We start from the raw sequence: 72,089 nt of genomic DNA, 5'->3' as shown, positions 1-72,089 counted from the left end.
ATAGTAGTACGTTTTAAAGGGACTCAACATCCACTTACGAAATAGTAAAATACCTCGAACTTTTATTAAAACGATTTCCCAACGATCATATTACCTCAACTATATTTTATGGTTCGAATAATAAATACTATATACTTATTCCTTTATTATGGGAGTAGTATACTCCAACGATTATTTGTTTCAAACCCGATTAATCATTATAGATTATTAATTACGTAGACACAAATTAGTTGAGGAATATTATTTTAAATATTCTTTTAGAGGGTAAACTCATTCGGGGTTTAATTATTTATCGATTATCATTTAATTATTTATTATTTATTAAAGGGTTCATTATTGATTTAAAAATCATAGAACCGAATTTAAATATAATCCGGATTTTGGAACATCATTCGAATAATTTCAGATCTTCGGTGAATATTATCCCGGCTTATTTAATATTTTGAATATAGTTTCAAGGAGAAACTTTCCCCCTTGTTTAATTATCTGTTGATAACGGTCAACTCACATCCTTAGTACTTCCTCCGAAAATCTCAGAAGTACGTATATACATATATACATTTATATCTTAGTGAGATAAACTGCTTCTATCAACAAGCAAAATGCTTGGGGAACTTCGATGTGGTTCGAGTTCTCGAGATTGATAGAATTCTTTTAAAGGACAAGGGAGGGGTAGACTCTGGTACTATGTGTGCTGGATGGACTACCAAAGGTACCGCAGGCGAAGGTACTTTGTGTACCCAGGAACTTGTGAAGTATGTGTATACCCAAAAATGGGACACGTAGCCCGAATGCGGAAAGGGTGATAACCGGGATACGAAGGTGTCGTCCTTCTACTAGTAGGAAAGGTTACTATTTCCGTAGTATGACTGATCATCGTATGCGGTGGCTTCAGTGAATGTCCTATTCTTCCAATTGGAATTGTGATGCAATACCGTAACCCAAGCCTAGGTGCTGGGTTTACTATTAAGGTATTAATAGGATAATAAGATCCACTAAAGGATTGTTTTCATAAGAAGGTGTGTATCACCAAGGAAAACTATTTTTGAATAAAATATAATTATCATATATGATGTTTTACGTGAGTTTATCATACAGTCATTTTCATACTGTACATTATTATGCTGGGCATTTTAGCTCACTCGTGATTTCTTTTAAATGACGCGACACAATAGATAACCAGTATGCCGGTGTGGGACTTAGTCGCTTACAGTCATGGGGAGGATCTCTGGTAGCTTTGTCTCAGGTGTGCTAGAGTATCAGATAGATATAAGATATCAGTCTTAATTATTGTAACTTCATGTAGAGGTTATAAATAATTGTTTGAGATCATGTAAAGTACATTTGAGTGTAATAAAAGAAGATTACATTTTGTACATCGTTTCTAAGGCTATAACTTGTGTGTGTGAGTATGAGATCGGGGTATGTTGGATTATTGAATCAATACCAGGTTACACATGAGTGAAGGATGGCGTGACGACCCAGATTCCTGACCCCGGATTTGGGGGCGTTACTGTTACGACCGACATTTTTGTGTAATATTATTTGTGGATTTGGTACAATATCAAAGCCGAAAGTAAATATGTTCTATGATTGTACGTTTGTGTTAGTGAGAATTTCTGCATTATAAAATTTTTATGTGTAGTAGGATGATTTTTCAAAGCAAAAGTTTATTTATTTCCTTTATTTTTGATTTATAAGGAATATTCTAAGCCTTGGAGAAATTTTCTTTTAAAAGATATTTTGTTCACAAATTTTGAAAGTGATTTTATAAAATCACTAAAAATCCAAGTTATTTTATGGTATAGAATTTATAATTTTTGAACTTTTATTTTATTATATAAAAATAAATCTTTGAAAATTAGTTGCTTAATAATTATCAAATTACATGGTTATCCTTGCATGCAAATTCTCTTCTATTCAACCAAGGGGCAAGGAAGGCATTTCCAACCCCACTCACTTTCATTCTACTAGTCACATTATCATTTTGTCCTTGCATGCAAATCTACCTAACTATGTTGGAAGGTTATTCTTGTAATTTCTCTCATCCACTCACTTGTGGGCAAATAAAAACCAAGTAAACATGACAAACACTCCACTTTCACTCCACCATTTCCACACTCCTCCTCCCTCCCCCTCTCCTCTCGGCCCTCCCCCTCTCCTCTCGGTTTTTCAGCCGAAACCCTACCCCCTCCCCTTTTCTTCATTCCTCATCCAAGCTCCCACCTTCCATACAAGTAAATATTACTTCCTATATCATGATCATATATAATTCAAAGAGTTTTAAGTGAAAAGTTTAAGTTTTAAGTTTGCATGTCAAAGTTTTAGTTGGAACTCAAAGTACAATCTTGATTCTTATGGATTTAAGGTTGTTTTTGAGAGGACTACAAGGAATGAAGAAATGCCAAGTCTTGAGGAAGAGACTCTTGATGTTGAATGGCAATTTCCCTTCCACTTCATTCGGCCATGACCTTGAGGGAGCCGAATGAATGGTTTTTGAGAGTATTTTGTTGACTTGTTTCATTTTTATGTGTTTTGGTGGTGATAACATAAATTTTGTATCAAAAAGTTGATAAAACCCTTTGCATGCTAATTGATCATCTAGATATAGCTTATTCTAGGCTTGCATGTCGATTTCATGGTAAAATACATTTAGAAAATATGTTGTTTTGGTTTGCAAGACTCGAAGTCATGCATGCATATAGATTTCTCTTGGAATGTTGGAAGATTTTGATCATTTGGAAATATTTTGTTAGTAAGCTTTAATTTCAGTAGGGATAAGGTATTAATCTTGATTAGTGCTCCTTGATATGTGGTAATAATTCGTATATATATTTTATAAGAATATATAACTTGTTATTTTCAAAAACTTGATGACTTGTAATTGTGTAATGTGATTTCCTTTGTTTTGCCATGTTGCACCTTAGGTAAGGATGATCTCCACCTAAGATTATTTTGAGTGTAAGGGAGTTAGTTCATTACATCACCATAGTTAAGTCATGGTTTGGGTATTTGAGTTGTTGGTGGTTGAGTTTGTCAAGTAAAAACCTTGGAGAAAGGAGAGTCTTAGTTTCTGCAGAAAATTAGTTTAGTACCCTGAGGTTTAGAGTGAGTTTTGACCATTTCATTGTTGTGCACTTTGAGGCCCAAGCCACCTGAAGCTATCATTAGTAGTATATAAAAGGTTTTAGGTGTTGGTTGGAGGTTTGCAAGTCGTTTGGTTAGGTGCACAAGTGGAATCACAAAATCTGTCCAACAGGGGACGATTTTGTTGCAACTTAGAAATATGAAGTTTTGACCATGTCATGGGTACGCCCCTCATTAGGCCCTGTTGGGCCTTAGTTAGAGGAAGTGTCAGAGAAGTTTTTCCAACCATAGTTCATAGGAATTGAGTAAGAACCATGTGCCACAAGTTAGTTCAAGTCAGGGCGTTTTCTGCCCAGAAAAACAGGGGAACCATGGACTTTAAGCTTAGGCCCAAGGAGGCCCAAGCTAGGCCCTTGAGCCACATCAAGTTTGGGAGATGACTTATGGTCATAAGAGTCTAGTGTAAAAATTTTGGAGGTAAACTTGTAGTTTAAGGGTGTCTAATGCACTCAAGAAACCATAGATGTCATTCTGAAATTTTCTCCAGTGAGCACTTTCACTTATCACATAGTTTTAGAACACTTAGGAGTAAGACCTAGGTTGACCACTATGGTTACAAGATAGTATAAAGCCATTAGAGTAAAAGGCCCAAGTTAGGGTCAATAGGTTTTGGATAGTTTAGTAAAGGCACATTGAGTAAGGAAGCCAAAATTTAGAGACTATGTCTAGTATAGCGACCAAGTGACTTAAGTTGTGAGTCGAGATCATCCAAGCCTAGTGTTGCATTATGGTGTATGTGATATTATTTGGTATTAAAATATGATATGTGAGTATATGTGGCTATGTGTACAATTATATTTATAAGGTGAATATAAATTGCGTGCATATAGGCCTAAGTACCATTTGTGTTTAATTTCAGGTTATAAATAGGTTAGGTTGGTGAGAATATATTATAATGAGGATTATTATTATTTATGTAGGATCTCGAGACGAGGGTAAACTTGCCATAAAGGTCGAGTGAAGCTTCCAGTTGCTCCTACCAGCCAGACCAGACCAGCCTTTCTCAAGGCAAGTGATTCAACCTGTCTTTCGTATTCACTACAAATAGTTCATATATATTGATGCGATTATCCTGAGTCATTTTGATATACTTGAACCAAGCATTTCTTAAGTTTATCTTTGAATTATATAGAAATTTTATTAACCCTCAAGTACGTATTGCAAGTAGATCAAAAGTCTTATCATGATAGTATATTAAAGTAATTGGTATGCCATGATAAAATAAAGAGTCGTTTTAATACTTGATTGATCCTCTTGATTATCATGCTAATGATTCCTAAAGTATTGATATCTCACCCTGATGTTTGAACTCCTATAGAAACATTACTTGATACCTAAAAGCCAGATATCCATCAAAGTTGTTCTTGATTGATTGATACCCCTCTTTCTTACCCTAAAGTTTGACATCCTGATATACCTTAAGCTAATGATCACTTACTTTATACCTTAACACCTCTAGTCTTCTTGTAACCTTTGATGCTCATCTTCTTGATGTTATAATACCTATACCTTGTTTAGAATCCTTGCTTTAAGCCTAGTTTGGCATTACTCTTTCATAATATTCAATAGCCTTGCTAAATTTCCTTGTCCAAGTTCTTGTATATGGAAATCTTTCAGTTACCCTAATAGAGTAAAGTCTAGTGGATCATGGCCTTGAGATTTTGTGACATATTTCTAATATTTCAAAGTTGATCTATAATCCCTTGATAAAAATATTTACTGTTTAAGAGATTTTATTATCAATCGGCATCGGTTTTTGAAATGATTAAAATGTGGATTTTCTGTCCCAAAGGGGGATAAATGTTTTCTTTGAATAGTGGATCTGGACTGAGAGGCGAGTCCTTTCCACACTTATATTGTAGGCTTAAAAGTTGCCTAGGGATCCCATTAATGTTTTAGAACCCAGCGAGGTTCGGGATTACTTCGCGGCTGATCACCGGCTGTAATCGGTAGCGTCATAAAATGATTTTGATTAAGATATGATTTTGAAAATGTTTTGATACAAGCAAATGATGCCATCACCCAAAGTTTTATCTCTTGTTATTATTGGTTATGTCTTCATATTGTCATTCATTAATATATATCTCAATTTATGCTTGTACCATATTGTTTAGCACTTGTTAAGCATTTGGCTCACTCCTTGCTTTACCCTGATATTACAGCTAGCAGCTATGGTTAGATTCAAGCAGACAGCACGTAAGACCTGTGACGCTGATGCGTATGTCCGAGCTCAGGTAGAATAAGAGATAGTTTTTTGTGAGGACTCGATATTAAAATCAATTGTAATAGATGGTAGTGTTGGGCTGTTCCAAACCCTAATCTGTAAGATCTTGGATTTGGTTATGTTTATTTTCTTCTAAATATTGTAATAGTTATATTTATTTTGTTTGTTAAGTTGGGGGTGTGACAGGTTTTGGTATCAGAGCTACGGTTTAGAGTCCCTGGACAGCCCAAATAGGTTATAGGATTTATGTATAGGCTATAGATAATATGCGAGAGAGTAGGTTAAGTAAATTTAGTATTAATACTCCTCTTATTGGTTTGTCAGCAAAGGGCGCATTCCTCGGCACCCTTTGGGTCGGACGACACTATTGCTTTCTCCGTGTATGCTGAGTTGAGGCGCGAGTTTGACATGCTTCAGGGCAAGTACGACCGACTGATAGACTGACTGAAGAACGTGTACCCGGACAGCCGAAACTATGAAGGGAAACCCAAGGAGCAGATGACTGCGAGACTTGAGACCTTGGTTCAGTACGTCAACACTAAGCTTGAGGAGATGCCAGCGCACCGGGACCGCACCAGCCAGTATATCATCCAGATGGTGGTAGATGAGCTCCAGAGCATTGTGAAGACGCTTCGAGAGGAGAAGACTATCAAGCCCCGTTCTGATGGAGTGGAGCCTTAGTTCTTTCCATTATCTACCTTCCATGTTGTTGAATTATCAGACTTCGTAGGATTCCCAGTTGTTTCCTTTAAATAAGCATGTTATTCCTAGAATCAGACTTTGTCCTAATCCTATGTATTGTAACCTTTAAATTTCAAATATTATGCACTATCGTTCCATTTGCTCTCAGCTGTTATTTTACGCTTTTATATGCATCACCATATCTGCTTAATTTGAAACTTGACCTCATATGTAAATAAGAATGCCATGCGATACCCTCGAATTATTTCATCATTCATACCTATTTTGACATAACTCTTATTTCAGGATCATGCCTCCCAAAAAGAAGAACCCAACAACCACATCTACCACAGACCCAAATATTCTTCGATTACTGGAAACTTTGCAACAGCAAACCAATGCTATAGCTCAACAACAACTAACTCTTCAACAACGAATTGAAAACCAAGATAACCGTGAACCACACCAACCACCCGAACCACCAGTACCACCTCGACAAATTGTCACTTTCAAGGCTTTTCAGAATGTGAATCCACCTGCATTTCATGATACCACTGATCCAGTAATAGCTAACACATGGATTAAGGAAATGGAAAGGGCTTTTGAGTTGGTACAGTTAGGAGACGATCAGAAGATGCCATATGCTACTTACTTCTTGAAGGGCGAAGTCATCTATTGGTGGGAATCAGTAAAAGCTATGGAAGCAACTCAGCAGGTTTCTTGGGAGAGATTTAAGAAGTTATTTCTGAAAAAGTATTACCCTAAGTACATGCAGAATCAGATGGAGCTTAAATTTCTTGAGTTGAAGCAAGCGAACATGACTGTACTAGAGTATGAGAAGAAGTTCACTGAGTTGTCAAGGTTTGTGACAAAGTATACCAGCACTGAGGAAGAAAAAGCGAAGAAATTTCAGCAAGGATTGGAGCCTTGGATCAGAGATAGAGTGGCTATGTTTGAGCTTGATACTTATGTGGGAGTAGTACAGAAAGCTGCTCTGATTGAGAATAATGGGATGCAGTCAAGGAAGGAAAGGGATAACAAGAAGAGAAAGGTTCCATTTTATGGAGAAAAGTCTGAAGCCGGAAATTCACAAGATCGGAATGTAAAGAGGATTGGATTCCATAAGGGCGGAAGTTTTCAAAAAGAAAGGGAATATGGGCAAAAGGCAAGAATCGAAGGGGAACAACCAGGCAAGCCAAGGACAAGTTGGAGAAAACAGGTTCCAGAGACCGGAATGCAAGCACTGTGGAACAAGGCACCCCGGAGTGTGTAATAAACTGAGCATGACATGCTATAGGTGTAACCAGAAGGGACATTTGGCAAATGAGTGCAAGATGCCAAAGCCAAGAGTTACATGTTACAAATGTGGAAAGACTGGACACATAGCTAGGGAGTGCAAGACAACCGGACCAGTCAAAGCTCTAATGAATGTGGCAAGTACCAGTGCAAGCGTGCCAGCCGAGCTATTGGCATTACCTCCACCACCTACAACAACTCCGCAAGCAACAGCAAGGACATTCGATCTGAAAATGAAGGACGCTGTTCAGAACTCAGAGGTGATACCAGGTACACTTTTACTCAATAATGTCAAAGCTAAAGTATTGATTGACTCGGGAGCAACAAGATCTTTCATATTAGAAACTTTTGTTGATAAACTACAATGTGATAAAATGATTATGAGCGAGGTAGTACATGTGGTAATTGCGAACCAAGAGAAGGTTCCTGTGAATCAATTTTGTCTGAAGTGTGAGATTGATATTTCGGGGTATAAGTTTTCAGCCGACTTGATACTCTTCAAGTTGGGAGAGTTTGATATAATTTTAGGAATGGATTGGTTAGGGAAGAATAACGCCCAGATTAATTGTAAGACCAAGAAAGTGTATTTAAAGACGAAGAGTGGAGAGCAGGTAGTATTTAAGGGGCAGAGGCAAGAGCAATTGTTTCTTACAATCATTCAGGCCAAGAAGCTACTTAGAAAAGGTTGTGAGTCGTTCCTAGCTTATGTAGTGGATTCAGAAAAAGGCAGTCCCAGTATAGAAGATATCCCAGTAGTTAACGAGTTCCCAGATGTGTTTCCAGACGAACTACCGGGCTTACCCCCAGATCGACAAATCGAGTTCGAGATAAACCTTGCTCCAGGCACGGAACCAGTTTCAAAGGCCCCATATAGAATGGCACCAGCAGAAATGAAAGAGTTGGCGAGCCAGCTACAAGAATTGTTGGATATGGGAGTGATACGGCCAAGTACGTCGCCATGGGGAGCACCTGTTTTGTTTGTAAAGAAGAAAGATGGAAGTATGCGGCTATGTATAGATTATCGGAAGTTGAATAAGGTAACGATCAAGAACCGCTACCCGCTACCAAGAATAGATGACCTATTTGATCAGCTGAAGGGAGCAAAGTGCTTTTCAAAGATTGACTTGAGATCAGGATACCACCAATTAAAGATCAAGGAAGAAGTTATTCCCAAGACAGCATTCAGAACCAGATACGGACATTATGAATTCCTAGTAATGTCATTTGGATTGACTAATGCCCCGGCCGTATTTATGGATCTGATGAATCGGGTATTTAAAAAGTATTTGGACAAGTTCGTAGTAGTATTCATTGATGACATCCTTATTTATTCTAAGTCGGAAGAAGAACATAAACAACACCTCTGGATAGCATTGGAGATACTTCGTCAAGAGAAGTTGTATGCCAAGTTTTCTAAATGTGAGTTTTGATTAAAGGAAGTTCAATTTTTGGGACATGTCATTGGAAATGAAGGAGTTAAAGTAGATCCGGAAAAGATTGAAGCGGTTATGAGTTGGGAGAGGCCAAAGACACCTACGGAAGTACGAAGTTTTCTAGGATTGGCAGGGTACTATAGAAGGTTTGTCAAGGATTTTTCGAAAATTGCCACGCCATTGACCAAGTTAACCAGGAAGAATCAGAAGTTCAAATGGAGTGCAGAATGTGAGGATAGCTTTCAAGAGTTAAAACAGAGATTGGTAACAGCTCCAGTGTTAGTACTACCAGATGACCAAGGAAACTTTGTGATATTCAGCGACGCTTCACATAAGGGATTGGGTTGTGTACTAATGCAACACAATAAGGTGATCGCATATGCATCAAGACAGTTAAAACCGCATGAGTTGAAGTACCCGACGCATGACTTGGAACTAGCCGCCATAGTGTTCGTACTTAAGATCTGGAGACATTACCTCTACGGAGAAAAGTGTGAAATCTACACAGATCACAAGAGTTTAAAGTACATTTTCACTCAGAAGGAGCTCAATATGAGGCAAAGGAGATGGTTGGAATTGATCAAGGACTACGACTGCTCGATAAATTACCATCCTGGAAAGGCGAATGTTGTGGCCGATGTTTTAAGCAAGAAGGAGAGATTAAATATGATGGCAACACCAAAGGAATTGACTGAAGAGATTAAGAAATCTGGATTAGAACTGTATAATTATGGGGTAGTTGAAGAAGTTTGTCGTGCAATGACTTTTCAGCCAACACTAGTGCAAAGGATAAGGAAATGTCATGAAGAAGTAATAGAGAAAGAGAAGAATCAGCTAACTGGAGAAGAGATTGGCACTCAAAGGGATGAGCAAGGTATACTAAGGTTTTCCTCAAGAATTTGGATTCCTCATGTACCTGAATTGAAGAATGAGATCCTATAAGAAGCCCACAATTCAAGATTTTCAATCCACCCGGGAAGCACCAAGATGTATCGGGACTTAAAGCAGAACTTTTGGTGGCCAAATATGAAACGAGACGTGGCATAATGGGTTGTTAAGTGTTATACTTGTCAGAAGGTGAAGGCAGAACATCAACGACCAAGCGGATTAATTCAGTCCCTAAAGATTCCAGAATGGAAATGGGAAAATATTGCTATGGACTTTATAGTGGGACTACCGCGAACAAAATCCGGATATGACGCTATATGGGTTGTAGTTGATCGCCTTACGAAGTCGGCACATTTCCTTCCAATTAATTAGAAGTCGTCATTGGACAAATTGGTTCATCTGTACGTGCGTGAAATCGTACTAAGGCATGGAGTACCCATATCAATAGTTTCAGATAGAGATCCCCGATTTAACTCGAGATTCTGGAAGCAATTTCAAGAAAGTCTTGGCACGAAGTTGAACATGAGTACGGCGTACCACCCGCAGACCGATGGTCAGAGCGAAAGGACAATTCAAACAATCGAAGACATGTTGCGCAGTTGTGCAATCGATTTTGCAGGAAGTTGGGACGACCACTTGCCATTGATTAAATTCTCTTACAACAATAGCTATCACTCCAGTATTGGCATGCCACTATACGAAGCTTTGTACGGACGAAAATGTAAATCACCGACAAGTTGGGATGAAGTAGGAGAAGGAAGGATTCTCGGCTCGGAATTGGTGCAACAGCTGCATGACACAGTCAAGTTAATTCATAGAAGGTTACTTGCTGCTCAAGATAGACAGAGGAAGTATGCGGATCCAGCGCATAAGGACGTTCGATTCCAAGTAGGCGAAGCCGTTTTGTTGAAGGTATCACCAAGAAAAGGGTTATCTAGATTTGGCAAGAAAGGGAAGTTAGCACCTAGATATATAGGTCCTTTTGAAATTTTGAGTCAAGTGGGGAAGGTAGCCTACGAATTAGCCTTACCACCTCAGTATCAGCATGTGCATAATGTGTTCCATGTGTCGTTATTTAAGAAGTATAATCCTGACGCCAGTCATGTGATAGAATATGAACCTGTAGAAATTCAGGCAGACCTGTCATTTGTGGAGCAACCTGTCAAAATACTCGACTGGCAAGAGAAGAGTCTTAGAAACAAGTCAGTAAAGTTAGTAAAAGTACTTTGGAGGAACCCCAAGGTCGAAGAATCGACTTGGGAGTTAGAGTCTGATATGCGTTCCCGGTATCCTCATCTGTTCTCTTAGATTCTGGGGACAGAATCCTTTAAGGGGGAGAGGATGTTACGACCGGCATTTTCGTGTAATATTATTTGTGGATTTGGTATAATATTAAAGCCGAAAGTAAATATGTTTTATGATTGTACGTTTGTGTTAGTGAGAATTTCTGCATTATAAAATTTTTATGTGTAGTAGATGATTTTTCAAAGCAAAAGTTTATTTATTTCCTTTATTTTTGATTTATAAGGAATATTCTAAGCCTTGGAGAAATTTTCTTTTAAAAGATATTTTGTTCACAAATTTTGAAAGTGATTTTATAAAATCACTAAAAATCCAAGTTATTTTATGGTACAAAATTTATAATTTTTGAACTTTTATTTTATTATATAAAAATAAATCTTTGAAAATTAGTTGCTTAATAATTATCAAATTACATGGTTACCCTTGCATGCAAATTCTCTTCTATTCAATCAAGGGGCAAGGAAGGCATTTCCAACCCCACTCACTTTCATTCTACTAGCCACATTACCATTTTGTCCTTGCATGCAAATCTACCTAACTATGTTGGAAGGTTATTCTTGTAATTTCTCTCATCCACTCCCTTGTGGGCAAATAAAAACCAAGTAAACATGATAAACACTCCACTTTCACTCCACCATTTCCACACTCCTCCTCCCTCCCCCTCTCCTCTCGGCCCTCCCCCTCTCCTCTCGGTTTTTCAGATGAAACCCTACCCCTCCCTTTTTCTTCATTCCTCATCCAAGCTCCCACCTTCCAAACAAGTAAATATTACTTCCTATATCATGATCATATATAATTCAAAGAGTTTTGAGTGAAAAGTTTAAGTTTTAAGTTTGCATGTCAAAGTTTTAGTTGCAACTCAAAGTACAATCTTGATTCTTATGGATTTAAGGTTGTTTTTGAGAGGACTACAAGGAATGGTGAAATGCCAAGTCTTGAGGAAGAGACTCTTGATGTTGAATGTCCATTTCCCTTCCACTTCATTCGGCCATGACCTTGAGGGAGCCGAATGAATGGTTCTTGAGAATATTTTGTTGCCTTGTTTCATTTTTATGTGTTTTAGTGGTGATAACATAAATTTTGTATCAAAAAGTTAATAAAACCCTTTGCATGCTAAGTGATCATCTAGATATAGCTTATTCTAGGCTTGCATGTCGATTTCATGGTAGAATACATTTAGAAAATATGTTGTTTTGGTTTGCAAGACTCGAAGTCATGCATGCATGTAGATTTCTCTTGGAATGTTGGAAGATTTTGATCATTTGGAAAGATTTTGTTAGTAAGCTTTAATTTCAGTAGGGATAAGGTATTAATCTTAATTAGTGCTCCTTGATATGTGGTAATAATTCGTATATATATTTTATAAGAATATATAACTTGTTATTTTCAAAAACTTGATGACTTGTAAATTGTGTAATGTGATTTCCTTTGTTTTGCCATGTTGCACCTTAGGTAAGGATGATCTCCACCAAGATTATTTTGAGTGTAAGGGAGTTAGTTCAGTAGATCACCATAGTTAAGTCATGGTTTGGGTATTTGAGTTGTTGGTGGTTGAGTTTGTCAAGTAAAAACCTTGGAGAAAGGAGAGTCTTAGTTTTCGCAGAAAATCAGTTTAGTACCCTGAGGTTTAGAGTGAGTTTTGACCATGTCATTGTTGTGCAATTTGAGGCCCAAGCCACCTGAAGCTAGAATTAGGAGTATATAAAAGGTTTTAGGTGTTGGTTGGAGGTTTGCAAGTCGTTTGGTTAGGTGCACAAGTGGAATCACAAAATCTATCCAGCAGGGGACAGTTTTGTTGCAACTTAGAAATAGGAAGTTTTAATCATGTCATGGGTAGGCCCTCATTAGGCCCTGTTGGGCCTTAGTTATAGGAAGTGTCAGAGAAGTTTTTCCAACCATAGTTCATAGGAATTGAGTAAGAACCATGTGCCACAAGTTAGTTCAAGTCAGAGCGTTTTCTGCCCAGAAAAACAGGGGAACCATGGACTTTAAGCTTAGGCCCAAGGAGGCCCAAGCTAGGCCCTTGAGCCACATCAAGTTTGGGAGATGACTTATGGTCAGAAGAGTCTAGTGTAAAAATTTTGGAGGTAAACTTGTAGATTAAGGGTGTCTAATACACTCAAGAAACCATAGATGTCATTCTGAAATTTTCTCCAGTGAGCACTTTCACTTATCACATAGTTTTAGAACACTTAGGAGTAAGATCTAGGTTGACCAATATGGTTACAAGATAGTATAAATCCAGTAGAGTAAAAGGCCCAAGTGAGGGTCAATAGGTTTTGGATAGTTTAGTAAAGGCACATTGAGTAAGGAAACCAAAATTTAGAGACTATGTCTAGTATAGCGACCAAGTGACTTCAGTTGTGAGTCGAGATCATCCAAGCCTAGTGTTGCATTATGGTGTATGTGATATTATTTGGTATTAAAATATGATATGTGAGTATATGTGGCTATGTGTACAATTATATTTATAAGGTGAATATAATTTGCGTACATATAGGCCTAAGTGTCATTTGTGTTTAATTTCTGGTTGTAAATAGGTTAAGTTGATGAGAATATATTATAATGAGGATTATTATTATTTATGTAGGATCTCGAGATGAGGGTAAACTTGTCATAAAGGTCGAGTGAAGCTTCCAGTTGCTCCTACCAGCCAGACCAGATCAGCCTTTCTCAAGGCAAGTGATTCAACATGTCTTTCATATTCACTACAAATAGTTCATATATATTGATGCGATTATCCTGAGTCATTTTGATATACTTGAACCAAGCATTTCTTAAGTTTATCTTTGAATTATATAGAAATGCCATGAACCCTCAAGTACGTATTGCAAATAGATCAAAAGTCTTATCATGATAGTATATTAAAGTAATTGGTATGCCATGATAAAATAAAGAGTCATTATAATACTTGATTGATCCTCTTGATTATCATGCTAATGATTCCTAAAGTATTGATATCTCACCTAATGCTTGAACTCCTATGGAAACATTACCTTGATACCTAAAAGCCAGATATCCATCAAAGTTGTTCTTGATTGATTGATACCCCTCTTTCTTACCCTAAAGTTTGACATCCTAATATACCTTAAGCTAATGATCACTTACTTTATACCTTAACACCTCTAGTCTTCTTATAACCTTTGATGCTCATCTTCTTGATGTTATAATACTATACCTTGTCTAGAATCCTTACTTTAAGCCTAGTTTGGCATTACTCTTTCATAATATTCAATAGCCTTGCTAAATTTCCTTGTCCAAGTTCTTGTATATGGAAACCTTTCGGTTACCCTAATAGAGTAAAGTCTAATGGATCATGGCCTTGAGATTTTGTGACATATTTCTAATATTTCAAAGATGATCTATAATCCCTTGAAAAAAATGTTTACTGTTTAAGAGATTTTATTATCAATCAGCATCGGTTTTTGAAATGATTAAAATGTGGATTTTCTGTCCCAAAGGGGGATAAATGTTTTCTTTGAATAGTGGATCTGGACTGAGACGCGAGTCCTTTCCATACTTATATTGTAGGGTTAAAAGTTGCCTAGGGATCCCATTAATATTTTAGAACCGAGCGAGGTTCGGGATTACTTCGCGGCTGATCACCGGCTGTAATCCGTAGCGTCATAAAATGATTTTGATTAAGATTTGATTTTGAAAATGTTTTGATACAAGCAAATGATGCCATCACCCAAAATTTTATCTCTTGTTATTATTGGTTATGTCTTCACATTGTCATTCTTTAATATATATCTCGATTTATGCTTGTACTGTATTGTTTAGCACTTGCTAAGCATTTGGCTCACTCCTTGCTTTACCCTGATATTACAGCTAGCAGCTATGGTTAGATTCAAGCAGACATCACGTAAGACATGTGACGCTGATGCGTATGTCCGAGCTCAGGTAGAATAAGAGATAGTTTTGTGTGAGGACTCGATATTAAAACCAGTTGTAATAGATGGTAGTGTTGGGCTGTTCCAAACCCTAAACTGTAAGATCTTGGATTTGGTTATGTTTACTTTCTTCTAAATATTGTAATAGTTATATTTATTTTGTTTGTTAAGTTGGGGGTGTGACATTAGCAGTCTGTTTAATAATAATTGGCTTAATTTGTTCAGTTCCTTTTTCACTTTTATCATCTCCATAACCTAAGCCCTCTTTCCAGTTTCCACTACTTAATAAATTCTGAGTTGTTCTGCCAGAGTTAGTCCAAGTTCTGATAATCTCTCTTTCCTTTTCTAAGTCAGCTTTTAGAGATTCATTCAATTTTAACACTTCATCTCTAACATATAAAGCATCATCTTTTTCTTTCTTAGTTTGATGAAGAAAAACTAACTCATTTTCTAAATAATCATTTCTCTTTTAATAAGCAAGATTTTCAGATGTTAATCTTTCACATGTTAAAGTCTGATCTCTATAACTAATGAACATGGTTTTAAGATATAATCTCAACTCAGTAATATCATCAATATGGAAGGCATAAGTTGTTTGAGGTACCTTCAATTAAGCAGTTTCAGGACTGCTATCAGCATTTGCCATCAGGGCATAGTTCACCTCATATTCAAAATCTGAAGTGCTTGTCCAGCTTTTCTTCTTTGTGACAAGTGCCTTCCCTTTGTCACTTTTTCCTTTCTTGCAGTCAGAAGATATGTGGCCTCTTTCACCCCAGTTGTAGCATTTGACATTTTAGATGCCTCCTCTGTCAGACTTTCCTCCTTTGCCTTCAGACTTTCTGAAACCTTTCTTATCAGAACTTCCACTTTTCCTGGAAAACTTCTTGCCTTTTCTGAATTTCCTGTAGGCTATTTTTGTGATACCCTTTACCATAAGAGCACACAATTTCATCATCTCTTCATCAACATCTATTTCAGGTAAACTTTCAGTTTCTGAATCATCATCATCAGAATAAGATGACTCTGAATCAGACTTTATGATGAGAGCCTTTCCTTTGCCCCTTTTTGAGGCAAAAACTTTAGGAGATTCCTTCTCAGCTTTAAGAGCAACTATCCTTGACTTCCTTCCATGCCTCTTGCTCCTTTGATCCATCTCAAGTTCATAAGTCTTGAGCATACCATAAATTTTATCGAGAGTAGTTTCAATAAGGTCATAATTGTCTCTTATGATAGTAGACTTCAAATCCCAATTTTTAGGAAGAGCTAAAAGGAATTTAAGATTTGAATCTTCAAGATTAGATTCCTTGTCCACCAGTGACAGATCATTCAAAAGTTTGACAAACCTGTCATATAAGTCAGTTAAAGACTCATCAGATTTTGAGTCAAAGTACTTATACTCTCGAGTGAGTATAGTCCTCCTGTTCTTCTTGATTGCATCAGTTCCCTGGCATCTTGTCTCTAAAGCATCCCATATCTCCTTTGCAGTTTTGCAATGAATTCCCCTATTTGACATGACATTATCAATGGCACTATGCAGCAAATGCCTTACCCTTGCATCCTTGGCAATAGATGAGATGTCTTCAGCTGTATACTCACCTTTCTCCTTTGGTATGGTCTTTGTTGGTTGATCAGCAACTACAACAGAGAGCTTGGTTGGCTTATGTGGTCCTTCATTAATTCTGTCAAGGTATTCTGGATCTGTAGCTTCCAGAAACATAGCCATCTTCACTTTCCATATGGGATACTCAGAAGGTCTCAGTATGGGAACTCTAATAGTCTCATATCGACTGTGGGTTTGAGTCTTTTGAGTTTTTTCAGTTTTGATGGGCTTGGTTGGAGTTTATGCTTCTTCAGACATGATTGTTTGGATCTTTACTGTATGTGTGTTAACAGATGTGCTTTGATACCAATTGTTAGGTCACACAACACTTTAGAAGGGGGTTGAATACAGTGTTTATATAATCAAATCAATTTAACACAAGTATGTAACAAAGATCAAGTATATTGAATAAACTCTGTTACAGTAAGAACTGTTGTTCTCTCTCAGTGATGAGCAAATATCACTAAGAGCTGCTAGGTTACAATGTATAATATTCTCGATAATGATAACACATATAGTGTAAACCCTAAGTCTGTGTTTATATAGTACACAGTTACAAGATAACTTCTAATTGATATGGAATATAATTCTCTCTCCTAAAATATATCAATCAGATATCTTCTACAAGTCTTCCAGTCTTCTAACTCTTTCCATGCATATCTTCTTTTGCTTTAGTCTCGATCTTCTACTGTAAATCAGCTTCCTTCCTTATATGAAAGTCTTCACGCACTTAAGTTCTTATATGACCTTAAGTTCTGACTTCCAATAAGTCCTGATTCCAGTAAGTCCTGATTCCAATAAGTCCTGATTTGTCATGTTGTTAAGTTCTGAAAACTAAACACAAATCATATTAGACATGACATCTCAAATATATCTAACAGTTTGACTGCAATAATTTTTATGAAATGATGTTTTAAAACCAAAGGAATTCTTTCACAAGATTATAAGAGTGTTGGTTGAGACCGGGTGTTGGTTATCAAAAGTTGAACAAGTTAGTTAATAAGAACAAGTGTATATTGTCAAGGATAGATGAATTGTTGACGAGAGAGATTGAATTGAAACATGAACTAGAAGAATTTTAGAATAATTTGTAATTGTACTCAGTAGTGATATTCTGTTATAATTAGAAAATTTGAGAAAAAGGTATGGTACAATAAGAATTGTTCGCTATAATCTTAAGTTGAACTAGAGACATGGGTTGTACTGATTAATATTACATGATGTGGTAAAATGCTGAGTTTAGAAAGTGGAAGTGGACTGGTATATTTGAAGGTTGATTGTTGGTTATTTGATTGATTGTTGGTGTCGGCTTGAGCCCGACTGGTAGTCAATAATATGAAGGAGATGCTGCCCAAATTTTTTGGGAAATACCCTACTCTTATTAATGGAAAGTATACTCCCTTGTGTTACCGATATTTATGTTGATACTCCAAATAATTGTGATCTCGGTTCTTGAAAGAGATAGTTACAGCCAATCCGACTATATATAATTGGTCTTTGATTTCATTTAGCTAGTCATCACTTGGTGCAATTGATCAATTAAGTGAGTTAATTGGTTAATGTTACCAATTAATGGCCAGTTAGATGGAAATCATTTCCAATTAGATTAAGTCAAATTTTGATGTGACTTTCAAAGCCGAAATCAAAACGATGAGAAATTTGGAGAAGGTATTGACACCAGTAGAACTCAGAAGTTGTTGCAAGTGCTTGAGGCTTTACTTGGATGAATATGCCTTTGTAATAGAAAAAGAAATAAAAAGTTATTTGTATGGACAAGTGAGAAAAATGTTTTCAAGAACTAAAGATTGATGATAGAGCAAAAAGAAGGAAAAAAAGGAAGAAGGGATGTGGAATAAAGAAGAGATTAATAATCACACCAATATGGATTTTATTAGACAGTCAAGGAGATTTTATCATCTGCAACAAAGTTTTATCAAAGGACGTCTTGTTTCTAAATTGTTTTGATAATCATACAATAATGATTTGTCAAGTATTTCTGTTTTGGATAAAGTGTGAGATACAGTTTTAATACAGTTTCCGATTGATGTTGATACTTAGGTTATTGTTAAATATCGAAAGTGGTATTAATATAGATGATTGATGTTTACTTTAGAATGGGATGTTGTGAGCATCAAAGTTCGTATAATATCTAATTTGATATGACAGCAAAATGAGTATTAATGTCAAGAGTTCGTTTTCGAAGGAGCTATGAGAATAAAGAACGGAGATGGGAAAGGAAGTGGAATCAAAAGGGTGATGAAGAAACTTTATAAGATGTCAGGATATAGGTAAGATGTGGTTATTATGTGGGACTAGAGTAAAGTGAAGAGTTTGAAAAAACAATTAATTGAGACATGGAATGCATCCCAGGAATACGATCAAGTACCATGGGCTAAAAGAAAATATTTATTGACCAGACGTGAAGAGAAAATAGGAGAAACATGTAAGTAAATGTTATACCTACCCAAGAATTAAGATGGAGCATTAAAGGCTAGATGGATTATTATAACCGTTGATTTACAAAAATAAAGATAGATATATTATGCCAAGAGATGTCATAGTGAAATCATTTGAGAACCAAAGGTGAGGATAGCGTAAATTAAATTCATTGATAGGTTATCCCAACTCAATCTCGCTCTTTTATTAGTAAGCAGTTTGTCCAATAAGTGGGTTAGTTGCTGCCTGAAGAAATAGTGGTACGTCATCAGATCCAGAAACTGATTATAAATTATCAATATTGTTTAATTTGAGATTTGACCGGAGTATTCTGAATACGATGAATTATGTTGAACCAGAATAGTACATACCACTCTTAGATGAACGAGCATTAAATAAAGCAGAACTAAAAGATAGGAATTTGGCTCAACATCGCTAAATCAAGGGATTCAATTTATTCCAAGAATATGATACAAGACATAGATGTCAAATAGGACTTTCTGATAATATGGCATACAGAAAGAATAAGTGTTATATGTGACTAAACGTCAAGGAGAGCATTGCAGCCAGTTTCGTATGAGAACTTCCTAAAACCAAAGTAAATGATAATATAGGTTAGAATATGCGGGTGATGCCTCCAGATTAGTAAATTGTCTTCTAAGTAGTAAGAGATGTTCGCTCGGCAAATATACTCAACTGTGATTCAAGGAAATTAAGATATGGTGATAAGTTTGTGCGAAAATCATATCCAGTCAAGCTTTCTCATTGATTCTTAATTTGAAAGTAATTTTGAGAACGTTAGAAATCGAATACGCCATGGTTTCAGTATATCATTCGCAAATGGCAGGGAGATTAAAGGAAGGATTAAGGAGCCTCGAATGCGATTGGAAGCGATTACAACTAGGTTAATTGAACAAAGGAACATGTGGGAATGAGGTTCAACAACCAGTAACTATTGCAAACGTTCATGAGCACGAATAACTAGAATTAGTAAGAAAAGATAATTAGTATGCATTATGTTGGTCCTTTTGAGACAGAAAATAGTCAGGATAAGTGTAAGTAAGTTGGCTTCACTGCCACACGTTTAGGAGATTCATAAGGTATTTATATGTGTATATTCAGGAAGAGTAATTTAGCTCCATTATATATAAAAAGGAGACTTGAGTTGAGTTATATGAGCAACTAATAGAATATGATGTCAGCAAAAGTCTGTTAAGTAATGAGTGATGTTGCGAGTAAAAGTTAATGAAAAGGTGTAAGGTTGAAGAATCAACCTAAGGAAATGGAAGTGAGATACTTGAATGTATGATTATCTGATCCTTAGAGTGATTCTGAGGACAGAATCATTTTAAGGGGGATGATGTAATATCCGGGATATAGCGTGTAATTATTATATCGATGAATAGTTATTATGTGATTACTATGTGATTTTTGGTGAATTATTTGATGATTGGTGTTGTTATGTGGATGTTGATATGTGGTAAAGTATAAGTATGTTAATTTTATTATGACCAGAATAAAATATAAATATTTAAGGTATTTTTCTGGTAATGTTTGGGTTGTTATATGATTTTATATTGATTTATGAATTTATTAATTATTTTCTGAATAATTACAAAATTTTCTTATAAAATCGGGAATCGTCTGACTTCAACCATTTTTACGTTTTTACAACCCGAAACTCTTCCGAAAACTAGTTCCTAACCTAATCTGGTAGTTCCGGACATTTTCGGTGTTTTGACTTTTTCGATCCGGATTACGGTTTGACCCGTGTGCGGCCCGACGACGCAAGGTTTTCGATAAGATAATCGTTTCGGTGAATCAACAAAACCCGTATTCTCGAAAGACGTGATATTATTACGTTATTTTCATATAAAGTATTTTATAAGAAGCCCAGTTTGGATAATTATCCTATAAGGGTATCAAATCGGATCGTTTTTATAGTTACTTAGCGGCTAAGCAACTAATTTATCGATCCAAAATGATCCAACACGAACCAATATTCCATAAATATATATAGCCCTTTTATTATTTCATTTTATTCTATAATCATAATCGACCAGTAAAAATATGGAATTTACAGAGCAAAACCCTAAAAACGCCGCATTCTTCATAATCAAACGCATAAACGAAGGCGTTATCAAACTCCGATTCAAGCGTGCAATATATCAAATCGAAACTCTTGAAAAACTCTTTATGAATCCACCATCTATTTAAGTGCAGAAATCAAGGTATTTTTCTAATTTAATTGTTTTAATTCGAATTAATTATGGATTAAATTAGGAATTTTCGTTCTTAATGTTTTTGATATGATTTGATGGCATAATCATGTAGATCTTTTCTTCCTGGTCATTTTGGTATATTATATGTCAAATTTGGAGTTCAATAACATGTCCAAATTGATGTTTGATTCTGAAAAATTGAAATTAGGGTTTATATGCTTGAATGTTTTTAATTGAAATTTGGGTATTTCTTTGTTAAGGGTTATTGGTTAAAATTAATGGTACCATTTTGTAGATCGTTTGAAAACCAATTGAATCATATAGGTTAGATTATCACAGTATTCCTGGAAGAGGCTCATCGAAAAAATAATTAGAACTGCGACGAAATTTTCCCGCTGCGATTCCGGCCGCTTCGTTGACGTGTTGATAATTTCGGTTGCATATTCGGTTTCCTGATATTGCAACGATAAAACGCCGTGATTTTGGTCCAGTTCTGGGTAGTTTTTAAGCTCGCCGGAAAGCTTGGTGGTCGCCGTTAATGGCGGCCGGCCACCGGAGAGGAAAGGTGAGGAAGACGATGGCGAATTACATTTTAGCCATCGTTTTTTTCTCATTTTTACTAAACAGTCCCTGGGTTTTAAAAATTCTTAAAAATCAGATTTTTGTTTTAAAATGTTCAAAAAAAATCATATTCCTGTTTTATCATTTTCAAAATTTATATTTTCTTTTTATAATTAATTTCAGAAATTATTTTTAATTATTTTAAATTCCAAAAATTCATTATTTATTATTCTGAAAATTATTTTTAACTCAAAAATAAATCTTAATTAATTAATTATTTAATTTTAGTTGATAATTAATTATTTAATTAGTTAGTTAATTTAAATATTAATTAATTAATTAATTTAATTAGTTATTAAATAATCTTAATTTATTATTTAATTAGATTTAATTATTTATTTTTGATTTAAAAATTCTGGAAAATAGTTTCGAGCTTTAAAATATTATTTAAAATTATTTTCAAGGCTCGATAATTATTCTAAAATTATTTTAAAGTCAGATTCGGGTGTTTGAACCCTATTATTTAATTATAAAATGATTCGGAGGCTCATTTTAATTCCAAAAAATGTTCAAAAATTCGTATTAAATACCTGGAAAATTATTTTGACCCCGAATCTTCTTTGAAAATTTTTTTTGATCAAATATCTTACGTGCTACATATTATATGTGATCAGGTTGATGCATAATATGACTGTATGTGCATTGTTTAACTGTTTTATTCATAACCTTCAATCCATACGTTGGATTTGGATAAAACGAAGGGTAGATAAAAGTTATGACGTCAATGTGTCGAATCAAATGATATGAGATTGAGTATTGATAGATACTTGTGATGCCTAACAGAGTAAGCGAGGCATAGAAAAGAAGGCCAGTGATCAGAAAAAAGAACTGAAGTGTAGAAAAAGAAAGCAAGTGATTGATGAATTGAGGCAAGGCATAGAAAAAGAAGGAAAGTGACTGAAAAGTAAAACTGTTAGATGAGTACAAGTAAAGTTGGAAATCATTTGTAACAAGGAAAGTACTTCTGAACCTTCTTAAAGATATATTTTAAATATTTTCAAACATTATCATAAAATGTTGCTAGTATTCAAAATAAATCCCGTTTTATATTGCAAGCACTTTAAATTATTCAACCTTGAACCCTGAATCTTATTGATCTTGAGCCATAAGCCTTATTCTTCATAAACCATTGATTGTTCAATTCTCAGATACGATCCAGACACATACAATACAACTCCACAAATACATATATATCACATACTGATTTCTGATATTGAATTGCTTGAAATACCAACCCTTATTCCTTATTTAACAAAAGACCAATCCTTGGAACCCTTGAACTCTTGGTCTTCTACTTTCTGATTCTTTCCTTGATTGAAAGCCAATCTTTTTGAATTCCTTGTTATACCTTCATGGTATTGTGATTCACCATGTAACGCCCCAAATCCGGGGTCAGAGGATTTGGTCGTCACTATAAAACCTCAATCCAAATTAACCTGTTTAATCAATAAACAAATGCCAGCGGAAGATATTTATCATTTATCATTTAACTTTCTTTTAAAACTCTTTTCAATAATTCTCAATCTCAAAACTTAACCCGCTAGTATAACTTCGAAAAGAAGTATACTAGGCCCAACTATAAAATAACACAACTATAATATAATATAATATAAACAACTTTACATAACAGAACTTATACTAGCCCACAAACCCTGGACCAACCACCTTCCAAGAGCTTCTTCTTTGCTTCCTCGAATTACGCAGCTAAATAGCGCAAGCTAATCCTCACTGGAGGTTAAATTTAAAAACAGGCAAGTATGAGCGAAAGAAATGCTCAGAAAGTTCATTATAACATATATAGGGCCCTTTTTGATATTAAACCGACATCTGCAATAACGCAGAACATTTTAAATCATAATTGCTAAAACAGAAAATTTGTTAAAAATCGGATAATTGTTTCTCACTGTATTCAAAACTCTTATTGATATTTTCGAGCGAAATGCTTCAGCAATACTCTGAATCTTGACAAGAATAAAACTCGTAAAACAGTGTTTACGGAAATATCGTAAACCCCAATAACAAGAAGCAATGATTATGGATTGAATCATAAACTTTACTCAAAACCGAACTCTTGAAATTAATACTTATTTTGATGTCATATCAAATTAGATATCAATACGAACTTTGATGCTCACAACATCACATACTGAAGTCAACATCAATCATCTATACTAATACCACCTTTGATATTTAACAGCAACGAACGTATCAGCATAAATCAGAATCTGAATCAAAACTGCATTTTACCATTATTCCAAAACAGAAACAGTTGATAAATCATTTATTCTATGAATATCAAAAACAATATGATAATTTAGATTGGGATCATTCTCCGACGGACATACTATCACATAGTGGTTTTGTGAAGATATCTGCTAGTTGTTGATCTGTTGGAACAAAATGCAATTCCACTGTACCTTCCATCACATGTACCCTTATGAAATGGTAGCTAATGCTGATGTGCTTTGTCATTGAGTGTTGAACTGGATTACCTGTCATTGCAATAGCACTTTAATTATCACAGTAAAAATGTATTTTAGAAAATTCTAACCCATAATCCAGTAACTGATTCTTCATCCAAAGAATCTGTGCACAATAGCTTCCTGCAGCAATATATTCTACTTTTATAGTTGATGTGGAAATTGATTTATGTTTCTTGCTAAACCAAGAAACTAATCTGCCTCCAAGAAATTGGCAGCTTCCACTTGTGATTTTCCTGTCTATTTTGTATTCTGCAAAATCTCCATCCGAGTAACCTATTAGCTTAAAATCTGATTCTCTAGGATACCACAATACTAGATCAGCTGTACCCTTGAGGTACTTGAAAATTCTTTTCACAGCTATTAGATGAGGTTCTCTTGGATCAGCCTGAAATCTTACACAAAGACAGGTAGCATACATGATATCAGGTCTCCTTGCAGTTAAATAGAGTAAAGAGCCAATCATACCTCTGTAGTTAGTAATATCTACTGATGAACCAACATCTTTATCTAACTTGCTTGAAGTGGCCATGGGAGTGGATGCAGTTGAACTGTCTTGCATTCCAAATTTCTTGGGCAAATTTCTGGTGTGCTTGGATTGACAGATAAAAGTACCTTCTTCATTTTGCTTGACTTGAAGTCCCAGAAAATAGCTAAGTTCTCCTATCATACTCATTTGATATCTTCACTACATTAGCTTTGCAAATCTTTCACAAAGCTTGGCATTTGTAGAACCAAATATGATATCATCAACATATATTTATAACAAAAGTAAGTCTTTTCTATGGTTGAGGTAGAACAGTGTTTTATCAATTGTACCTCTGTAAAATCCACTTTCCAGAAGGAATTGAGCTAAAGTCTCATACCATGCTCTTGGAGCTTGCTTCAGGCCATAAAGTGATTTATCTAATCTGTAGACATGATTTGGAAATATTGGATCTTCAAATCCTGGAGGTTGTTTAACAAAAGGCAATATACCTGCCTGTGGCAAAAATTGTGTCATAATATTCCATATGACACTTAGAAATAGCCCTCCGCTAGACCGTCCGTCCCGGTCACTTACGTAATTATGAACCAATCTTAAAACCTTTTATTGATAAGGGGTCATAATAATTGACACCCAAAAATAATTTTATTCCCCCATTTACTTGGGTAGGAATATTGGCAACCAAATCACTTTTCTCAAAATCATAAATATTTATAAATCTAGTAATTTGATAAGTAAAATCACTTAGCTATTCTGAACATAGAATAGTAGAATAATACTTGCATAAAAAGAATCATTTAATTCAGCGATATGTAAAACATTTATCTATTACGAACTGAATAGGGAAAGCAATAATTGCATGATAAGATTCAAAATAAATATCACTTGAACAATAAGTGATGATATGGATACTTGCCTTTGGGTTTTTAGCAGTTAGTCACACTCGCAAAGACGCATCTATTCTAACATTCGGTCTCAAAACATCACCGCCTTTATTTTTAACACTTTACTGATTTGCTGCTCATGCAATTGCTAGAATCCAAATACCCAATACCATTCCATCTCATTATTTATCCAACGTCTTGTCCAGATCAACTCGAATGATCCGTATCTATAATTAAAAGACATAACTTTAATCGCCTAAACGATAATTACTCGACGAACTGTGCGTCAAAACCCTATCGTCTACCCATACAATAACCCACATATAAAGAAAACAGTCAAACGCAAGACTCTCGACTCAGGTACGCATGTACTTCACATAGAATGTAAACACATAATCCATGTATCAAATAATTCATATCACATATGACTCGGTTCGTCAAAAGATTCGATTGGGTACGTTTAAAACTGAAATCGGGTCAAAAATATGATTTTTCGGAAATAATATTTTAAACCTCGAAACTATTTTTCGGAATTTTTAAATCAAAAATAAATAATTAAATCTAATTAAATAATCAATTAAAATTATTTAATAATTAATTAAATCAATTAATCAATTAATATTTAACTTAATTGACTAATTTAATAATTAATTATCAATTAAAATTAATTAACTAAATAATTTGGATTTAATTTCGAATTAAAAAAATAATTTTTAGAATTAAAAATAATAAATTTTGGGAATTTAAAATAATTAAAAACATTTTCTGAAAATAATTATAAAGAGAAAATACATTATCTGAAAATTATAAAATCGAAATATGATTTTTGGGATTTTTGAAAAACTCAGGGACTGAAACAGAAATTCTGCAAAACAGGGGGGGCTAAACGGTAATTTCGTTGTCTTCCCCGTTTTGCCGCCTTCCCGCCGGCCAGTCGCCATTAACTGCGACTGGAGCTTTTCCGGCGACACAAAAACAACCCAGAACGCTGACAAATTAACAGGGGATATTCTTGAGACATCCAGGAACACATCTGCAGAATCAAATCGCCTGAATAACTGAATAATCACACGGAAATGTCACCTAAAAATCCCGCCGCCGCGGGGTTCGATTTTCCGACGAAGCCCTTCCGGCTATCGTTTGTTAACCAAATATATATCATTCGAATCGTCTTTCGACGATCTACCAGTTGCCACAATAAATTTTAACGAATAACCCCAAACAAAGACATACCCAAAATCAATTAAAAACATTCAAACTCTATAAACCCTAATTTTTGAATTCGGGAATCAAACTCAAATTTTTATATGTTATTAAATTCCAAATTTATCATATAATATACCAAAATGACCAGAAAGAAATTATTTACATGATTATGCCATCAAATCACACAAACAACATCAAGAACGAAAATTCATATTTTAATCCATATTTCATTCGAATTAAAATAATTAAATTGGAAAATACCTTGATTTCTAGGTAAAAACGGATGATTGGTTCAGAAAGAAGATTTCGAGTGCTTCGTTTTGATATGCTGCACGCCCGAACCGGAGTTCGATAACGCCTTCGTTTGCACGTTTGATTCTCAGGAACGTATCGGTTTCTAGGGTTTTTCTCTGTATTTACTGTATTTTTACTGGTTGCAAATGCATAAACGAAATAAATGAAATAAGAAATATGCTATTTATATTTACGGAATATTGGCTCGTTCTGGATCATTTTGGATCGATAAAGTAGTTGCTTAACCGCTAAGTAACTATAAAACGATCCAAAAATAGATTACTTAGCCGCTAATTAACTACAAAAATGATACAATTTAATATCAGATTTGGATAATTATCATAACCGAGCTTTTCATAAAACACCATATATGAAAATAATGTAAAAATATCATGTCTCTCGAGAATACGGGTTTTGTTGATTTATCGAAATGGTTATCGTATCGAAAATCTTGCGCCGAGCCGCGCACGGGTCAAACTGTAATCCGGATCGAAAAAGTCAAAACACGGAAAATGTCCGAAATTACCAGAATAGGTTAGGAACGAGTTTTCAAAAGAGTTTCGGGTTGTAAAAATGCAAAAACACTTGAAGTCGGACGATTCCCGGCTTTATAAAACAGTTTTATAATTACTCAGATAATAATTAATAAATACCTAAATTATTATAAAATCATATAACAGTCCAAAAATTACCAGAAAAATATCATAATTTTCTAAATTTTATTCTGAGCATATAAAAATTAAAATACTCAAATAATATCACATATAAACACCCAAACATCAATTCCAATTATCAGCTAATTCACCAAAATTCACATAAACAATTCCAAATAATAATAATAATAATTGAAAATATGGGATATTACAATCTACCCCGCTTATAAGGATTCCGTCCTCGGAATTAGCAGAAGAAAGCACTAAGGGATCTTCTAGCCAACTTTCCATTCAAACTAACCTCAATTTTCCATAATCTCAAATAAATCTTGTATTCCTTGTATAATAAAACTTTTACAGGAGCTTCACTGTGTACCACTGTTCCATTCACATCCTTTGACCAATTCTTCAATAGAATTACTTTTTACTGATTGCAAGAAAGAAGAATAGAGAGAAAGATAGAGAGAAAGAAAAGAAAGAGAGAGATAGAGAAAGAAGTAAAGAAACAGATCGACTTCGTTATACGCCACTGATATTCTAATCGCATTGCAATCCACTGTCGTCCTTGGTAATTCCATCACACTGCCTTACTTTGACTTGACCAGGATAACTCAGCTTAACTTGATTGGCATACCTTCGAATGTTTGAGATGATAAAATCATGAAATTTCAAAAAGAAAAGAATTTGATACCATAATGGGACTAAAATCTGAATTTGAGAAAAAGTATTGTTGAAATAAAAGAATAACTGAGAGATCAATATGATCAAATGAACTTGGTATTGCGTGTCCAAATTATGACACTACTAAAGGTTGTTAACCTTCATGTATTCACAACACACACAAGTGATGGAGTCCCATCCAACTCCTATCACACAGATAGGTATACCTTGTGTCCCCTATAGTTAGGGTTACTCATCTTAGTCAGAATAAAAGAATATCAAAAGAATCCAAAATCAAATGAATAAAACTGGAAAGATTTCAAAGCCGATATTTCTGAAGGAAATGAAGTCCAGAGAATAAAAATTCTGGCACAAAATGAATAAACGGGTGTTAGGGATTATGTCTTTTAACTGATATTTCTTTTTGAGAGAAGTCAAAAGAATTTATAGAAAAAGAAGGTATTGCCAAAGTCTTAATATTTATCTCCAATTTAAACTCTCCATTTGACTCGCCATCTGATTCTAGACACTTCTTCTTGTTCCAAGGATATCGATAATCTTCATCATCGTCGAATCATAGTCTCGGAAGATTCCACAATAGAATTTTGCAGCTTCCCGGAGTTCCATCCAGCTCAGCAGAATCATCTCAAACGAATGCGCCTATCTTAACTTACTCGTTGGTACTATATCCAATAGTCCAACAGGAACTCGATATGAGCTCAATCGTCCTCACATAGTTATACACACTCCTACTCACTTCGTTTCTAGTTTACTATAACCTCAGCACTGATACCAACCTGTAACGCCCCAAATCCGGGGTCAAAGGATTTGGTCGTCACTATAAAACCTCAATCCAAATTAACCTATTTAATCAATAAGCAAATGCCAGCGGAAGATATTTATCATTTATGACCCCAAACTAATCCAAGATCTTTTAAGGTTACAGTTCTAGAAACAAGATATCCAAATTCCACAAATAAATTTTTCACTTTCTTTTAAAACTCTTTTCAATAATTCTCAATCTCAAAACTTAACCCGCTAGTATAACTTCGAAAAGAAGTATACTAGGACCAACTATAAAATAACACAACTATAATATAATATAATATAAACAACTTTACATAACAGAACTTATACTAGCCCGCAAACCCTGGACCAACCACCTTCCAAGAGCTTCTTCTTTGCTTCCTCGAATTACGCAGCTAAATAGCGCAAGCTAATCCTCACTGGAGGTTAAATTTAAAAACAGGCAAGTATGAGTGAAAGAAATTCTCAGTAATTTCATTATAACATATATAGGGTCCTTTTTGATATTAAATCGACATCTGCAATAGTGCAGAACATTTTAAATCATAACAAAAAATTTGTTAAAAATCGGATAATTGTTTCTCACTGTATTTAAAACTCTTTTTGATATTTTCGAGCGAAATGCTTTAGCAATACTCTGAATCTTAACGAGAATAAAACTCGTAAAATAGTGTTTACGGAAATATCGTAAACCACAATAACAAGAAATAATGATTATGGATTGAATCATAAACTTTACTCAAAACCGAACTCTTGAAATTAATATTTATTTTGCTGTCATATCAAATTAGATATCAATACGAATTTTGATGCTCAGAACATCCCATACTGAAGTCAACATCAATCATCTATACTAATACCACCTTTGATATTTAACAACAATGTAAGTATCAGCATAAATCAGAATCTGAATCAAAACTGCATTTTACCATTATTCCAAAACAGAAACAGTTGATAAATCATTTATTCTATGAATATCAAAAACAATATGATAATTTAAATTGAGATCATTCTTCGACGGACGTACTATCACATGCTGATCAGCCCGTGTGATAGCACTGAGTCATGATTCGTAGAAACACGACCCCAAAAACACGAGTACTCAAACAAAAGGCAATATTTCTGCCTGTGGCAAAAATTGTGTCATAATATTCCATACGACACTTAGAAATAGCCCTCCGCTGGACCCTCTGTCCCGGTCACTTACGCAATTATGATCCAATCTTAAAACCTTTTATTGAGAAGGGGTCATAATAATTGACACCCAAAAATAATTGTATTCCCCCATTTACTTGGGTAGAAATATTCGCAACCAAATCACTTTTCTCAAAATCATAAACATTTATAAATCCAGTAATTTGATAAGTAAAATCACTTAGCTATTCTGAACATAGAATAGCAGAAGAATACTTGCATAAAAAGAATCATTTAATTCAGCGATATGTAAAACATTTATCTATTACGAACTAAATAGGGAAAGCAATACTCGCATGATAAGATTCAAAATAAATATCACTTGAACAATAAGTGATGATAGGGATACTTGCATTTGGGTTTTTAGCAGTTATTCACACTCGCAAAGACGCACCTATTCTGACATTTGGTCTCAAAACATCACCGCCTTTATTTTCAACACTTTACTGATATGCTGCTCATACGATTGCTAGAAGCCAGGTACCCAAATACCATTTCATCTCATTCTTTATCCAACGTCTTGTCCAGATCAACTCGAACGATCCGCATCTATATTTAAAATACATAACTTTAATCGCCTAAATGATAATTACTCGACGAACTGTGCGTCAAAACCCTATCGTCTACCCATAGGAAAACCCACATATAAAGAACACAGTCAAACACAAGACTCTCGACTCACGTACGCATGTACTTCACATAACATGTAACCACATAATCCATGTATCACATAATTCATATCACATATGACTTGGTTCATCAAAAGGTTTGATTGGGTACGTTTAAAACTGAAATCGGGTCAAAAATATGATTTTTCGATCAATAATCGACTCAGAATGACTCGTAAAACAAGCGATATTTCGAAACAAAAGGATTTGGGTCTTGAAAGTATTTTTATTGAAAGCATAATATTTTTCTGAGTCTAGAGGCGTTCGTTTCGTATTAAACGGACGAACGGTTGATTTACTATGAATTTTTGAACATTTTTCGGAATTAAAAACGGGTCTCCGAATCATTTAATAATTAAATAATAGGGTCGAACACCCGAAAATAAGTTTATAAGAATTATCGAGCCTGGAAAATAATTTAAAATAATATTTTAAAACTCGAAACTATTTTTCAGAATTTTTAAATCAAAAATAAATAATTAAATCTAATTAAATAATCAATTAAAATTATTTAATAATTAATTAAATCAATTAATCAATTAATATTTAAATTAATTGACTAATTCAATAATTAATTATCAATTATAATTAATTAACTAAATAATTTGGATTTAATTTCGAATTAAAAAAATAATTTTTAGAATTAAAAATAATAAATTTTGGGAATTTAAAATATTTAAAAACATTTTTTGAAAATAATTATAAAGAGAAAATACATTATCTGAAAATTATAAAACCGAAATATGATTTTTGGGATTTTTGAAAAACTCAGGGACTAAAACCGAAATTCTGCAAAATATGGGGGCTAAACGGTAAATTCGTTATCTTCCCCGTTTTGTCGCCTTCCCGCTGGCCAGTCGCCATTAACGGCGACTGAAGCTTTTCTGGCGAGACAAAAACAACCCAGAACGCTGACAAATTAACAGGGGATATTCTTGAGACATCCAGGAACACATCCGCAGAATCAAATCGCCTGAATAACTGAAGAATCACCCAGAAACGTCGCCTGAAAATCCCGCCGCCGCGGGGTTCGATTTTCTGACGAAGCCCTTTCGACTATCGTCTTTTAACCAAATATATATCATTCGAATCGTCTTTCGACGATCTACCAGTTGCCACAATAAATTTTAACGAATAACCCCAAACAAAGACATACCCAAAATCAATTAAAAACATTCAAACTCTATAAACCCTAATTTTTGAATTCGGGAATCAAACTCAAATTTTTATATGTTATTGAACTCCAAATTCATCATATAATATACCAAAATGACCAGGAAGAAATTATCTACATGATTATGCCATCAAATCACACAAACAACATCAAGAACGAAAATTCATATTTTAATCCATATTTAATTCGAATTAAAATAATTATTGGAAAAATACCTTGATTTCTGGGTAAAAACGGATGATTGATTCAGAAAGAAGATTTTGAGGGCTTTGTTTTGATATGCTGCACGCCCGAATCGAAGTTCGTTAACGCCTTCGTTTGCGCGTTTGATTCTCAGGAACGTATCGGTTTCTAGGGTTTTTCTCTGTATTTACTGTATTTTTACTGGTTGCAAATGAAAAAACGAAATAAATGAAATAAGAAATATGCTATTTGTATTTACGGAATATTGGTTCATTCTGGATCGTTTTGGATCGATAAATTAGTTGCTTAGCCGCTAAGTAACTATAAAACGATCCAAAAATAGATTACTTAGCCGCTAAGTAACTACAAAAATGATAAAATTTAATATCAGATTTGGATAATTATCAAAACCGAGCTTTTCATAAAACACCATATACGAAAATAATGTAAAAATATCTTGTCTCTCGAGAATACGGGTTTTGTTGATTTATCGAAATGGTTATCGTATCGAAAATCTTGCGCCGAGCCGCGCACGGGTTAAACCGTAATCCGGATCGAAATAGTCAAAACACGGAAAATGTCTGGAATTACCAGATTAGGTTAGGAACGAGTTTTCGAAAGAGTTTTGGGTTGTAAAAACGCAAAAACGGTTGAAGTCGGACGATTCCCGGCTTTATAAAACAGTTTTATAATTACTCAGAAAATAATTAATAAATACCTAAATTATTATAAAATCATATAACAGTCCAAAAATTACCAGAAAAATATCACAATTATCTAAATTTTATTCTGAGCACATAAAAATTAAAATACTCAAATAATATCACATATAAACACTCAAACATCAATTCCAATTATCAGCTAATTCACCAAAATTTACATAAAAATCACATAAACAATTCCAAATAATAATAGTAATAATAATATTTGAAAATATGGGATATTACACACCATATGCTTCAAGATAAATGTTGTTTATGATTCAGCTCATTGAATTATATTGTTTATCATATTGCTATTCTGGAATTGGATTGTTTTTAAATATGGACCATATTCGTGGTCGGACCAGATTCGTGGTCATAATAGGCCAATGTGTGCCTTGGATCTAGTATATAGAGCAAAGCTGGGAGCCTTGCTCGGGGTTAGTGCGTGACTGATCAGCAGCCTAACCTTGGTTTTTAAAATAAAAGGTGAATATTCAATTCTAATCATTTCTTACTCAGAAACTTGATTCTTCTGAATCATTTCAATTGGTTATTGTTTAATCTCAGTTATTGCTATTATGACTTGCTGAGCTAGTTAGCTCACTCTTGCAAAACTTTTTATGTTTTCAACAGTTGAAAAAGGAAATTGTTGGTAACAAGAATTCCCAGTCCAGTATGCGAGCTAGGATTCCAGGTTAAGTTGGATCGAGCTAGCAGGAGCTTTATATTGTAGATGAGTTATGCAAGATTGTAAGAACGATATCATTATTAATTGTTAGTTGAACTAGTTGGGATTTGGTACAATGTAATAAAAGTTAAGGTTGTGGCTTATTTTCATACTTTAACCTGTTGCGATCCGTGGTTGTGTAAAGAAGGGTCAATGCATATAATATTTTATATACAGGTTTATATATTGTGTGTGTGTTGTGAACCCCAAACTTCTGACTCGGGTTTGGAGGGTGTTATAGGTTTGTTATCAGAGCTACAGGTTATAAGTCACTAAAACAAGCTTAGATTGTCAGGAATGGATAGAGGGTTAGTATTAGGATTTGGAAATAGAAAAATAGAACATCGAGAGGTTAAATGTAACCAAATAGTAGGTTTTAGTACGATCCGTGACGAGATTCGAGATCCTTACCTAGCGACGCGATTTCCAGATGGCGACGATGGAAGATTCTTTTATCCCTGGATCGTCTGATCATTCGGAGCCTTCAGTCGGAAGACTATCATCTGATTCACGTCCTGCTCTTCCACCGGTGTTAGCCATGTCACATCCTGTTGCGGAGGTTACACCTTTTCCAGCTATTATCTCATCCCCTGATGCGAGATACCTATTCGAGGATCCCCCACATGCTGATTTTGGTTCTACCGGATACTCAACTGTGGGTGCATCTTTTCTTTCTACTCTACACCCTGTTCTATGAAATTTGTTTAAAACTCGTCTTATGAAGTAGCAACACCTATGAGGATGGATTCAAGAGCTACATCATATGGTGAGTATACGAGGTATTAAGAAAAGTGGGAAAGAACCTGGAGAAAGAATTTAGTTATTACAACGGATAGCTGTTACCAGGTTATATAGAGCTACTAATGAGTATACCACCCACGATTATTTGAGAGGATTGGAAATCGAGAGTTTTCTTGAAAATTAGATGATAATGTTATGATCAAACATGATAGGAATAGAAATAATATGATATAAATCGACCTTGTGTTATAAAATAAATCTGATGATTGCTGGATAGATTTGTTATACCTCAAGACACAGAAGATGATAAAGGAGACAAAGAAAAGGGCGTTAAAGAGAAGGAATATTGGATTTTCTATTTTGATGGAGCCATCAAAAACAAATTCAAGCGGAGCAGGGCTAGTTTTACAAAGCCCAGATGGGTTCTTGATTGAATATGCTATGAAGCTAGACTTCCCAACTATGAATAATGAAGCAGAATATGAAGCCCTGATAGCTGGCCTCGTCCTAGCAGGAACACTGAGGGTCAAGAACTTAAAAGTCTTTGGCGATTCGAACCTGGTCATATCCCATGTCAAGGGAGAGTTTAAGGAAAGAGATGATACAATGGCTAAGTATGTCCGCCTAGTAAGGGCTGTGATGACTCAGTTCGATGAATGCCGCGTTGAGCACATTCTAAGGGAGGAAAATGCTAAGGCGGATGCGTAGTCTAAGTTCGCTTCATCAAAGATTCAGGAAGCGTATACTTTCGCGTTTTAAAAACACTGAGCATTGATGTTAAGCTTGTAGCCCCAATAGGGTTGGGGACATAATGGATAGATCCCATTAAGGCCCATATTCAAACTGGTTGGCTACCAAATGATGTAACTGAAGCACGAAAATTAACTATTCGTGCACTGATATATTCCTTGATCGATGGGATTTTGTACAAAAGATCTTATGTGGTTTCTTACTTAAGATGTCTCAGACCTGATGAGGCACGTTTGGCTCTTGAAGAAGTACACGAAGGTATCTGTGGTTGTGACGACTGAGAATTTTGTAACGTAATTAAGTAAATAAAGTGTGATTTATGTGAAGTGGCTATAATTATGTGATTAAGTGCTGGTTAATTGTCTTTACTGTATATTAGAATCTAGGAGCGTAAATAAAAGCGTTCCAATTTAAAGAGTCAGCTTAGGAGTTAAGCTGTGTTGTCGGGCCGTCAAGTAGAACGGAACCCGTTCTAGAAAGGGGTAAAGTATTTAAAATGTGAACTATGTGTTATTATGTGAGATGAAATGCTTGAGTAAAGTAATGCGTTCTAATGACATTGTGAAGCGTAATTGAAACGCTGAGCGTTGGGTCGTCAGGCTGAACGTGACCCGGTACATGTAGAAAGGAATAAAATTAAAGAAGGATAAATTTTATGATCAGACATGAGTTGTGATGTGTTCGTATGTGTGTTTGCTTGTTTGTATGCATGCTTACGTGATCTGTTGACATTTTTATGGATTTAAGGTAATTATTTGATTTAAATAAGGTTTATTTAACCTTCGCACATTTTATAAAATTATCTGAGTAAGATAAAGGCATGAGATTTGTTCTGTTATCTTCGTGATATTCCTAGAGACTTTTTAAAAATGATGGACGGATTTATTTGGTGATCGTTGCATTATAAATTGATTTTTATGTGATAAAATGCTATTATTAGCACGAACTTGTGAAAATCATATAAAATCAACCGTACGCTCAAAAGTTTATTATGATAATGGTTGGAAAGCTAATTTCGAGATCTACTTCTTAAAATTTTCATTTGCAATAATTTTCGACTTTCCGAGAAGGATATATTCAATATTCGATTTCTATCTTATTTAAGTAAAAAGAAAGGATTAATCAAACATAAAAGGGGATTAGTTAATTACTAAAATGTCACTGCCCTCTAAGCATATATATAAACTCATTTCCTCCTCCTTCTCTTCTTTTCCACCCGGCGACTTTCTCTCATTCTCTCATTCTCTCATTTTTCTCTCATCTCTCTTACTCTCGAAGATCTCTCTTCTCTCTCTCTCTCTCTCTTTTCCTCTCGGTATATGTCTCTTCTTCACTTGATTTTTATGGATTCTTCCATAGAATTTCATTCTTGTTCCATATATGAGCTTTGATCCACTTGTATGTATAGTTTGATACTTGCATGTGGATGTGTGCGTGTGTGTAGGATCGGCCATGCCGAGTTGTTGTTTTATAAAATCAAGATGATGTGAATTTGTGGTGATCATGTCTTGTATGTGTTTGTTGTTGTGATTTTTAGAAGTAATCGGAGGTTTATGGTAGGATACCCTCGAATGAGGGCACCACCGTGAGGCCACCGCCACCGGTGATGAACTCCAGTGAACCGGTGGTGAGTGATGATGTAAACACTGAACTCTACTACACTAAAACTTATTCTTTTGATTGTTGCATGTGTTATTCTTGAAAAACCCGAATGGTTTTGGTCTTGGAAGTTATTGATTTGATTCTTGTTAACTAAAGTGATTATGGGTTGATATTAGGATGGTTAATGGTTTAGAAGTAGTAAAAATTATTATTGCATGATAATCTTTGGTTCGGCATTTGTACTAATGAAAAGGGAATTGGATTTTTGTGACTAAATTCTTAGTGTAAACTAAGCTTAATTAGTGAAAATGTGATTGCATGTGGTTTAGAGGAAGAATTAGTGATGCATGTCATTGTTTGGTTCTTAAATTGTGATTTAAAACTTTGCATGACAAGATTGATCTTTGCATGTGTGATTTCTTGAAAAACCCGAATGAATCTTATCCTTAAAAAGAGAATTAAGTTGATTTTTGTGAGTTTATATGCTAATTATCTTAGTGGCTAGTGAGAACTTGGTTGCATGACAATGATTGGATGGTGTTTGTGTTCGAATTTTGATAATTAAAAGAAGGTGTTGATTTTCGATTCTTAATGTGATTATGATTCAGATTTTTGATTAAAAAGGATGAAGTTTAATTGCGTAAATGACTCTTGTGATTTGCATGTAACCAAAAGAGGGATTATTTGTGCTTGATTATGTGTAATTGAAATTGAGTACACTTGGTTGTATTTTGTGACTAAAGCCGAATGAAATGTAAGTATAAAAGCGATTGATTTGGTTCCATTACTTTGCTAAGTGATTTCATGTGAAATTCTAGGAGATATGTGATTTATTTGTGGTTGTTGTGGTTCGAATTAAGGAATAAAAGAAAAAGGAAATTAAGTGGTTTGTTATTAAAGAACTACAAGTGATAAATATGTGGTCGTAAAGATTTAGTTGTGAATAAATCATATACTCGTATGAGTAATAATAGTGTGATTTTAAGAATAGCTAATGTTAAGTGAGTATAAATTGATTATTGAGTGTATGATGATATAAAGGCTATGAGAAAGGAATATGTTATGTGCTATGTGCATATGTGTATAAGCTATACGCGTATATTTAAATGAAGAGTATACTCGAGCTATCGTATTGAGTGATCGTTCCGGGAACGAGAGTTGAGAAACTGATTAAGATTTGGTTTTATTGTAGATTCAGAGCGTGAGGGCATTCAGGCTAGGAAATGGAAGGGTATACTAGGTGGCAGTAGTTCAACCTTCAGGAAAGCGAATTCAGGCAAGTAACTCTCATTACTTGTGTAAATGATTATAGAGAGGCTATTGTTCATACCATGCAGAGTATTGAACTGTTAAGATAATGAACCCCTGTTAATGGTTTGAGATACCCTGTCCTTGATCTTGTAAAACTGTTGTTAATAACCTTATTGATCGATGGGATTTTCTACAAAAGATCTTATGTGGTTTCTTACTTAAGATGTCTCAGACCTGATGAGGCACGTTTGGCTCTTGAAGAAGTACACGAAGGTATCTGTGGATGTGACGACTGAGAATTTTGTAATGTAATTAAGTAAATAAAGTGTGATTTATGTGAAGTGGCTATAATTATGTGATTAAGTGCTGGTTAATTGTCTTTACTGTATATTAGAATCTAGGAGCGTAAATAAAAGCGTTCCAATTTAAAGAGTCAGCTTAGGAGTTAAGCTGTGTTGTCGGGCCGTCAAGTAGAACGGAACCCGTTCTAGAAAGGGGTAAAGTATTTAAAATGTGAACTATGTGTTATTATGTGAGATGAAATGCTTGAGTAAAGTAATGCGTTCTAATGACATTGTGAAGTGTAATTGAAATGCTGAGCGTTGGGCCGTCAGGCTGAACGTGACCCGGTACACGTAGAAAGGAATAAAATTAAAGAAGGATAAATTTTATGATCAAACATGAGTTGTGATGGTTCGTATGTGTGTTTGCTTGTCTGTATGCATGCTTACGTGATCTGTTGACATTTTTATGGATTTAAGGTAATTATTTGATTTAAATAAGGTTTATTTAACCTTCGCACATTTTATAAAATTATCTGAGTAAGATAAAGGCATGAGATTTGTTCTGTTATCTTCGTGATATTCCTAGAGACTTTTTAAAAATGATGGACGGATTTATTTGGTGATCGTTGCATTATAAATTGATTTTTATGTGATAAAATGCTATTATTAGCACGAACTTGTGAAAATCATATAAAATCAACTGTACACTCAAAAGTTTATTATGATAATGGTTGGAAAGCTAATTTCGAGATCTACTTCTTAAAATTTTCATTTGCAATAATTTTCGACTTTCCGAGAGGGATATATTCAATATTCGATTTCTATCTTATTTAAGTAAAAAGAAAGGATAAAAGGGGATTAGTTAATTACTAAAATGTCACTGCCCTCTAAGCATATATATAAACTCATTTCCTCCTCTTTCTCTTCTTTTCCACCCGGCGACTTTCTCTCATTCTCTCATTCTCTCATTTTTCTCTCATTTCTCTTACTCTCGAAGCTCTCTCTTCTCTCTCTCTCTTTTCCTCTCGGTATATGTCTCTTCTTCACTTGATTTTTATGGATTCTTCCATAGAATTTCATTCTTGTTCCATATATGAGCTTTGATCCACTTGTATGTATAGTTTGATACTTGCATGCAGATGTGTGCGTGTGTGTAGGATCGGCCATACCGAGTTGTTGTTTTATAAAATCAAGATGATGTGAATTTGTGGTGATCATGTCTTGTATGTGTTTGTTGTTGTGATTTTTAGAAGTAATCGGAGGTTTATGGTAGGATACCCTCGAATGAGGGCACCACCGTGAGGCCACCGCCACCGGTGATGAACTCCAGTGAACCGGTGGTGAGTGATGATGTAAACACTGAACTCTACTACACCAAAACTTATTCTTTTGATTGTTGCATGTGTTATTCTTGAAAACCCCGAATGGTTTTGGTCTTGGAAGTTATTGATTTGATTCTTGTTGACTAAAGTGATTATGGGTTGATATTAGGATGGTTAATGGTTTAGAAGTAGTAAAAATTATTATTGCATGATAATCTTTGGTTCGGCATTTGTACTAATGAAAAGGGAATTGGATTTTTGTGACTAAATTCTTAGTGTAAACTAAGCTTAATTAGTGAAAATGTGATTGCATGTGGTTTAGAGGAAGAATTAGTGATGCATGTCATTGTTTGGTTCTTAAATTATGATTTAAAACTTTGCATGACAAGATTGATCTTTGCATGTGTGATTTCTTAAAAACCCGAATGAATCTTATCCTTAAAAAGAGAATTAAGTTAATTTTTGTGAGTTTATATGCTAATTATCTTAGTGGCTAGTGAGAACTTGGTTGCATGACAATGATTGGATGGTGTTTGTGTTCGAATTTTGATAATTAAAAGAAGGTGTTGATTTTCGATTCTTAATGTGATTATGATTCAGATTTTTGATTAAAAAGGATGAAGTTTAATTGCGTAAATGACTCTTGTGATTTGCATGTAACCAAAAGAGGGATTATTTGTGCTTGATTATGTGTAATTGAAATTGAGTACACTTAGTTGTATTTTGTGACTAAAGCCGAATGAAATGTAAGTATAAAAGCGATTGATTTGGTTCCATTACTTTGCTAAGTGATTTCATGTGAAATTCTAGGAGATATGTGATTTATTTGTGGTTGTTGTGGTTCGAATTAAGGAATAAAAGAAAAAGGAAATTAAGTGGCTTGTTATTAAAGAACTACAAGTGATAAATATGTGGTCGTAAAGATTTAGTTGTGAATAAATCATATACTCGTATGAGTAATAATAGTGTGATTTTAAGAATAGCTAATGTTAAGTGAGTATAAATTGATTATTGAGTGTATGAAGATATAAAGGCTATGAGAAAGGAATGTGTTATGTGCTATGTGCATATGTGTATAAGCTATACGCGTATATTTAAATGAAGAGTATACTCGAGCTATCGTATTGAGTGATCGTTCCGGGAACGAGAGTTGAGAAACTGATTAAGGTTTTGGTTTTATTGTAGATTCGGAGCGTGAGGGCATTCAGGCTAGGAAATGGAAGGGTATACTAGGTGGCAGTAGTTCAACCTTCAGGAAAGCGAATTCAGGCAAGTAACTCTCATTACTTGTGTAAATGATTATAGAGAGGCTATTGTTCATACCATGCAGAGTATTGAACTGTTAAGATAATGAACCCCTGTTAATAGTTTGAGATACCCTGTCCTTGATCTTGTAAAACTGTTGTTAATAAGCTTATTGATTCAACCCTTTGGTAACCTGTCTTTCATGTTCAAGTTATTTGTTATACCATGAACTGTTATAAACCCTATAATTACCTTTACGAACCCCTTATAATGATACCATATTCCTTGATCACCATATTCCTATTGATCCTTGAAACAAATATTGATCCTTCTAATTTAAGTACCTTGTTATCATTGATTCAAAATCCCTAGAATTGCACCTTGCTTATCCTTGATTCATTTCCTTAACTTTGATTTTCTTGAAGTTTGATTTAAGAATGAGTTTCGACTCGAAAGAGTCCGAATGATTTCATATTCTTGGTAATGATAAAATGAATTTAGAAAACCTACTTTTTCCAACTCAAGGTTTTCCATACGAATTCCTGATGGATTGGATTGGGAGGTAAGAGGCTAGTGGGACTAGTCCAGTCATTGTAAGAGGCTAGCGGGGCTAGTCCAGTTTAAGGCTGAAATTATGCCGTATGGTACCTTAATGACCGGATGGAGGTCGGTACGGGCTGATCACCCGTATTATAATGAAATGAAATATGAAGTGGTCCAATCAAAGGTTCTATATTGATTTTTTTTAAAAAAAAATGGAAACTTCCTACTCAGTAATTGATTCTTTGAAAGTGAAAATGGTTTATATTGCGTTGAAAAGAGTTGATTGTGATATTGTAAAGCTCAAAGCTCGTGAACCCTGATTTTAATCTGTTGATCATATAATTGATTCCATATAATGAAAATGTTGTCGCTTTCCTTTTTGAAAGATCTGTTTTGATCTCTTAATGATTTATGATGAATGTCGGCTTTCACCCTGCTTTGAGCCTTGTTCCTTGAAAGCCCCAAATTTTTCCTTCATAACCCTTTCTTAACCCGAAAGATAGAAATCTGCCACCTAGAACTGATAAAGTAGAATGCCCTGAGATTGGTAAAGTGTATTACGGATTTTTATATCGTAGAACTACTTAATAGTTACTTGTTGAGTTTTATACTCATATATTTTGTTTTAATCTAACCATGGCAGTTAAGCAAGAAGATGGCCAGGCTTAGGCGCACTGCTCGTAAGAGCGTACCTGGTGGTCCCTATCGTGTTGAGGGCTTCCGGTTGCCAGAGCAGGTAGTGGTGTTTTTTAGTGAGCAAGCACTTAGACAGACAGTTGTAAAGATACAATGGGTTATCTGTCGGTTCCAAGCCGGAATCGATTATGTTTATTTAATATTATTTTGGGGTTGTTAGTTATATTTTATGGTTGGTAGTTGTAATTTTGTCTCATACTTTATCCTGTTTGATCCTGTTGGTAGTTAATCGGGGTTTATGCTTATTTAATTATTAGATTATAGGTGTGTGGATCCTCATTTCCTAACCCCGAGATTGAGGGCGTCACAAGTTGGTATCAGAGCTATAGGATCTAGTCCCTGAGACAAGTTAGGAATAAAAGGGTATTGTGGGTATATATTTATATCGCGAGAGAGTTCGACTCATATAGAGTTGAGTTAGACTATTAGGTATAGTCTAAGAAAAGTGTGTATTAGCTAAAGTGGCAACTAGAGTTAGGGTGTGAGTTAGCTGGAAGCCTTATTTAACCCTAACATTATTTCTTTGTTGCTATTTTGTGTTTTCTGTAAGATCCCAGTAGTGGTAGTGACTCAGATTTAGAGATTAGTTTGACTGGTACCCCAGTGGACCCCATTTCACCCTCTCCAGAGGAGCCTGTGTATGTTAGTTCAGACCTAGAGGAGGATCCTTCCGAGAGTAGTGAGATCCCTATGCAGATTTCACCCTTGAGACCAGATTCAGAGACCCCTGCCCTGAGCCAGAGTCTGAGATGCCTAAGACTGTATCTGTCAGTGTTAGTGGCAAGTTAGCCCAGGATCGGGATTTTGTTTACTCCCGTATTCCTGAGTTGGGAGCTTTGGTGGATAGGCTAGCCCGAGAGTCTAGGCAGAGCACTTCAGTTTTGGATGATGAGTGGCGAGTTCGGGTTAAGATGGTGGAGCAGGTTGCCCGGAGGAGATTGGACGAGGGACCATCCACTAGTGATGCTGATGCTGAGGCCCGGAGGCTGCATAAGATCATTCGTTTGATGTTGGTTGTGTTGAGAGAGATTCTGGATGATTAGACGGGACTGTTGGTTGAGCCCGTAATTATTGTTTTTCAGTGCCAGTAGGCTTTGGGATACTTGGTCAGATGCCGGGATCCCTTTTTTATTTGTTATGTTGTATTTCGGAACTTTGTGGTAGTAGTAGTTGTTAGAAGTTAAGGATAGATAGGGGGATATTTTCCAGTTTTTTGTCTGTTTAACCCTGATATTGTACTTTATTTCAGAACTTGTGGTAACCAGACTTTTCTTTATGTACCCTTTGTTTAAATAAATCTATTATCTTGTTTTCCATTGTGCACCTTAAAGATCTGCATAAATTGTTCTAAATACCATGTTTTTGTATAACCATGTTTAAAATTTGTAATACCATACTCTGTGCCATGATAAAACAACACTGATATGAGAATTATGTAGTAATAGGATTGCATGTGCAAAATTGGGTAAAGCTTAAAACCCGCAAAAGAGATTTTATAGTAAAATGTTGTTATATATTCCATGCTATTGTATTGCTAAATAATTGCTCAATCAGGTTTGTAAGAAATGGCCAACTCACCAGATCACCAAGAAGAAGAAATTCCAACCCAAAACCCAGAACTAAACCCAGAAACCACCATGATGAGCAGACTTGCTCAGCTTTTGCAACAACTTGTGGCCCCTAAAGTTGGAAACTTACAAACACTTTCAATCTGTTCATTACCCAGAATTCTTAGGTTTACCAGACCCAATTAAAGCACAGTCGTGGTTAAGAGAAATGGAAAAAGCCTTTGAGTTAGCAGAAATTAAGGACGACAAGAAAGCCCAGTATGCGAGTTATTATCTTAAAGATGAAGCAAGTTTCTGGCAGTTGTCTTCGAAAGCGTTGTTGGAAGGAAAAGACTTAACATGTGAGAAGTTCACTGAGATGTTTCTGGAGAAGTATTTGCCAAGTTATATGCAAGATTAGTTGAAGATGAAATTTCTGGACCTTAGGCAAGAAGATATGTCGGTAGCGGAGTATGAAGTGAAATTTTCGGAGCTGTCTAGGTTTGTACCTGAGTATGTAAATACGGAGACAAAGAAGGCTAAGAGGTTCCAACATGGACTTAAGCCATGGATTAGGAGTCAAGTAGCGTTATTGGAGATCAAGAATTATGCTGCCTTGGTACAGAAGGCAATGATAGTAGAAGGAGAGCGTGAAGCTGCGAGGAGAGAAAATGAGGGAAAGAAAAGAAAATTTGAAAGCTCAGAGCAAGAGCAAGGAAGTTCAAAGTTTAAGGGAAAGTTTGGAAGGAATGGTGGAGGTCAGCACCAAAAGTTTCAAAAGTTTAAACCCGGTAACGGAGCTCAGAAGAACCGTTTCCAGAAAGCAGGACAACCAGGGAAGGATAACAGACCTCAGATTCAAGAATGCAAGAATTGCGGGAAGAGACACCCGAGAAGGTGTAATAACTTGGACGTGACATGTTTCAAGTGCAACCAGAAAGGGCATTATTCTTCAAAGTGTCCAAAGGAAGCCTGACTTGGCTTGTTTCAAGTATGGAAAGGTGGGCCTTATGGCCAGGAATTGCAAGGAGCATGTTCAAAAGGCTAATGTTCTTAGGATTGTTGGACCGCCGTCTCTCCCAGCACCGTCAGCTCAACCAGAGCTAGGACTTTTAATATGACGATGAAAGATGCGGTGCAAGATGCGGACGTGGTAGCAGGTATGCTTGTTATTAACTCAGTAGAAGTAAAAGTATTGGTGGATTTTGGAGCAACTAGATCTTTTATCTCTGAAAGTATTCTTGATAAGTTAAATTGTGTTGCATACCCTCTGGAACCTAATTTGATCATAGAGGTAGCAAATCAAGAGAAATTTATTGTTAATAAGATTTGTCCCAATTGCGATGTGGTGATAGAAGGTCGACACTTTTTTGTTGACCTAATTCCCTTTAAGTTAGGAGAATTTGAGGTTATACTAGGAATGGACTGGTTGTCAAATCATGAAGCGCAAATAGAGTGTAAAAGTAAGAAGGTGAAGTTAAGTACCAAAGATGGTGAGGAAGTGATATTCAAAGGAAAGAGGCAAGAGAAGAAATTCCTAACGGCTATCGAGACGAGGAGATTAATACGACAAGGATTCGAAGTTTATTTGGCTCATGTTATGGATGTGGAGAAAGAATCCATAAGGATCGAAGATATTCTAATAGTAAGAGATTTTCCGGATGTGTTTCCTGATGAATTTCCTGGACTACCTCCAGATAGAGAGATCAGGTAAGCTCCCTATCGGATGGCGCCAGTCGAGATGAAGGAATTGGCAGCTCAGTTTCAAGAATTGTTGAATAAAGGAGTAATTCGGCCGAGTGTATCCCCGTGGGGCGCACTGGTGTTGTTTGTAAAGAAAAAGGATGGAAGTATGAGGTTGTACATTGATTATCGCGAATTGAATAAATTGACGATAAAGAATAAGTACCCTCTACCGCGAATCGATGACTTGTTTGATCAGCTAAAAGGAGCTTCGTGGTTCTCCAAGATTGATTTAAGATCTGGGTATCATCAATTAAAGATTAAAGCGGAAGACATTCCCAAGACAGTGTTTTGAACAAGATATGGGCACTACGAGTTTTTGGTAATGGCGTTTGGCTTGACGAATGCGCCAGCCGCATTTATGGATCTTATGAACAGAGTGTTCAAGCAATATTTGGATAAGTTCGTTATTGTATTTATTGATGATATACTGATTTACTCCAAGACGGAAGAAGATCATAAGGAGCATTTGAGGATTTCTTTGGAAATTCTGAGAAAAGAGAGGTTGTACGCTAAGTTTTCGAAGTGTGAATTTTGGCTAAAGGAAGTGCAATTTCTTGGTCATATAGTTAATAAAGAAGGAATCAAAGTGGACCCAGCCAAGATAGAAGCTGTAATGAATTGGGAAAGACCCAAGACTCTTACGGAAGTCAGAAGTTTTCTGGGATTAGGCGAATACTACAGAAGGTTTGTGCAAGATTTTTCTAAGATTGTTGTTCCCTTAACGAAGTTGACAAGAAAAAGCGAGCAGTTTGTATGGACGAAAAAGTGCGAGGAAAGCTTTCAAGAGTTAAAGAAGAGGCTGGTAACCACCCCAGTGTTGGTGTTACCGGATGAAAAAGGAGAATTTGTGATATTCAGTGATGCTTCATATAAAGGACTTGGATGTGTGTTAATGCAACACGAGAAGGTAATAACATATGCGTCAAGGCAACTCAAGCCACACGAGCAAAAGTATCCAACACATGATTTGGAATTGGCAGCAATTGTGTTTGCCCTTAAGATTTGGAGGCATTATTGTTATTCCCAGTGGACTAACAATGAGATTTACAGAAGGGGGGTTGAATGTAAATCTCAAAACTTTTTCAAGTTTTGAGCAGTTTCTAAGGCTAAGTGTTTCTGAGAACAAGTGTGTGTGAATTGCTTGAAGCCAATGCAGACAGATATATATTCAAACACAAATGTAAAGAACACAGAGAACTTAAAAACTTTTCTGGTGGATTTGTTGTTCCACCAGAGATGTGTTATTTCAGAAAATCTGTGATTCAAAGAATTAAATCACAGCTGCTTCCTAGTACAAACTAGATGATTTTCACTCTGGATTTTTCTAAACAGCTCTGGAAAATTCATCTCTAATTACTAGCTGCTACTTGGTTTATATATCACCAAGTTTACAAGTGAAGACAAAACTGTAAAATACAATTAAAAAGGCTCTTCACATGTTTCTTCTTCATTTCTCTATCCAATGCAATCTAGGATAATCTGTGAATCTTTGAACACTTCCTTGTTTGCACCAGAATGGAAATGCTGCATTTTCTTGATTCCTCCAAGAGGCTTCCACATTCCAGTTTGTCTCTGTCAACCCATGTGCCTCTGTCAGCTTATGAATTGTCACTATCAACTGCTAATGAACTAAGCATCCGTTGAAGCTTTCATCCGTTGATGCCTTATCCATTGAGGCTTTATCCGTTGAAGCTTTATCCGTTGATGCATTATCAGTTGAAGTCTTTATCCATTGAAGCACTTATCCGTTGATGGATATTATCCGTTGAAGCATTAGAGACATCCGTTGAAGCTTTGTTTCTTATCCGTTGAAGGTCTTCAATATCAGTTGATACTTCTTCACTTATACAAAATTACAAGGCATGAAATATTTACAATTAGCCCTCCTATTTGCATATCCACTAGTAGTCAACATGACTGATACTTTCCTACAACATCTAAGAATTACAACTTGAATCCAGAGAATGAAATGTGCTACAATACTAAACTTATTACTAAGTAAAGCTACTCCTTCAACGGATAGCCAAGATAGTCTTATCCGTTGAGGCTACAAACACTAGATTTCTACTTAAGTGTTTTGTTTAACTTATCATCAAACTAATACACATATTCCTAGCAATCTCCCCCTATTTATGTCTACTAGAACTGTAGGCATAAATTTGGGTTTAGCTTGATGATAACAAAACACTTGACAAATATATAAACTGTAATAAAGCAGAAATTCAAAAGTGCTGCAAAAATGTGTATGCTGAGATGGAATTGAAGAATTACATTGTTTCCAAGGGTGCTCCTTTAGCCTGAGCAGATTAATTTCTTTTCCTTTGATCCTTTGTTTTCTTTCCTAGCCTCCTGTCATTCTCCTCTATTTGAAGTTGAAGTTGTCTGTAGAATTCATCTTCATCTTCCTCATTGATGTCCAACTTAGATTGCATATCCTTGAGAGTTTCATTACTGGCAATCTTGAGCTGATCTTCAATTCTGAAAAATCTTCTGACTTCTTTGTTGTCTCTGAACTCCATCAACCAATGAGGTGATTTGTGAACTGTAATTCCTCTTTCTTGAATGAGTAATGTTCTAGGCAAGGCATTGGGCTCCCTCCAAGTTTTCCTTATGTTGGCAATCTTGTTGAGAATCTCAGTCTTGGCAGTCCTGGTAAAGCCAGAATCCCTTTGTATGGCTGAGTAGACTCTAATCAAGGCAGAGTAGACTTCATTCAGAATTCTGTAAAGAGGCCAAGTTCTTTCCCCATCTCCTTTGTATTTGAATACTAGTCTTTCTGGTAGCTGTCTGTAGGCAGCTATTCCCCTTACTTCCTCCAGCTCATCCAGATAGAGTTCAATATCTGAAAATTCTTTTATGTCACAGATGTGAACATAATCATCCTTAGAGGCTTGAGGTTTAGGCTTAGGCTTCTGTGTGAATTTGATTGAGGCTTTAGAGGGTGTTGATTTGATTCTTCTTTTCTGCTTCTTTGATGGTGGAGAAGAGGTTAGGAAGGTGGGTAATTTGATGGTGTCCCAATTAATTGGTTCCTCCTTGGGAATGATTGTTTCACCATGAATGTTCATGAAGGGGTCAGGCACAATGGGTTCAGGAATAGAAGGTAGTGGTTTGAATTTTGATTGGGTTTCTTCAGTCTTATCTACTATCTTTCTCTTTGCATTGGCCTTCTTTCTGTTCCCTTTCTGCCATTCTTCTCTTTCCTTACTCCTCTCTTCCATATCAGTATCAACCATGTCCCCCACAGCTTCATCTTCACTTTTGTCTTCAATTTCTTTCTGTTCTTCAGCCTGACTTGACTTTAGCTATTTTTCAAGCTTTGCTTGTGCTCTTTTGTCAGCCTTTAGCTGTTTGGCTTCTTCCTTCAACCTTCTGGTTTCTTCCCTCTTGGCTATTGAGAATTTGGGATGTCCTTGCATCACACATATGCTCTTTCCCTCTCTGAAGATAATAGCCATGTTCCTCCTTACAGCCACATCTATGGTCTCTTTGTGCTTTGTGATACTTCTACCCAAAAGTTTGTCTTCATCAGGCTTTGGAAGTGGAAAATCCACTCCTTTCATCTGAGCAAGGCTTAGAGGATTCTTTGTAGAGTCCTTATTGGATCTGTTGTTGGGCTTGAGAACCATAGATTTCAGATTCTTGGAAGAAGTCTCTCCAACCTTATTCCTCCCTACTGGCTTGAGCTCCATAATAATTGATTCCACTTTTGTGCTATGCTTCACAGATTGTGATTGAGAAATTGTAGAACCAAAAATTTGTTGCATCTTTTCATCAATCTTCTTCCTTTGCTCTTTGACTTACAATTCAGCTGCTGCTATCTGGATTAGATCAATTCCATCAAGATTTCCTTTGATTTGAATAGTTGGAGAAGTGGTGATGGCAGGAACTAGCACTTGAGATATTTGAACTGTTGTTGATGGCTCTCCTTCCCCTTTCCCTTTATTCTCCCCCTTTTTGTTATCATCAAGGGTAGGGGTCAAGCCTTGTGCTTTTGCCAGCTGTATGAGTAGATTTGTTTGAGTTTGTTGATTCTGAAGAATGGTGACCATAGAGTCTTCAATGATCTGAACTCTGGTTTCCAATCTGGTCAGCCTCTTGTCAGCATCAGATTCTTTCATCAGTCTCCCCAACAAATCTTGCATAGTATCATAAGGTATGACTGAATCCAACTTCTCAGCATTGTAGGATTTCAGATCAGCAATGTCCTGCTTGAGTTCATCCACACTTAGATTCTGTTTGAATTGATGCAACTGCAAGAGATGCAGAGAGTCCATATGAGCTTGAAGAATTGCCTTGGTACCATCATCTGTAGTCTCCTGAAGGGCCTTCTGAATTGTCATGACTTGTCTGACCAAAGTGACACCAAACTCTCCTGGTGTTGATGCTTTTGCCCATGCCCATTCAGGAAGATCTGGAACAGAACTTGGGCCTGCTACTCCCCCTAAGTTCATGCTCTCATCCAAAGAATCAGAGTCATCATCATTAGAATTTACTCCAAATTCTTCAGATGGCTCACCAGCTTGAGAAGGCAGCCTGTTAACAGCAGCTTTGTCTCTGAGAAGAGATTCTGAAGTGTGTACAATGTTTAAAGTCTGTTCTGCCTCCACATTGCCCTGAGCAGCCAATAATTGATAGGCTGAAACAGGATGAGTAAAAGTGTCAGCATCCAAGGAAATGTTATCAATTACAGCTTTGTAATGTTGCTGAAATTGTCTTTCCTTTTCTGCATCATCCACTTTCATTGACTCACTAGCAGTGGCTGGATCCACCCTTATAGCTTATGTACCTGCCTTTCTCTTATTTTCTCTATTTTCTTGCATCAGGGGCTCCCCCTGGCTCACACACACCCTCACACCCTCACCCTCACCTGCTAAGGTGGCACTCCTCTCACTTACTTTTGCCATACTGGAAGAAATAGCATGCATATGGTGACTCTCAACCTCTCCTTTTGCCTGGGAGCAACCCAGCCTCTCACTCAAAAGATCACTCCCTTCCCTCAAACCTAAAAGTGATTGTACAGTAACCATGTCCTCTACAGTTGGAATTGTTTCTGTTATGTGTGTAGAGACCATCAACGGATAGGGAGTATCCGTTGATGTGGAAACTGATGGTATCAACGGATAACTGCAGTTAAGCTTATCCGTTGAAGAACAACCACTTGTCAACAGATGAGAGATATCCGTTGAAGAAGGAAAAGAAGTAGATATAGAAAGTGACATAATTGTTGAATCTGTGTGAATTGATTTTAAGTGAGGTGACACAGATTCTTCAACTACATCTGAAAGAATTGGCTGATGATTCAACAAATCATCTAAAAGATGATGATCATCAGGTTTTGAGTGGGGCTCCTCCCTGAGTTTTAATGAGGGAGAATCAGGAATTGTTGTGAATATCATATCCACATCCAGAGAGGGTGATGGAGAGTTTGATGATTGGTGTGTTTCTATTATGAGAGAATGGGGTTGTGACTCCACATTTGCTGAAATCACATCAAGCTGAATTTGAGAAGGCACAGATACAGGTGGATGTATATGTGCTGTGTGTGCCCCTTGTGTGGAAACTAGGGTCTTGGCCTTCTTCTTCCTTGAAAAGGCTTTAATTGGTGAATGTGTGGTTTCAGTGTCCCTCCCTCTTTTGGTCTGTGTCCCTGGTTGGGGACTATTTTCAATAGTTGCACCCTTTTGGGAGGATGCAACTAGGGATGTGTTTGACTCCTTTTGAACCACCACAGTCTTTTGAGAGACTGTGGCTTGGCTGGCTTGGGTACCACTCACCTCTCCCACCTTATCCTGGGGGGTTTCTTGATGTTCACCCCTCCCCTCACCACTCACACCCTGTTCACTCCCTTCAGGGTTTATGGTAGTTGTTACAACTGCTGTCTTTTGAGAAACAACAGAGGTAGTTTTCTTTGACTTGAGTTTTGAAACTTTAGTTTTGGTGGTTTTGGTAGGAACCTGTTTGGACAAAGACACAGATTCCATTGCCACACTAGAAGACAAAGAAACAATGGGATTGGAAATAGTAGGAGTTATAGAAGTGTTTACCTCACTTACCTGTGGTGCATTCATGATTAGCAAATATACCAATGGCACCTGGCTGTTGAGGTTCATTCTCAAAAGGTCTGCAAGGACCCTTTTCTCTTGTGCCCAGCATTTGAGTTTATTATTCTCATTTGATATAACCAATCCTTCAGCAACATGGTTAGCCAATAACATAAAGAATCTAGCATAGTAGATGTTATGTGGTCTATTAGCTTTGTTACCTAATCTGGAACCTAATTCTAGCATGACACAGTTGCTAAAATTAAAGTACCTATCAGAAACTAGCATATAAAGCATATTAACAAGAGATGAAGTTATGGCATCAAAATTGCTAATCTTCCCAGAGAAAACCTTAATAAAGGCATCTCCAAGAAAACTCCATTCTTTCCTAAGCCCTTTCCTTCTAATACTACCTAAACTAGTAGAATCAAAAGCATAGCCTATGGAATCTAACATAGCGGATACATCTTTATCAGTGTGTGGTGTCATGGCATTATTCTCAGGCAACTTAAAGCAAGACTGTATATCATCACAGTTAATGTAATAATCCTTACCTTTGAGAGAGAAGGCAATAGTCATATCTGTGGAGTTGAACTCTGCAGTTGTCCAAATCTCCTCAATCACCTCACAGTAGATGGTTGGGGCTTCCAGCATTGCATAGCTTAGTTTGCAGTCTTTGATAAAGTCCATCATCTTGTGATAATCAGAATGGGCTTCATTCTTTTCAACCAAGGCTACAAAATTATTCTTTTCATAAACAAATCATGTTTGAGACATAATTTTGACTACTAGTGCCATTGTTGTGAGTAGAGGTTGCAGAGAAAAACTTGAGAATTTTGGGAGAGAAGGAGAATAAAAATTGCAAGAAAGCGTAAAGTGAAAATTAGAATTCAATGGGCTTTTATACTTTCTTGAATTAAAACGTAAAATAAAATGATTAAATGATACTTTCAAGCAAATTACAGCCGTTTAAGAATAAAGAAAACTGTAGAAATTCTGAAAACTGCCTTTAATACAAATATATACAATAGTGTATATTTGTATCAACGGTTAAGTAAAAGAATCAACGGCTGTGACTCACTTAAAGTAACTGATGTGACACTTCAACGGATAAGGTAAATAGTTATCCGTTGATGATCAACACCATTTTATCCGTTGAGGGATAAAATTACCAGAAATGTATTTGTCTTTCAACGGATAATGATCATCCGTTGATAGAACAAATTTGGCTTTCAACGGATAGGGAATATCCGTTGATAGAATAAGTTTTACTAAAAGCCAACTTTGTTCTTACAGCAAATTCATTTCAGGCTTTAAGACAGATTATATAGAGGACATAAATTTATGAATAATTAAGCATACCTAGCTCACTTACTAATCTTGTGAATGATGATTCATCAAGTGGCTTGGTAAATATGTCTGCAATCTGCTTTTCACTTGGAACAAAATGTAGTTCCATTGTACCTTTCATCACATGTTCCCTAATGAAATGGTACTTGATGTCAATGTGCTTGGTTCTTGAGTGCTGCACTGGATTTTCAGTAATGGCAATGGCACTTGTGTTGTCACAGAATATAGGAATTTTGTCAACAGTCAAACCATAGTCAAATAGTTGATTCCTCATCCATAGTATCTGTGCACAGCAACTACCAGCAGCAATATACTCAGCTTCAGCTATTGATGTAGAAACAGAATTTTGCTTCTTGCTGAACCATGACACAAGCTTGTTCCCTAGAAATTGACAGGTGTCAGTTGTGCTTTTCCTGTCTATTTTACAGCCTGCATAATCTGCATCTGAGTAGCCAATTAGATCAAAACCAGACTCTCTAGGGTACCAAATTCCTAGATTTGGAGTCCCTTTGAGATATCTGAAGATTCTTTTAATAGCCACTAAGTGAGATTCTGTAGGGTCAGCTTGAAATCTAGCACAAAGACATGTAGAAAACATTATATCAGGTCTACTAGCAGTTAAATATAGAAGTGAGCCAACCATGCCTCTATAACTTGAAATATCCACAGACTTTTCAGCCTTTTTTAATTCAAGCTTGGTGGCAGTGGCCATGGGAGTTTTTGCAGATGAACAATCCATTAAGTCAAACTTCTTTAAAAGATCATAAATGTATTTAGTTTGACTAATGAAAATTCCACCACCAACTTGTTTAACTTGTAAACCAAGAAAATAAGTTAGCTCTCCCATCATGCTCATTTCATATTTACTTTGCATTAACTTAGCAAACTTTTTACAAAGCTTATCATCTGTAGATCCAAATATAATATTATCTACATAAATTTGAACAAGTATTTTAGAGCCATTAACATTTCTAAAGAAGAGAGTTTTGTCAACAGTACCTATTGTGAAGTGATTTTCTAGAAGGAATTTTGACAAAGTCTCATACCAGGCTCTAGGTGGTTGCTTTAGTCCATAGAGTGCTTTCAACAGATAATACACATAGTCTGGAAAGTTTGGATCTTCAAATCCTGGAGGTTGGCTTACATAAACTTCTTCCTCCAATTCCCCATTCAGAAATGCACTCTTGACATCCATTTGATAGACTTTGAAATTGGCATGGGCTGCATAGGCTAGAAAGATTCTGATGGCCTCAAGTCTGGCAACTGGAGCAAATGTTTCATCAAAATCTATTCCTTCTTGTTGAGAATAGCCTTTAGCAACCAATCTGGCTTTATTCCTTATGACAATGCCATTTTCATCCATCTTGTTTCTGAATACCCATTTTGTGTTAATAGAACTCTTGTTCTTTGGCTTGGGTACCAGCTTCCATACTTTGTTCCTCTCAAATTGGTTTAGCTCCTCTTGCATTGCTAAAATCCAATCTGGATCCAATAGAGCTTCTTCCACTCTCTTAGGTTCCTCCTGTGATAGAAAGCTACTATACAGACATTCATCTTGAGTAGCCCTTCTAGTTTGCATTTTAGATGTAGCATCACCAATGATCAGTTCAAAAGGGTGATTCTTGGTCCATTTCCTTTGAGGTGGTAGATTAGCTCTAGATGAGGTTGCCTCAGTATTGTCATGATGTGAGATAGAATGTTGATTGGTTGAAACTCCCCCTGAGTTGCTGATCCTTTGAAAGGAATTGGGAGCTCTATCAACTGATGAAATGAATTGATTATGCGTTGACAGACTGTGATCAACGGATGCTTCATTATGAACTTCAACGGATGATGCACTTTGTCTTTCAACGGATGCTGCATTGCTTCTTTCAACGGAAGCTGAATCATGACTTTCAACGGATGCAGCATTCTGTGCATTATCCAAAGGCAGATTCTGAATTCTTCTTGAGATGCCTTCTTCATCATTCTCATCTTCACTATCATCACAATATATCTCAATATTGTCAAATTTGAGTCCTTCATGATGTCCTTCATCTGTTAGTCCATCAATCTTTTTATCATCAAACACAACATGCACAGATTCCATGACAATGTTGGTTCTTAGATTGTAGACCCTATATGATTTTCCAGCAGAATAACCAACAAATATTCCTTCATCAGCCTTTGCATCAAACTTTCCTTTATGATCAGATTGATTCCTTAAGATGTAACATTTGCAACCAAAGACTTGCAGAAAGTTTAAAGTTGGTTTTCTTCTCTTGAATAATTGATAGGGAGTCATGCCTTTTGCCTGATTGATTAGAGAAATATTCTGAGTGTAACATGCACAGTTAACAGCCTCAGCCCAAAAGTAAGTTGGGAGTTTTGACTCTTCAAGCATTGTCCTTGCAGCTTCAATTAGTGATATGTTCTTCCTTTCCACCACACCATTTTGTTGTGGGGTCCTTGGAGCTGAGAACTCATGCATGATCCCATTTTCTTCACAGAACAACTTCATGGTTGAATTTTTGAACTCAGTTCCATTGTCACTCCTAATATTCCTTACTTTGAAATCAGGATGATTGTTGACTTGTTTGATATGATTGATAATGATTTCACTGGCTTCATCCTTTGATCCAAGAAAATAAACCCAAGAAAACTTTGAGAAATCATCTACAATCACTAGGCAATATCTTTTTCTTGAAATTGACAATACATTGACTGGTCCAAAGAGATCCATGTGTACCAGTTGTAATGGTTCATCAATTGCAGATTCAAGCTTCTTACTGAATGATACTTTCTTTTGCTTTCCTTTCTAGCAAGCATCACACAGTCCATCCCTTGTGAATTCAACTAGAGGCATTCCTCTAACTAAGTCCTTTTTGACTAGATCATTCATTGTCTTGAAATTCAAATGGGACAACTTCTTGTGCCATAGCCAACTTTCAACTGCACTTGCTTTGCTGAAAAGACAAGTAATGGATTCTGCATCTGTAGAGTTGAAGTCAACTAAGTACACATTCCCTTTTCTAACTCCAGTTAGAACCACTTTATTGTCCTTTTTACTTGTGACAATACAGGCTTCAGAATTGAAGGAAACAGTATTCCCTCTGTCACATAGTTGACTGATGCTCAATAAGTTGTGTTTGAGACCATCAACCAATGCAACTTCATCAATGATGCCATTTTCTTTTGAAATCAAGCCATATCCCATAGTGAATCCTTTGTTGTCATCTCCAAAGGTTATGCTAGGGCCAGCTCTCTCCTTAAACTCTGTGAGCAGGGTGAAATCTCATGTCATATGTCTTGAACAGCCACTGTCCAAGTACCATAGATTCCTTCTTTTTCCCTGCACGCAACAAAATCAATCAAGTTGATTTTGGTACCCAAGTTTCCTTGGGTCCAGCCTTGTTAGTCTTTTTTCTAGACTTCATTCCTCCTGCATCTTTTGACTTAGGTAACTTTGGGTCAACCTTGATCTCAGATATGGTTGGTTGAAGTGTAGGGTTAGTCACAGAATCATTTAGCACATTTGATTGAATTTGATAAGGCATAGATTGTGCAAACATGTAATTCCACATAGGCATATTGTATGGAATTTGAGGTATACTAAATGCAGTAAAATAAGGATTATTAATATATGGCATGTTTGCAAAATGTGCATGGGGATTCTGATGAGACATAACAGGCATGGCATGCAGAGGTGACATAGACATGTTAGGCATGGAGGGATTTGAAGGCATGGGAGTATTTTTAACAGATTTGCAATTATCAGATAGGTGATTAACACTTTTACAATGCACACAGCTTTTTCTAGGAGCATACCTATCAGGTGTGTAATTGTTATGTTTATTAATCCCTACCTTCCTATTTCTTTTAGATTTTCTTTTAGTTTCCTTCTTATCCTCAACCAACTTAAGCCTATTTTTCAGCTGATCTAAAGTCATGTGTCCTATATTTACCTTACTGGCATCTTTGGATGTGCTGGCTCCTTCTTTGACAAAGTTCTTGAAAGTTGAATCATCCTTCTTATTGAGATTTTTATTTTTAAAATTACTTGCCTGCTTTAATTGATGAGCCTTCAACGTATGCTCCTTTTCTTCCTTCAACGGATAACTTTCATCATCCGTTGATTCCACATCCGTTGACAATCCATCAATTAATTCTAACTCCTTTTTGTTTTTCTTCCAGGCATTCTCACAGAATGATTCAATTCCCTGAACCTTGGCAATCTGAACACTAACATCCCTAGATGTTTTCCAGGCCTTGATTACCTCTTGCTCACTTTCTAACTGTTTAGAAAAAATTTCTACTTTCTTAACAGCTTCTTCAAGTTCACTCTCAACAGTCAAGCATTTAAGCTTTATCTTTTCAAGCTCAATTACCTGATCCTCTAACACAGCATTCCTATTACTTAAAAACATATTATTCTCTTTGATCCTAGTGTTTTCTTTAGCTAGTGATTTCAGGGAAACACGCAAATGATATAATTCATTGGACATATCATTTATGGCTTCATTGCATTCATGTTTAGAAAGCTGAGAGAGATCAGTAGTAATTACCTGGTTGCTTGATGAACTAGTTTCATTTTCATCAGAATTAGCCATCAGGGCTAGGTTGACATATTCCATATCATCATCTTCATTGACCCCATCTGCTGCCCAATCATCTTGAGTGAGAAAAGCTCTTTCCTTTTGTTTGAGCAAATCAAAATACTTCTTTTTGTAATCAACTTGCTCAAATTTCTTTTTATCAGAGGTTTACTTCCTACACTCACTTGCAAAGTGTCCACTCATGCCACAGTTATAACATTTAAACTTGGATTTGTCCACCATGTTTTTGTTTGGCTTAGTGAATTTTGTATTTTTCCTGAACTTCATCTTTGCAAACCTCCTAGACAGAAAAGCCAGATGTTCATCAATATCATCAGAGTCATCCTGACTGGAATTGTCTTCATCCTCAGCTACTTGCTCTTTACCCTTGCTTGATTCTGATTTGCTTGTGCCAATTTTGAGACTTGGCATTGTCTTTTCCTCATTCCTGGCTTCAGCCTTCTCACTGTTAGCTACAAGTGCAACTGATCCTCCTTTTCTCTTTCCCTTTTCCAACAGCTCATCTTGCTCCATCTCAAGTTCATATGTCTTCAAAATTCCATATAATCTTTCAAGTGTGAAGTCCTTATAATCTTGAGAATTTCTTAGAGAAACAGTCATAGGCTTCCATTCCTTTGGTAGAGACCTTAGAAATTTTAAATTGGAGTCCTTAACTTGGTACACTCTCCCATACAGCTTCAATCCATTCAACAGTTTCTGAAATCTGTTGAAGGTATCATTCAATGATTCTCCTTCTTCAAAGTGAAAATATTCATACTGTTGAATGAGAAGCTGCATTTTGTTTTCTCTAACTTGCTCAGTGCCTTTACAGATAAGCTGCACAGTATCCCAAATTTCCTTAGCAGTTTGGCTGTTGATGACATTGTCAAACATATCTTGATCCAGACCATTAAAAAGAATGTTCATGGCTTTCTTGTCCTTGTGGACCTCTTCAATATCTTCAACAGTCCATTCTGCCTTTGGCTTGGGAATAGACTGTCCAACAGCAACTGTTGCAGTAGCAGCTGTGGCCACCATGTGTGGGATGTGAGGACCATTTTCAATGCAGTTGATGTAGCTTTCATCTTGAGAGAGAAGATGTAAATATATCTTCACCTTCCAGTGATGATAGTTATCTCTTTCCAGGATTGAAATCTTTACACCAATATCCTTCTTACTCATGATGTTAGCAGAATAGATCTTTAAACTCTTTGTATGTTAAGAGCAAGCTCTGATACCAATTGTTATTCCCAGTGGACTAACAATGAGATTTACAGAAGGGGGGTTGAATGTAAATCTCAAAACTTTTTCAAGTTTTGAGCAGTTTCTAAGGCTAAGTGTTTCTGAGAACAAGTGTGTGTGAATTGCTTGAAGCCAATGCAGACAGATATATATTCAAACACAAATGTAAAGAACACAGAGAACTTAAAAACTTTTCTGGTGGATTTGTTGTTCCACCAGAGATGTGTTATTTTAGAAAATCTGTGATTCAAAGAATTAAATCACAGCTGCTTCCTAGTACAAACTAGATGATTTTCTCTCTGGATTTTTCTAAACAGCTCTGGAAAATTCATCTCTAATTACTAGCTGCTACTTGGTTTATATATCACCAAGTTTACAAGTGAAGATAAAACTGTAAAATACAATTAAAAAGGCTCTTCACATGTTTCTTCTTCATTTCTCTATCCAATGCAATCTAGGAATCATCTGTGAATCTTTGAACACTTCCTTGTTTGCACCAGAATGGAAATGCTGCATTTTCTTGATTCCTCCAAGAGGCTTCCACATTCCAGTTTGTCTCTGTCAACCCATGTGCCTCTGTCAGCTTATGAATTGTCACTATCAACTGCTAATGAACTAAGCATCCGTTGAAGCTTTCATCCGTTGATGCCTTATCCGTTGAGGCTTTATCCGTTGAAGCTTTATCCGTTGATGCATTATCAGTTAAAGTCTTTATCCGTTGAAGCACTTATCCGTTGATGGATATTATCCGTTGAAGCATTAGAGACATCCGTTGAAGCTTTGTTTCTTATCCGTTGAAGGTCTTCAATATCAGTTGATACTTCTTCACTTATACAAAATTACAAGGCATGAAATATTTACAATTAGCCCTCCTATTTGCATATCCACTAGTAGTCAACATGACTGATACTTTCCTACAATATCTAAGAATTACAACTTGAATCCGGAGAATGAAATGTGCTACAATACTAAACTTATTGCTAAGTAAAGCTACTCCTTCAACGGATAGCCAAGATGGTCTTATCCGTTGAGGCTACAAACACTAGATTTCTACTTAAGTGTTTTGTTTAACTTATCATCAAACTAATACACATATTCCTAGCAATTATTTATACGGGGAAAAGTGCGAGATTTATACAGATCATAAGAGTTTAAAGTATATATTCACTCAAAAGGAATTGAATATGAGACAAAGAAGATGGTTAGAGTTGATCAAAGATTATGATTGTGTGATAAACTATCATCCTGGAAAGGAAAATGTGGTAGCAGACGCTCTAAGTCGCAAGGAAAGATTGAGTATGTTAATGTCATCAGAAGAACTGATCAAGGATTTTGAAAGGATGGAAATAGAAGTACGGACTCCAGAATTTGGAGGTGAAGTTATATATGCGATGTCATTTCAACCCGAAATTTTGGAAAAGATTCGATGCTGTCAAGAGCAAGTGATGAATCGCGAAAAGGATAAGTTATCAGGAGAAGAAATTAAAGCTCAAAGATGGAAAAGGAATATACCGTGTTAACTCACGTATTTGGATACCTAATATCATGGGACTAAAGCACGAGATTTTGCAAGAAGCACATAACTCGAGATTTTCAATCCACCCTGGAAGTACGAAAATGTATCAGGATTTAAAATAAAGTTATTGGTGGCCAAACATAAGAAGGAAATTGCGAAATGGATAAGTAAGTGTTATACATGTTAAAGAGTCAAAGCGGAACATCAGAGGCCAAGCGGATTGCTTCAGCCACTGGATATACCAGAATGGAAATGGGAACATATTGCGATGGATTTTGTGGTAGGATTACCCAAAACCAAGCCTAATCATGATACGATTTGGGTGGTAATCGATCGGTTGACGAAGTCAAAACATTTCTTGCTGATAAATGAAAGGTTTTCATTGGAAAAGTTGGTCAAATTATATTTGGATGAGATTGTGATGCGTCACGGAGTTCCTGTATCTATCGTGTCCGATAGAGATCCAAGGTTTAACTCGAGATTTTGGAAACAATTCCATGATCATTTGGGAACTAAGCTGAAAATGAGTACGGCATATCATCCGCAGACTGATGGACAAAGCGAAAGGATAATTCAGACAATTGAAGATATGTTGCGAACTTGTGCAATAGATTTCAAAGGAAATTGGGACGATCATTTGCCGTAAATTGAGTTTTCCTACAACAACAGTTATGACGCGAGTATTGGCATGTCGTCTTATGAAGCATTGTATGGAAGAAAATGTAGGTCCCCTACATATTGGGACGAGGTTGGTGAGCGCAAATTAATTGGCCCAGAGCTAGTTCAACAAACAAAGGAAAAGGTAGAAATGATTCGAAAAAGATTAATTACAGCTCAAGATCGACAAGCGAAGTACGCAAATGAAGAATGAAAAGATGTGCAATTCGAATCTGGAGATAAAGTCTTGTTAAAGATATCTCCTTGGAAAGGTTTAACTCGATTCGGAAAGAAAGGGAAGTTGAGTCCTAGGTATATTGGACCATTCGAAGTACTGCGACGAGTTGGGAAGGTGGCATATGAATTAGCGCTACCTCCGCAAATGCAACATCTACATAATGTATTTCATGTATCTCTTTTGAAGAAGTATAATGCTGATGCGAGCCATGTGATCGAATTAGAACCACTGGAAATTCAACCGGATTTGTCTTATATGGAACAACCAGTTCAAATCTTGGACCGTAAGTGAGGATGCTTAGAAATAAAGTTGTACCTCTAGTCAGAGTGTTGTGGAGAAATCCTTTAGTAGAAGAATCAACTTGGGAATTAGAAAGTGAAATGAAAGAAAAGTATCCCCGTCTATTTGCTTAGACTATATTCTGGGGATAAAATCCTTTTAAGGAGGGTAGATTGTGATGACTGAGAATTTTGCGACGTAATTAAGTAAATAAAGTGTGATTTATGTGAAGTGATTATAATTATGTGATTAAGTGCTGGTTAATTGTCTTTACTGTATATTAGAATCTAGGAGCGTAAATAAAAGCGTTCCAATTTAAAGAGTCAGCTTAGGAGTTAAGTTGTGTTGTCGGGCCGTCAAGTAGAACGGAACCCGTTCTAAAAAGGGGTTAAGGTATTTAAAAAGTGAACTATGTGCTATTATGTGAAATGAAATGCTTGAGTAAAGTAATGCATTCTAATGACATTGTGAAGCGTAATTGAAATGCTGAGCGTTGGGCCGCTAGGCTGAACGTGACCTGGTACGCGTAGAAAGGAATAAAATTAAAGAAGGACAAATTTTATGATCACACATGAGTTGTGATGTGTTCGTATGTGTGTTCGCTTGTCTGTATGCATGATTACGTGATATGTTGACATTTTTATGGATTTAAGGGAATTATTTGATTTAAATAAGGTTTATTTAACTTTCGTACATTTTTATAAAATTATCTGAGTAAGATAAAGGCATGAGATTTGTTCAGTTATCTTCGTGATATTCCTAGAGACTTTTTAAAAATGATGGACGGATTTATTTGGTGATCGTTGCATTATAAATTGATTTTTATGTGAAAAATGCTATTATTAGCACGAACTTGTGAAAATCATATAAAATCAACCGTACGCTCAAAAGTTTATTATGAATAATGGTTGGAAATCTAATTTCGAGATCTATGTTTGTTGTGCATATGTTGTGTACTTGATGATTTCATAAACAAAACATCTAAGTAGATTTTACTTAGTGAAATTATGTAGTACTCGACGGATAAGAATTATAGTCCCGACGGATAACTCATTATAGTCCCGACGGATGACTAACTTATTATCCATCGAGTGAGCAGCTTATGTAATAATAAGTTTGTAGCACAGTTATGTATGCACCTTTGTATAGAATCTGTAGTAGCATATAAGTCATGTTGACTTTAACTAGATATGCAGAATAGGTTGATTAATTGTTCATAATTGATGTCTTGTAATTCTGCATAAGTGATATAGAGTCAAGTGCTAAAATAGCTACCGACGGATGATTAACAAAGCCATCGACGGATGATCAAATGACTATCAACGGATGTTTAATATAGCAGTCGACGGATGATCAATTAAATCATCAACGGATATTCTGAAAGTCGATGGATGATCATATGAAGAATTCAAACAGCAGTTGAACAGTGAAAGCTGATACACAACCGTCGAGATGTATACAAACACACTGTGGAAGCCCATTAACTGGGTAATAGAGGACAAAAAGGAGCAAAGCTTAAGACTGTTAGATTTTATATTTGTTCAGTCTTTTTGACTTTGTAATCTTGGTATTATATAAACCAAGAGAGTAGCAAATAAAAATAACTGAGATAGCTGAAAAATACAAAAACAGAGAAATCTTTGTAAGCAGAATCTTTAGCATTTCCTGTATTCTCAGTAGTTCCATTTATAAGCAGCTGTGAGCATTTCTGCACACAGAGTCCTCTCGATATATTATATATATCTCTGGTGGAATTGTTTAAATCCACCAGAAAGTTTTTAAAGACTCTTGTTTTTAATTACTTATGTTTTGATTCAATTAAGTTTACATTCCGCATTGTGCTAATCAAAACAAATATATCTATAATCGAGTTGAACATTTTTATTTCAAGAAAACGGTTCAAAAATTCCATTAAACCCCCCTTCTGTAATTCTTGCTACATTGTTAAGGGACTAACAATTGGTATCAGAGCAGGCTCTTAATCTACAAAGAGTTTAAAGATCAAAACAATTCAGCAAGATGAACAAGAAAGATGTTGGAGTCAAGATTCCTTTTCTTGATAAAGATAATTACCATTATTGGAAGGTAAAGATGCATCTTCATATGCTTTCTCAAGATGAGGCCTATGTGGACTGCATAGAAAGAGGCCCTCATGTTCCAATGAGAGCTGCAACAGGAAACGAGCCATCTGTTCCAAAGCCAAGGCATGAATGGTCTGATCCTGACATTGAACAAGTCAGGAAAGATAAAAAGGCCATGAACATTCTGTTCAATGGTGTTGATGCAGATATGTTTGATAACATCATCAACTGCAAAACTGCCAAGGAAGTTTGGGACACAATACAGATAATTTGTGATGGCACTGAGCAAGTAAGAGAAAATAAAATGCAGCTCCTGATTCAGCAATATGAGCACTTTCACAATGAAGAAAGTGAGTCACTCACTGATATTTTTAGTAGATTCCAAAAACTACTAAATGCTCTTAAGTTGCATGGAAGAGTCTATTAGACTAAAGACTCCAATCTGAAATTTCTCAGATCTCTTCCAAAGGAATGGAAACCAATGACAGTCTCATTGAGAAACTCACAAGATTATAAGGAGTTTACTTTGGAGAGACTGTATGGCATTCTTAAGACCTATAAGCTTGAGATAGAGCAGGATGAAAGAATGGAGAGAGGAAATAAGAAAGGAGGATCCATTGCACTAGTTGCTGATCTGGAAAAGGAGAAGGAAGTGAAGATGGAAGCTGAAGAATCAACTTCAAAGGTCTGTGAGAATAAGGGTAAGGGGCTAGCTGCAGAAAGTGAAGATTCATTGAGCCAAGATGACATGGAGGACATTGATGAGCACCTAGCATTTCTTTCAAGAAGATTTGCCAAGCTCAAGTTCAAGAAGAACTTTGGAGCAGCCAAGTCAAATAGAAACATGGTGGATAAGTCAAAATTCAAGGTTTCAAATGTGGCTTGGCAGGGCATTTTGCAAATGAGTGTAGAAAGTCAGATTCCAGTAAGAAAAGGTTTGAGTCTGTGGATTATAAGCAAAAATACTTTGATCTACTCAAACAGAAGGAAAGGGCTTTTATTACACAAGAGAATGACTGGGCAGCTGATTGTTTGGATGAAGATGAAGATGTCAGCTATGTCAATCTATCCCTAATGGCCAAGTCTAATGAAACAGAGACAAGTTCCTCAAGCAATCAGGTAATCACTACAAACCTTGCATATTTATCTAAAGCTGAGTGTAATGATGCAATAAATGACATGTCTACAGAATTATATCATTTGTGTGTTACACTTAAGTCTCTCACTAAAGAAAATGCTAAAATCAAAGAAAACAACTTGTTTTTAAGTGAGGGGAATAATGTGCTTGAGTCTCAGTTTGTTGAGTTTGAGAAACTAAAACTTGAGTGTAAGATTGCAAAGGAGGAATTAACTGAGTCCTTGAAAAAGGAAGAAATTCTGAAGAAGCAGCTCGAGCGTGAACAAGAGGTGATTAAAGCATGGAAAACATCCAGGGATGTTCATGCTCAAATCACTAAAGTTCAAGGAATTGAGTCTTTTTGTGATGAAGCCTGGAAAAAGAATAAAGAGAAACTAGAACCTATTTTGGTAGATGGGTTGCTGACAGATGTAGACTCGACAGATGATGAGGACTATCCGTCGGATAACAAAAAGTGTTATCCGTCGAATGATAAAAATCCTCATCCGCCGGCTGTAAGCAAACCCATTAGCAAAGCCAAATTAATCAAGCTAAATGATAAGTATGGGTCTGTTTCCAAGAACTTTGTTTCAGGAGAGTCAAGTCAGGCTAAGAAAGGGAAAAAGGCAAATGTTGGTCACATGACTGTCAAACAGTTAAGTGACAGACTTGAGAAAATAGAGGTAAAGACAGATACTAAAAAGAAAAACAATAGGAATGGTAAAGAAGGGATTAACAAACACAATAACTACACACCTGATAAATATACCCCTAGAAAAATCTGTGTCAAGTGTGGTAGTATAAATTATTTGTCTGTTAATTGCAAATCTGCCATGCCTACTCCCATGTCTGTTCAGCCTCAATTTCCTAACATGAATGCCATGCCTCCCATGCCTGTCAATGTTATGCCTACACAGAACATGAATGCACAGTTTGCTAATATGCCATTTGCACCTAATCCATATTATGCTGCATACAATATGCCTCAAATGCCATTTAGCATGCCTTACTGGAATAACATGTTTGCACCAAGCATGTCATTTCCTGTTAGCGATAATATGCATGATAATTCTGTTGCATTAAATGGTTTCAAAAGCCCAACCCAAATGACTAAGGAAGAATCTGAAATTCCTAAGTCAAATGAGTTAAGACCTAAGATACAGAAGAAGAAAGCTAACAAGGTAGGACCCAAGGAAGTTTGGGTACCAAAATCAACTTGATTTGGTTTTGATGTGTGCAGGGAAACAGAAAGAATCTGTGGTACTTGGATAGTGGCTGTTCAAGACACGTGACTGGTGATTCCACCCTGCTCACAGAGTTTAAGGAAAGAGCTGGCCCAAACATTACTTTTGGAGATGACAGCAAAGGTTATACTGTGGGATATGGCTTGATTTCAAAGGACAATGTCATCATTGAAGAGGTTGCCTTAGTGGATGTTCTCAAACACAATCTGTTGAGTATCAGCCAGCTTTGTGACAAAGGCAACTCAGTAACCTTCAACAAAGAAGCTTGTGTTGTGACTAACAATCAAAACAACAAAGTGGTTCTCACTGGTGTGAGAAGAGGAAATGTGTACCTAGCTGACTTCAACTCAACCAAAGCAGAATCTGTAACTTGTCTTCTCAGCAAAGCAAGTCAAGATGAAAGTTGGCTATGGCACAAGAAGCTATCCCATTTAAACTTCAAGACCATGAATGAGCTGGTAAAGAAAGAACTAGTAAGAGGCATTCCTCTAGTGGAGTTTACAAAGGATGGACTGTGTGATGTCTGCCAAAAACGGAAGTAGATCAAAGCATCATTCAGGAAGAAACTTGATTCAGCAATTGAAGAGCCTCTGCAACTGCTTCACATGGATTTGTTTGGACCAGTCAATGTATTGTCAATTTCAAAAAAAAGATTTTGCTTAGTAATTGTAGATGATTTCTCAAAGTTCTCTTGGATATATTTCCTAAAGTCTAAAGATGAGGCTAGTGAAATCATCATCAATCACATAAGGCAAGTTAACAATCATCCTGATTTCAAAGTTAGAAGAATCAGGAGTGACAATGGAATTGAGTTCAAGAACTATGTCATGAGAGCATTTTGTGAGGAAAATGGGATCTTGCATGAGTTTTCAGCAGCAAGGACTCCACAACAGAATGGAGTAGTGGAAAGAAAGAATAGATCTCTTATTGAAGCTGCAAGGACAATGCTTGAAGAATTAAAATTACCAACATATTTCTGGGATGAAGCTATAAACACTGCATGCTACACTCAGAACATCTCTCTGATTAATCAAGCAAGATGCATGACTCCTTATCAATTGTTCAAGAACTAGAAGCCAACTCTAAACTTTCTTCATGTCTTTGGCTGTAAATGCTATATTCTGAGAAATCAAACTGATCAAAATGGGAAGTTTGATGCTAAAGCAGATGAAGGAATTTTTGTTGGATATGCTGCTGGTAAAGCATATAGAGTCTACAATCTAAGAACCAACATTGTTGTGGAATCTGTACATGTTGCGTTTGATGATAAAAATATTGAAGGACTGAAAGATGGAGATTACCATGAGAGCCTCAAATTCGACAATTTTGAGATGGTCAGTGATGAAAGTGATGATGAAAGTGATCAAGAAACAGTGTCTAAGGATAATGCAGACAAATCTACCACCAATGAAGCATAAAACTCAACATCCGTCGAGTTGCAAAATGCTTCATCCGTCGGAAGGCAATCTGTGTTATCCGTCGGTAGACAACCTGCCTCATCCGTCGGTACTCAAGATTCACCATCCGTCGGGTTATCAAAAGGAGCAGGAAGTCAAGGAAGATCACCCATAGAACTACCCCTTTATCAAATCAAAGATCCACAAACTCAGGGGGAGTTTCTAGCAATCCAAACTCAATCACACATCAAGAAAACATTGAGGTCTCTTCATCTAGAGCTAATCTACCTCAACCAAGGAAATGGATAAAAGATCACCCCTTTGAACTGATTATTGGTGATATTTCTTCTAGAGTTCAAACCAGGAGAGCAACTCAAGAAGAATGTCTATACAACAGCTTTCTGTCAAAGGAAGAACCAAAGAAGGTAGAAGAAGCCTTGTTAGATCCTGATTGGATTTTAGCTATGCAGGGGGAGCTAAACCAATTTGAAAGGAATAAAGTATGGAAGTTGGTACCCAAGCCTAAAGGAAAGAATCCAATAGACACCAAATGGGTATTCAGAAACAAGATGGATGAAAATGGCATAGTAGTAAGGAATAAAGTCAGATTGGTTGCTAAAGGCTATTGCCAGCAAGAAGGAATAGATTTTGATGAAACATTTTCTTAGCCTATACAGCCCATGCCAATTTCAAGGTCTATCAAATGGATGTCAAAAGTGCCTTTCTGAATGGAGATTTGGAGGAAGAAGTGTATGTTAGTCAACCTCCTGGCTTTGAAGATCCAAATTTTCCAGAGTATGTCTATTATCTACTGAAAGCACTTTATGGACTGAAGCAAGCACCTAGAGCCTGGTATGACACTTTATCAAAGTTCCTTTTGGAAAATCACTTCACAAGAGGTACTGTAGATAAAACTTTATTTTTCAGAAATGTTAATGGTTCTAGCATACTTGTTCAAATTTATGTAGATGATATTATTTTTGGCTCTACAGATGAGAAACTTTGTAAAAAGTTTGCCAAACTGATGCAAAGTAAGTATGAAATGAGTATGATGGGAGAACTAACTTACTTTCTTGGTTTACAAGTTAAGCAAGTTAGTGATGGAATATTCATTAGTCAAACTAAATATATTCTTGATCTTTTAAAGAAGTTTGATCTAATGGATTGCACATCTACAAAAACTCTCATGGCCACTGCAACTAAGCTTGAACTAAACACTACTGAAAAGTATGTGGATATTTCAAGCCATAGAGGCATGATTGTCTCAATTTTGTACTTAACAGCTAGTAGGCCAGATATAATGTTTGCTACATGTTTATGTGCTAGATTTCAGGCTGATCCTAGAGAGTCTCACTTGATAGCTATTAAGAGAATTTTCAGATATCTCAAGGGAACACCAAAACTTGGCATTTGGTATCCTAGAGATTCTGGTTTTGATCTAACTAGTTATTCAGATGCAGATTATGCAGGTTGCAGAATTGACAGAAAAAGCACAACAGGAACTTGTCAATTTCTAGGAAATAAGCTTGTGTCCTGGTTCAGTAAAAAGCAAAATTCAGTTTCTACTTCTACAGCTGAAGCTGAATATATTGCTGCTGGCAGTTGCTGTGCACATATTTTATGGAAGAAAAATCAATTGCTAGACTATGGTTTGCAAGTTGAGAGGATTCCTATTTTCTGTGATAACACAAGTACAATTGCCATCACTGAAAATCCAGTGCAACATTCAAGGACAAAGCACATAGACATCAAGTACCATTTTATAAGGGAACATGTATTGAATGGTACTGTAGAGTTACATTTTGTTCCAAGTGAGAAGCAACTTGCAGATATATTTACCAAGCCACTGGATGAATCCACCTTTTCTAGGTTGGTAAGTGAGTTAGGTATGCTTAATTACTCTTGAATCTATCTGAGTTATTTTGCAAGTTGATATGTAACCAGAAATTTAACTGATTTTTAGTCATGAGTGAAATTTTGGCCAAGTCAAAATTTGCATCTCGACGGATGACCATTATCCATCGAGTTGAGTCATCCGTCGATATACAATGTGCAAATAAAAATCAATTACTTTTCTGGAATCTTTTAAAACTCGACGGATAACAGTTTATCCTCATCCGTCGAAATGTCTAAATCTTAACCGTTAATTCCCTGAACATTATCCATCGAGTATACTTACAGTTTGTAAGCATTACACGATGGATAATGGGTGGAATTTTTACAGTTTATTTTTAAACGGCTATTTTAGGCAATTTCTATTGGGTAATTTACTTTTCTTTATTATTTTCATCCGTTGTTTTTGAGGAAGTATAAAAGCTTATTTCATTCCAATTATTTTCTTTTATCATTCTCAAATTCAACTGCTTTTATTTTATTCTCTCTCAAGCAAATATCCTCTTTCTCTTCAAAGCTTTCATTCTCTAACAATGGCACATGTAGTAAAGATCATGTCTCAGACTGGGTTCATTTATGAGAAGAACAACTTCACTGCTTTGGTCAATAAGGGTATTCAGCAATCAGAAGACTATCACAAGATGATGGACTTCGTGAAGAACTGCAAGTTAAGTTATGCCGTGCTTGAATCACCCACAATTTACTGTGAAGTTGTTGAAGAGATGTGGACCACTGCAATCTACAACTCTACTGACAAAACCATCACTCTAACTATCAAAGGTAATGAGTTCTGTATCAATAGTGATGTGATAAAAGCATGTTTCAAAATTCCTGATGATAATGTAACTTCACCACACACTGACACTGATATTATCAATATGCTTAATTCCATGCATTATGTACTTCCTACTACTAAGCTAAGTGAGATTAGAAGATTAGGTCTTAGGAAGGAATGGAGTTTCATGTGTGATGTTGTGACTAAAGTTTTCTCTGGAAAAGTCAGTAATTTTGATTCTGTGAACATTTTCATGCTTAACATGCTATACATGCTAATTACAGATAAACTTTACAATTTCAGTGACCTTGTCTTGTATGAGTTAGGTTTTAAACTAGGTGAGTTAGCCAAAAGGGGAAAGAATGTATATTATGCTAGATTTTTCATGATATTGGCTAACCATCTTTGTCAAGAGATTGTACTTGAGAACTCAAACAACAAATTAGCTTGTTGGGTTCAAGAGAGAAGAATCATTGCAGATTTGAACAGAGCCAACCATCATATGGATATGCCAATGTTCTACTTTCCTGTAATGCAGACACCTCAGGTAAGTGAGGTAAGTTCATCCATACCCTCAACTATTCTAATCTCCTCAATTTCTTTGAGTTCAGAAGTAGCTATGGCAACTGTGACAATGACCAAACAGTTGCCTACCAAAGCTGCCAAATCAACTACAATTTCTAAATCCAAGTCAAAGAAAACCCCCTCTGGTATCTCTCAAAAGGTACCAGTTGAAAAATCTACCAAAGCCAAAGAGGGAAGTGTGAAGGAGGGTCAGTTAGGTGAGGGAAGGGGTGAACATCAAAGAAACTCCAAGGATAAGGTTGGAGAGTTGAGTGAATCCCATCCTAGCCACACTGCAGTTTCCCAACAAACTGCAGTGCTTAAAAAGGACAAAAGCTCACTTCTAGCTGCATCCTCCCAAAAGGATGTGGCTATTGAACAAAGCTCTCAGCCAAGAGCACAGGCCAAGAGGGTTAGGGACACAAGCTCACCCTAAACTTACACAAAAAAAGAAGAAATCCAAAACAACTGGGGATGCACAGGGCATACACACAGTGCAAACTGGTGCTAAAGACACAGTCCCTGCACTTTCTCAAATTCAGATTGATGTGGCTCCAATAAATGTGGAGTCACAGCCAAAATCTCTTATAATAGAAGCCTCTGAAACACCATACTCACCAACAAACTCTCTGGAAGTGGATATGATAAACACTTCAATTCCTGATTCCCCTTCTTTAACTCTATTGGGGAAGCCAAAATCTAGTGCAAGTGAGCATCATCTTTTAGATGATTTGTTGGTTCACTTGCCAATTCTTTCAGATACTATTGTGGCATCTGTGCCTCAAATAACTTCAATCAACACAGAGTCAACAATAGTTTCTCTTCCCACCTCATTCATTTCTACTCTCTCGATGGATATTGCTCATTCGTCGAGTAGTGATTGTATCCCGACGGATAAGCTTAACATCGGTTATCCATCTGATAGCTTTACCACTCACCCAATGGATATCACTTATCCGTCGAGTGTCTCTGCACAACTTCAAACTTCAATTATTTCTAGTGCAGAAGATTTAGTGGTATTACAGTCACTCTTAGGACTGAGAGAGGAGAGTGCTTTGAGTGAGAGGCTGGGTTGCTCCCAGGCAAAAGGAGAGGAAAATAGTGAATCTCAGCAATCCATTTATTCAGGATTGGCAAAAGTGAGTGAGAGGAGTCCCACCTTAGTAGGTGAAGGTGAGGGTGTGAGGGTGGGGAGCCAGGGTGAGACCCTGATGCAACAAAAGAGAGATTATGAGAGAAAGGCAGGTACAAAAGAAATAAGGGTGGATCCATCCATTGCTAGTGAGTCAATGATTGTGGATGATGCTGAAAAAGGAAGACAATTTCAGCAACATTACAAAGCTGAAATTGATAACATTTCCTTGGATGCTGACACTTTCACTCATCATGTGTTAGCCTATCAATTGTTGGCTGCTCAGGGCAATGTGGAGGCTAGGGCTGTTCACGAACCGAGCTGTTCGCGAACAAGCTCGGGCTCGGCTCGTTAAGGGCTCGTTCGGCTCGGTTCGTTCATAAACTCGAGCTTGA

This window comes from Apium graveolens, chromosome 8 (genome assembly GCF_009905375.1).
Source record: "Apium graveolens cultivar Ventura chromosome 8, ASM990537v1, whole genome shotgun sequence".
NCBI lineage: Eukaryota > Viridiplantae > Streptophyta > Magnoliopsida > Apiales > Apiaceae > Apium > Apium graveolens.
Note: the sequence above shows the minus strand (reverse complement) of the source record.